The sequence below is a fragment of the Ochotona princeps genome, chromosome 6 (genome assembly GCF_030435755.1).
Source record: "Ochotona princeps isolate mOchPri1 chromosome 6, mOchPri1.hap1, whole genome shotgun sequence".
NCBI classification, from domain to species: domain Eukaryota; kingdom Metazoa; phylum Chordata; class Mammalia; order Lagomorpha; family Ochotonidae; genus Ochotona; species Ochotona princeps.
In genome coordinates, this window is record NC_080837.1 from 217,237 (window position 1) to 288,904 (window position 71,668).

Sequence of the window (71,668 nt, forward strand, 5' to 3'; positions counted from 1 at the left end):
GGATCAGCTCAGCTTTAGCCATTGCACCTGCTGGAGGAGTGAACCAGTGGGTGGAAGATTCTTTTCTCTCTCTGTCTGTCTCTCTCTTTTTCTCTCTTCCTCTCTGTATATCACACTTGCCATGAAAAATTGGCGCTTGGTTTCAGATCAGCTCTGCTCCAGCCATTGTGGTCAAATGTGGAGTGAATCAGTGGACAGAAGACCTTATTCTCTGTCTCCTCCTCTCTCTATATCTGAGAAAAAGATCTTCTGTCCCCTGGTTCCCTCTCCAAGTGACCTCAGTGAAAAAGAAAAGCCAGGAGCCTTTTCTACTACTCCCCTGTTGGTGCAGTGTCCCAAGGCTTTGGCTCCTCTTCTTCTGCTTTCCAGGCCATGAGCAGGAATCTGGCAGGGAAGTGGAGCAGCCAGGAAACAAACTGGCACTCCTATGGGATCCCAGCTCATACAAGGTGAGGATTTGATCACTGACCCACTGTGCTGGGCCCAAATTATTTGCATTGAGTTTATTTATTACAGGCTAGGTTGGAATGGGTAGAAGGCAGAACTCTGCAAAAGCATTTGATTTTCAAAAAATCACTTCTTTTACTTTTAAATCAAGAGTTGCATAGAGAGACTAAGAGAGGGAGAGAGTCTTCCCTCCTATGGTTCACTTCCCATTTAAATCAATGCAATGGCTAGAGCTGGGCGAGCCCCAAGTCAGGAGCACAAAACTTCTTCCAGGTCCCCTGCATGGGGGATATGCTGCTTTCCCAAATACCTTAGCAGGGAGCTGGATCATAAGTGGCGCATCCCATAGGATGCTGGTGCTGCAGATGGTGCCTTACACGGTATGTCATGGTGCTGGCAACTGTATGTTCTTACTGAAATAAAATATTGCAGAGTGGATAATGCATAAAGATATTTGTTCAGAGTTTAGGGGCAGAAAATATTACCATCATGTGCCAGCTCTTCCCAGGGTTCCTTTGGCTGCATCACTCCAGTGCAATGAGAGCATAGTGGTAATGTGTGTGTGTGTGTGTGTGTGTGTGTGTGTGTATGTGAGTGTGTGTACTGTTCAAATGAAGAAACTAAGACACAAACCAACTGACATTTTGGGTCACACACCCAAAAGGTAAATGATAAAATTTCTTGTTTCTTCACTTTATGAAAACTCATTTCTAGGTGTATTGAATGATTTGTATTTCTCATAACAGTTCTTGGTAGTGAGAATTATTTTTAAGGTTTTTGAAATTTTTCCTGGAAAGTCATATTTATAGAAAGGAGGAGAGACAGAGAGAACAATCTTCCATCTGCTAGTTCACTCTCCAAGTAGCTGCAAAGAGAGACAAAGATCCTCTATCTGCTGGCTTACTCCCCAGGTATCCACAAAGGCCAGAACTGAGCTCTGCCCAAGATCTGAAGTGAGCCAGGAGCTTCTTCCAAGTCTCCCACATGGGTGTAGGGACCCAAGGCTTTGGGCCTTCCTCAACTGCTTTCTCACGCCACAAGCATGGAGCTAGGTGGGAAGTGGTGCAGTCGGGACATGAACCATCACCCATATGGGCAATTGGTGCACACAGGACAAGTACTTGAGTCACTAGGCTACCCTGTTGGGCCCAGTAGTGAGAATTTTACTAAATTAGTCTTTCGCCACTTGCATGTTTGTGAAATACTAGTGAGTGCCCAACGTTCTGAAATTCAGATACAGGGTAGCTAGGTAAAAGCTGGCTATAACTGAGGTTTTCATTTTTGTGCATTTGGTAGCACTTAGTATCTGGCATGGAGAGGAGATGCCATGTCTGTATGTGGAATGGGGGAATGACCTCATTTCATTCTAGAGTCTTTCACTCTGTTTGTTTCTGTGGAGAAACATGGCCATGAAACTGTTAACTAGAAACAAGCAAACAAAAATAAAACAGGAACTGCAGAAAGAATACTAGGATTTCAAAAGCCTGTCTTTCTAAGAGGCAGCAGGCCACATGCTAGAGCCCAGTCGGGTAGGTTCTTAAATAGCAGAAGCAATCCCTAAGACTTTGGCCCTTGGAATATATCTACTTTCCTTAGCTCCTGGTCAACAAGATAATTTAGATCAATGCTTCACTATTGTTTATGAAGTAGATAACTGTGAGTTCATTTTGCATTTTAAATGCATGCATATGAGGCAGTGTTTGGAAATTTATGCAAATGGATATTATGAAAAACTGTGCATCAATTTCCAATTTTAAAAGAGTCCTTTGTTTAAAATTTGAGTTTTAAAAAAGATTTATTAATTTTTATTGCAAAGTCAGAAATAGAAGAGGAGAGACAGAGGGGAAGATCTTCCATCCAATGCTTCATTTCCAAGCAACTGCAATGGTGGGAGCTGAGCCAATCTGAAGCCAGGACCCAGAGCTTCTTCTGGGTCTCATGTATGAGTGCAAGATCCCAAGGCTTTAGGCTGTCCCCCACTGCCACCAAGATTAGAACCATCACTCATATGGAATTCCGCCATGTTCAAGGCAAGGACTTTTGCTGCTAGGCCACTGTGCTGGGTCCTGAGTTTTTAAATTTATTTTTGTATTTGGAATAACAGAGGGAGGGATGAAGAACGGGGTCTTCCATGTGCTAGTTCAATCACCAACCCGAAAAGCTGCAATGGCTGAAATAACACTAGTTCAGCATCAAGATTCAGGAATTTCTTCTGGCCTTCCACATGAGCGTAGGGCACAAGCTGTTGACCATTCTCCACTACTTTTTTAGGCACATCAGAGAGCTGTATACGATGTGGAACATGCAGAACTTGAACTGGTGCTCATATGGGAAGTGCCCTGAAGATGGCACTGTGTCACTGGCTAAATCTGCCTGGTCCTGGAGTACCAAGCAGGGCAGTTGGCAGGCTCCATGTGAGAGGACCATAGCCATGTCCCCCAGTCTTGGAGTGGATGGCATGGGTGCACAGGGCTTGTGAAGCACCCACAGAACAGGTCTGGCTATAGAGCAGCAAGCTGGATCCAGCTAAGTCAGCCTGGGCCAGGAGTGTCTTGCAGGCTTGCTGGGAATGTGGGCTCGAGTGGGATGGAGAGTTTATTGGTGTTAGTGATCTGGCCTGGCCCTGCAGTGGGCAGCTGGCGGTCAAGGGCAGAGGGGCCGCTGTCCAAACTGCCTTGGCTGTGTAACAGTGGCCACAGCTATGGGCTGGGCAGGCTAGAGTCCTGGGGTGGCCAGCTCAGCCATCTTGTCCTTGTAGGATTGGGCAGGGTGGGAGTGCTCAATGTGTGTCTGGCACAGGGGAAGCAGCAGATGGGCCAGTGGTCTGCTTGGTGTCCAGGGTGGCTGAGTGACTGTGCCTGGCTCTGGGACAGCTGTGTGAGGTAAATCTGGCTGGCTAGTTGTGCTTGGGGTGCCGGAACTTGAGGCCCTGGTGATGCAGCAGATGGCAATGAGTGGTGGGGTGGCAGTTGTGGTGGTGGTAGGCATGGCTGGCTGAGCACATGTGGACCTGGAGAGGCTGGCAGGTGGATTTGGGCCTAGGGCTGCCATCCAAGTTGATCTGGTTTTGCAACAGCAAGTGAGCCAGCAGGGCAGTTATGCTGGGTGCATAGGGATGCTGGAAGGGCCTGTGTGGCCCTGAAACAGGATGTTGAGAGTGGGCAGACTGGGGGTATGGGGTAGTTGGCTTGACCCTGGAGCAGACTCGTAGGGGGTTGACGCTAGAGGGACTTGCAAGAGTGCTAAAGGCACCGTGGGTACAGGACAAGTGGGCCTTGAGTGTGGTGCCTACAGAATGGAGTGCTTGTATGTTGGCCCAAATGGCCTGCCCTGGCCTGGGAACAGTGGGCATGCTATCAGGGCTGATAGTCAGAGGCACAGAGTGCCAAGGGACTTGGCAGCTGAGCAGTCCCGACCAGTCCTGAGCAGTCTGTTGGGTCAGTAGCTGTCAGAGGAAGCAGGTTGCTGGCTGAGCCAACCTGGTCTTGAGCTGTTGACAGGACAGATGGACATGCATGCTACAGGCATGTGTGGGGTTGAAGGGATGGTGGCAGAGCCTTCCAAACCCTGGGGTTTGACAAGCAGGCTGGGAGCACGGAAATTGACATCTGGGTCCATCTGACCTGGCATGTCAAGGCTGGTATATTTTGTGGCTGCGTTTTGCGGCATGTTATTCTGACCAAGCCAGTCTATCACTGGAGTGGCAGGCAGAGCCACCCGGAGTAGCCTGAGCAAGGTGTGACAAGCAAAGTAGAAGCACAGGTCTTTCCTGCTCAGAAGACCTGTGCCTGCTGTGGCAATCAAGGTGGGAATGCTAGAGGCACTGTGGGTCCAGGGAGAGTGAGGCTAGCCCTGAGGAGCAAGATGGAGGGCAGGGGTGGCAGGGTCCCTGGAAGAACCAGCCTAGACCTGGAGAGGCAAACAGGGCAGCTGGTGGACTGCTTTGTGTGTGTATGTGTGGATGGTCCACAGAGCTGGCTTAGGCCTCAAGCAGCGAGCAGGGCTGGAGGGCGTGCGTGTTAGGGGCTTGTGGATGTTTTTCCACCTGGCCTGGTCCTAAAGCCACCAGCAGGTAAGCTGGGGGCATGGTGGGCAGCGCCTGAGCTGGCATGGTTCCTAAGTGCCAAGCAGGATGGTGAGCAGGCCTGCGTAATGAAAAGAGAGGCTGGTCTATCCTGCCTGGCCCTGGAGCAAGCAGAGGGCGGTTGTGGACATGAAGGCGCTGGAGTAGTGTGTGAGGAATCAGACTGGATCTCCTGGTCCCTGGTCAAAGTATCCTTTTAAATGTGAGAACAGGGTCTTCCCCTATTTCCATGTCCTTCCCGTTCTCTTCCTCTGGGGAGGGAACACAGGGATAGAATCAGCATATTAATCATCCCTTACAGCTGTTGCCATATCAAACACAGTGAGATGTGGCTCACACTAACCTCGTCCTTGGGTCACTGTCAAAGGAACTGTGCTCAGCTTTCAGCATATTGCCAGGATGGTGTTGTGGGGTGCAAGCAAGATCACGCCAGACAAGTCTAGGGTGTATTAAGGAGTCTTTGTTAACCAAGTTTGGTGATAACAGGGCCTACTAGAAATTAACAAATGACAAGGTCATGTGCTAATCCAGTCTGAATGGAAACCCCAAGAGGAAGAAATGGTTATTACCCTGAAGTCTGTCTGTTAATCTGAAGACCTATGACCCAGCTTCCCCAGCAATATAAGTTATCCTAAGAAACATACATTGAACAGCCTGGACAGACTTACAAGGCTGCGGACATTCACATTTCCCTGCCTTGCTCCTCACATTCCATTATTGCTAGGCCTCACCCCTCCTGGAACTCTTGAAAGAACATAAGTTAGCAATGCAAAGCACCTTAGAATTAACATCTTTACTGTCATGCTCAAACTAAACAGAAGATGAGGAATACAGACATACAGGGGCTATCTGTCCTCAGAGTCTGCCTGCAGGAATCCAGAGTGTGGGGTGTCACCCACAGATTCCTTTAATATCCCGTTGCTGGAGGGGATGAGCCTGCTGCCCACTTGCAGCCTCCTGGCCTGTGAGAGACAAACAGACGGACAGGGGTTCTGTCTAAGCAGTTTCGATTTATTGGGGAAATTCAATTTCTTATATAGGGTAAGGGATATCCTCAGTCCGGGAATTTTGAGAATTCCAGGAGGGGAGAAACTAGGAGCCAATTACTAGGAGAATGACTGTGGAAGCCACCTCCCATAGGCCAGGGGTAGGCGAGCCAGATGGCCCTGGTCAATCAGTATTTCCTTGGAGCTACATGACTCCTGCCCTGGTCCACGCCCAGGGCTCTGTCCTTGGCTGCCATCTTGCCCACCAGTGACTTGGACTTTTAGTCGCCATCTTATTGACTTAGTGACCTCTTTGCCCCTGAGCCCCTCACAGAGAGCAAGCAGGTTCTGGGGAGGCCTAGAGTCAGAGTGCCAGAACAATGAAAGCACGTGACCTATGATCAGCCTTCATCGGGGTTTGTGAGGGGAGTGGTTACACAACAATGCAATAACACCCTTGTCAGGTACCAGGTCATAATAGGTGAGCATCCCAGGTGGGCAGAAGGGAAATCCTAGTTGGTGTGGGTGGTGTGTCTTCCAAGCTGGTGACCCAGAACTGGCTGCCTACATCACAACATTGGGAGAAGGAAGCCTCAAATCTCACCCTTTTATTTCTGGTGAGGTGGTAGACATTACTGCCCATTGTGAATAAGTTTCTTTCTCTATGCCGTTGGGGTGACTCATGTCAAACCCTCCCTCAGATGGTACATATCCACCATTTTCTTGGGTCTTTCCTCCCTTAAAGCCTGTCCTTCCACTAGGGCAGCAACTCATCTCCTTCCTCTTATCAATAAATCTTGCTTTGCAAACAAGAGTTGTCTGCATGAAAATTGTGTGAGACAAGAAAGGAGGTTTTTGCTGCAGTGTTTTGCTTTGAATTCCTTGCAACTCTGGCCCACCTTGCCCTGGGGCAGTGGGAAGGCTACTGGGGCAGACAGGCTGGAGGTGAGTGTTGGGGCTGCCCAGCTGGCCTGGGCCTGGAGGAGCTTGCAGCAGGACTATGGATGTGGGACACACCACTGGAAGGACAAGTAAGGTGACAGGGTGGGTATGTTGTGGGGCAGGGGACTCAAGGCATGCAGGCTGAGGCCTGCAGGGTCAGGGTGGCTGGCAGAAGGGACCCATGGCTGAAGGAGCAGTTTCACTGGCTGAGCCCAACTGGCTCTCAGCAGCAGATGGTGGACAGTGTGACAGGGCACTTGGGCTAGAGGTGCCTAGCCCTGGCTCACCAAGCCTGGGCCTGGATGGGCAAGTGTGGCAATGGAGGGAGTGTGTTAAAGGTGCAGCTTTTCCCCAGCACAATTCAGCCCTGAAGTAGACGATTACAGTGCCGTGGGAGCAGGGACACTGGCCAGGACAACTTGGCTATGAAGTAGATGGTGGGAGGACAGTGGGTGTAGAGTGCACTGGTTGTCCAGCCTGGCCCTGGAAACAGCAGCAGGTGGGCGCGTTTGATCCTTGGCTTGTTGTCGTGACCCTTGTCCCTGTAGCATACAGTGTGCATGCCTGGCATGCATGGGGGTACCAGCTAAGCACTCTTGGCCCTGGAGTGGACAGAAGGCAGGGTGGAATCACAGTTCAAGCATACATGACCCTGGAGCGCCTGGCAAGCGGGTTGCAGCTGATGGGGTCCTTCCTTGGCCTGTTTTTGCTATGGCAATCAGGGTAGCATGGCCCTGTATGAGACAGTGGATGGTGGGCAGTATGGGGACTCACAGGTTTTGGTCTGTGTGAGCAGCTGGCACAGTGAGAGGACTGGGACGCATGACATGCATGACATGCTGTCTAATAGGGTCCAGGCCCAGGCCCAGAGTGGGGCGCGGGGTGTGTGACCCTAGCTGAACCTGTCTAAACCTGGAGCAAACAGTGGGCGGGGCTGCACGGCCTGCAAGCTAAGGGTGCTGTGCAGGATGCACTGGCCTAGGTGGCTTGGATGACATGGCCATAGAGTGGATGGTGTGCATGCTGGGACCCATGAAGCAACCTCTGAAGAGACCTTGCCCTAGAACCGCAGGAGGGGGCTGTGGAGGAGGAAGGCCTAGAGGTGCGTGAGGCACCAGCTGAGTCCACCTGAACCTGAAGTGACTTGCATGCAAGCAGGCAACAGGAGGTTGGAGGATAGGTTCTTAGCAAAATGGACAGCAGGCAGGCTGGGGGCATGGGAGGGGTGTGTGTGGGGGGACACCGGCTGAATCAGCAGGCCCTTTCAGCAACGGTGTAAGAGCTGCCTCTGCAGGGCAAGTTCCTGGAGTGGCAGGTGAGTGAGCAGCCTGCTGAGGGCTCTGGGTGGCTGGAAGAGCCTACCTGGTCTGCAGCAAGCAGAGCAGCCTGTGCGGGGTGTGTGTGTGTGTGTGTGTGTGTGTTTGAGGGGTTCGGAGTGGGTTGCAGGCAGAATTTGCCTGACCCTGGAATAGTGGGATTAGTGGGAGGACTAGAGGCGTGGGATCATTGACCTAGTCCCTGAAGCTCTGGAGCGCACAGCAGGCAGACTAGGGGAGTGTGAGCTCCATCTATGCTGGCCTGAACCTGGAGTGCCATCCTGACTGGTGCTAGAGGTGCAGTATGGCAGGAAGAGCTGACTGATTCAGTTTGCCTTCAAGCCACCTGTGGAGCAGAGGGCCAGGTGGACTGCAGGTTAGGGGTCTCCCTCCAAGTAGGCCTGTCCCTGTAGCAGGGGACAAGGCAGGAGTGCTAGATACAGTGTGTGGCAGGGTGGGTCTGGCCCTGGAACTCAGGCAGAGTGCCATGCAGGAGGACTGGGACAGACTGGTCCACCCTGGAGCAGCGGGTATAGTGATGGGACCCTCTGCAGGTGCAGAATCCCAATGCTTTGGGCCATCCACCATTGCTTTCCCAGGCCACAAGCAGGGAGCTGGATTGGAAGCAGGGCTGCCTGGATTAGAACTAATGACCAAAAGGTGTCTCAGCATGTTCTAGATGAGAACTTTAGCCACTAGGCCAACACTCCAGGCCCTAAATCAAAATTTAAGGTGTAGAAATATCTGGTTGAATATCCATTGCCTTTGGAGGGCTCTGTTGTAGCAAGTTACTGAACAAGTTTGCAAAATAACATTTTGTTTTGTTTTGTTGTAAGTAGATGTTACTTAGCTTGTCCTGTCCTGCATCCCTCTGGATTAGGGGTGGGTGTGGGTGAAATACAAAAGAGAAAGGAAAAAGCTTAAACCTTGGAAAAAGTCATCAAAAAAGAAATGCCTTGCAAATAATCAATTTCTGGGCTATAAACATCATCCTTCATAAAACTTGTAATCATTCACAAGATTATGAGAGGATTTTCTGAAATACTTATGAGTAAGATGTATTAAAATAGGGGCCCTTGTAATAGCCTAATGGCTGAAGTCCTTGCCTTGTATGTGCCGGGATTGCATTTGGACACAAGTTCTAATCCCAGCAGCCATGCTTCCCATCCAATTCCCTGCTTGTGGACTGCAAAAGCAGTTGAGGACAGTCCAAAGTCTTGGACCCCTATACCCCAATGGGAGACCTGGAAGAAGCTCTGGGCTCCTGGCTTCAGACTGGCACAGCACTGGCCTTTGTGGCTGCTTGGGGATTGAATCAGCAGATGGAAGATCTTCCTTTCTCTCCTCCTTCCTCTCTGTATGTCTGACTTTCCAACAAAAATTTTTAAAACATCCCTAAAGATGTTTTAAAGCAGAAACCAAAAGCCATAGATTGTGGAAACTAAGTCACAAAAATACATAACATAACATAACATAACATAACATAACATAACATAACATAACATAACATAACATAACATAGGGAATATAATATGAATTACATATGTCACTGCAGGTTTTCTTTTGCTCGATTGAATCAGTGCAATCCCTCTTTTTGCTTTGTCTCTCACACATTGTTGTGAATCTATAATCAGGAAATGAAACACAGAAAGGAAATTGTAGCAGATGGTCATGTTTTAAGTAGCAAAACTATCAATGTACACTAATGGGCCTTTTGTGGAAAACCAAACTTAAAATGATGAGAGAATCCAACAAGATTTCTGGGCAGGAGATATAAGACATACCATTAAGTTACTATGTACTAATAAGAAACAGAAATGGAACACTGAAAACAAAAAATACTGACCAGAAACTGAACAACAGTCAGAGAAATGAGATTGAAAAGATCACTTTATATCCTATTTTCAAATATTCTTCAGTTATACACTTTTTAAAAATTTACTTATTTTCATTGCAAAGTAAGATATAAACAGTGGTGGAGAGACAGAGAGGAATATGTTCTGTCTGTTGATTCACTCCCCAAGTGATCACATCAGCTGGAGCTGCGCCAATACAAAGCCAGGAGCCAGGCGCTTCCTCCAGGACCTAAGGCTTTGGGCTGTCCTCTATTGCTGTCCCATAGCACAAGCAGGGAGCTGGATGGGCAGATAGCAGAGCTGCCAGGATTAGAACTGGAACCCATATGGGATCCTGGTGTGTTCAAGGCAAGGACTTTAGCCACTAGGCCAACTCGCTGGGCCAGATCGGTATTTAAAAAAGTCAAATGAACTAATGGGAAAAAAGCCAATATAAAGAAGAAAAGTCCCAGAATCTATTGAACATTCAGTGAGGTGCATCTGAGACTCCTGCCATCTGTTTCTAGGTTTCCAGACATGACCAGGAAGCAGAGAGGGAAGGAGAGGCCAGGAGGTAGACTGATGTGAGACGCGACAGCGGCCCCTGCTGTTGGAAGGCTCAAGCTGCAAGAGAGGAGGCCCCTTCCAGCCTGAGGTGAAGCCCCGCCCCTCACTCCCCCTCCCTCCAGAATCTTACCTTACTTTTGTGGTTCTGATTGGCTGCGCATACTGTGACGTCAGTCCAATCACGCCCAGGAAGCCCTGTGGCAGCAGGCGGGAGGTTGTTGTGGGCGCCGCCATAGCCACGTTTCTGGTTGTGCTGGTGGAGAGGCGCAGGTGGCTGAGCCAGTGCTGCCCTGTGAGCTCCCTCCCCGCAGGAGCCTCTGCAGGACCCCCAACTCGTCGGAAGCTGGGAAGGGTGAGTGTGTGAGAGCATCTCCTGAGGCCCCGGGGCGGGCGGGGGCCAGGAGGGGGACTTGGGGTCCTCACTCTGCAGCACTGACCTTGAACACTAGGACTCCCAGTTGAAGCCATTGTGCAGTGAGGAGGGGGTGTGCTCAGGGACAGTTCGGCCTTCATGTTAGGCAGGATTTCCTTTTTATTTATGTAAAGGTATATTTTCAGTTGAGTCACAGCGTTTCGAACCCCCAGCTCAGTCCTCAGTTAAGCTCCTCCTAAGGGTCTGGGGCAGTTTTCTTGTTGCTGACACCAGAGCAGCACAGACTCCAGCAGTTAGAACAAACAGCTTTGTTTTCCTCCGAGTTTTGCTGCAAGGTTGAGGGGCACATGTGGTGCTGGCGCTGTGCTTGGCAGAGGCCTGGGGTGGCACAGCGACCTTGTAGACAAGCCAACGGAGTGCACGGGGACTCAGGCAAAGGGGCTTCTCTAGAAAAACCTGACGCAGGAGCTGTTAAGGCAGCACTACTGATTTATCCTGATGGCTTCTGGCATGTTGTCCCCCATTTCCTTAAATTCTCATATTTGGGATTAAATGTCCCCATGAGTTGTAGAGGGAATAAGGTTCAGCAGAGAGCATTAAGGCAGGAAATAAATCTCTGAATGTCCAGAACTCTTGCGTCAATGCCAAGTGCTGCTCTCTGCCCTGAAAAATCACAACAGGAGTCACTATTTCCTCCAAGATACAATTCAGTAAGTTGTCTTTTTTTTTTTTTTCTGAGTCACAAAATAAGCATTAGCCCTTAGGAGCACTGTTAGCTATGAACAATAGGCGTGGGAGAAAAGCAGTGAATGGCCACCTGACACAGCACAGGAAGGCATCACTGTCCTGTGTGGGTGTGTGTGACAGTAGATGACATTGGGACTCCTGCGAGATAAATTAGCAGTTAAAGTCCTCACCTTGAATGCACGAGATTCCCAAATGGTTTTGGGTTCTAATTCCTGCAGCCACACAATCTCAAAAAAAAAAAAAAAAAAAAAACAAGATGACATTGGGACTCCTGTGTCTCCATCAGAATGCCTGGGTTTCAGTTCTGTGCAAATACAGTGTGCAGCTACTGCCCAGGCTCGAAGGCAGCAGACAGTGGCTTGGGTAGCAGTGTGAAAAACCTGACTTCTTTTCTGTCTTGTGGCTGTTGCAGGCATGTGGGAAGTCAGAGTGGAAGTCTGCTCAGTCAATAAGATAAACACTAAATGAAGCTTCAAAAGTCTTAGTACATCTCCTTTTTCCTGACTTAAGTGCATACAATTCATTAGAATGTCCTCAACTTGAGTTCCGCCGTTAAAATAGTTACATGGTCCTCACTACATTCGTTGTGTTTCTCTGAGTTTTGCAACACTTTGTCATAAATAGTTATGACTAACTGGTCCTCTGACTCATTCTTTCTGAAAAATTACAGTACAATGGGGATTGCCATTCAGAGTGACAGCTGATGCCCTAAAACTGGACGGCATCTATTGTGTTCCATCTATTTTATATAGCTAATCCATCAGAATATTAATATTTTCTTTACCCATCCAGAGCTCCATTCCTTGGTGACATATTAATGTCATCTAGAGAAATGATTGATGCACTCTGGGTTCTCTCAGCCTTGGCTACCTAGGGAGTAAAACCTTGGCAAAGGCCCAGGTACATCCTAGGTTAGTGAGCTTGGGAAACACAGCAGTTCCATTTTACATCCACGTTGGTTTAGTCAGAGGATAATATGTACCAAGATTGAATCTTTGTGAAGGTAAAATTTTGGTGGGCTAGAGCACTTATCAAATTGTGAGTGTATTTGTGACTGGTTTCATAAGTTATTTCAGGGAATATTTGCAGTGGTCTAATTCTGGTGGCAGAAAGGATAATTGAAGTTGTGGGTGTATTTGACTGGTTTAATAAAGAGTTACTGTCATTTGTGCTCACTATCTGGGCCAAGGGTCTTTTTTAAACGTTGTTTTTATTGGAAAGCAGATATACAGAGAGGTGGAGAGACAGAGAGGAAAATCTGTTCATTGATTCAGTCACCAAGTGACTGCAAAGGCCTGAGCTGTGCTGATCCAAAGCCAGGGACCTGGAATGCTGTTCTTAGTCTCCTGTGTGGGTGCAAGGGCCCAGTGCTTTGGTCTGTTCTCAAGTGCTTTCTCAGGCCACAGGCTGGGAGTTGAATGGGAAGCAGGGTCACCAGTATTAGTACTGGCACATACATGAGGTCCTCGCCCTGCACGCAGTGGATTTCAGCTGCTAGGATACTGTGCTTGGCCCCCTACATAACTTCTTAAAGGGGACATAAGACCTGAAAGAGCTAACACTGCTGTCCACTAACATTAACCTGCACCTGTGTATAGAGATTGAGCCTTGACCCTGAGTCCTCTACTAACTGCAGATGATGAAGTAATAGAACTGTGTGTGATTAGTTTTTGGTAGTAAGTTGACATTAAGCAAACTTAACACCTCTGGCGTAAAAAAAAAAAAAAAAAAAATCACAGAGGCCACAGCTTCACTTGATCTTAAATGTGTGGTTGCATCTGAGAGCTAAGATGCTGCAGGAGACACTGTGGGCTGTGAGGAGTTCCCAGGTCCACACTGTCACATTTCTGGCTGCTTAGGATTCCCTCCATTAGTGCAGTGAGCCCGCCTGGGCACTGTGTCCTCAGTGAGAGTGATCCCCAAGGCCTGGGAACGTGGGGAAGCTGCTGAGTGTGGGTCTCCCTGTGAAGTGTAAGCAGGCTGCTTCCCAGAGCTCATTCTCTGTCATGTCCTGGTGCTTTGATTTCCAGTTTGCTCACATAGAGGGGAATGTTGTGCCCTGATTGGGATGTCACATCTTTTCTCTCTTGCATGGAATCAGAGTCATGCAAAGAAAACCAAGTCCTTGACAGCTTTTTTCTCTGCCAAGTTTTCAGTGAGATTGTAAACAGTATAAACTGCACGTCTATAGAGAAAAAAGCCTTTGTCAGTTCAGGCCTTGATCTCTTTGATCTTCCATCCCCAGAAGTGACTAAATTCTAGTGCTGTCTGGTAATTAATGCTTGTGATTTCTTACAGTGATTTTTTTAAAAAGATTTATTTATTATTTTTGTTACGAAGTCAGATATACAGAGAGGAGAGACAGAGAAGAAGATCTTCCGTCCAATGATTCACTCCCGAAGTGATGGCAATGGCTGGTGGGCGCCGATCCAAAGCCGGGAACCAGGAACTTCTTCCAGGTCTCCCACGCGGGTGCAGGGTCCCAAGGCTCTGGCCCGTCCTTGACTGCTTTCCCAGGCCACAAGCAGGGAGCTGGATGGGAAGTGGAGCTGCCGGGATTAGAACTGGCGTCCATATGGGATCCCAGGGTGTTCAAGGCGAGGACTTTAGCCGCTAAGCCACACCGCCGGGCCCTGAACTGAATTTTTAAAAGTGATATGGTGTGGTTAATAAATCTTTAAAATATATTTTGTTTATTTTTTTAATGTTTCTGTATGTTTTTTTTTTTTATGCTAAATGAGATTTCAAGTTAGAGACAGGGCCCGGTGGGGTTGCCTAGCAGGTAAAGTCCCAGTCTTGAGTGTGCCAGGATCTCATATGAGCACTCGTTCTAATCCCTGGGGTCTTGCTTCCCATCCAGCTCCCTGCTTGTTGCCCAGGAAAGCAGTCAAGGATGGCCCAAGGCCTTGGGACCCTGGTCCTGTGTGGGAGACCCTGAAGAGCTCCTGGCTTAGGATCGGCACAGCACCTGCCATTGTGGTCACTTGTGGAATCAATCAGCGGACTGGAAATATTTCTAGGTCTCTCTTCCTCTCTCTGTATATATCTGACTTTGCAATAAAAATAAGCAAATCTTTCTTAAAAAAATAAGAGACAGAGCTCTTCTACCCACTGGCTCAGTACAGAGGTGGCTAAAATAACCAGTGCTGCACCAAGCTGAGTCCTGGAGCCTGCAGCTTCCTCCAGGGCTTGCATGTGGGTGATCAGGGCCCAGGCACTTGGATTATCTTCCACTGCTTTTCCCAGGACATTCACAGAGAGCTGGGCTGGAAGTGGAACAGCTGATTCCATATGGGATGCTGGTTTTGCAGTTGGTAGCTTTACATATTACACTGCAATGCTAGGCTCTGCTTTATTTTTTTATATGATGATAGTATTTTTTTTTTGCTTTTTTATTTCTCATATGCTAATTCATTACAAGTGTTTTGCATATGGGAAAATTTACATTACACACAGTGGATAAATTCTTTTTTTTTAAGATTTATTTATTTATTACAAAGTCAGATATACAGAGAGGAGGAGAAACAGAGAGGAAGATCTTCCATCTGATGATTCACTCCTCAAGTGAGCCACAATGGGCCGGTGCGTGCCGATCCGATGCCAGGAACCAGGAGCCTCTTCCAGGTCTCCCATGTGGGTACAGGGTCCCAAAGCAATGAGCTGTCCTCTCCTGCTTTCCCAGGCCACAAGCAGGGAGCAGTATAGGATGGGAAGTAGAGCTGCCGGGATTAGAACCGGCGCCCATATGGGATCCCGGTGCATTCAAGGAGAGGACTTTAGCCGCTAGGCCATGCTGCCGGGCCCCATAGTGGATAAATTCTGATGGTGTATGAAGTATGGGCAGGGTAGAAGGATTACAGTCTAACATTTCCTCCATTTACCCATATTTTGAGTTTCTCTAGAATTTGGATTGACTTTATATTCTTCATGTAGTGTTAACTGAGATCTCTAATCACATTGCTAAGTAGCAGTACCACTGACTGAGTAGTTATACTGTTGTGTTAACTCGTACTCATTACTGTCATTCAGTGTGTACTTTCCTTTGCCTTTCTATGAGATTTTCCTTTGAAGAATGCACTGCTCTATTTAGAATCACTGGGAAGAAGTATGTGGTCCTCAGTATTGCTTGTGAAAAGCTGCACCAAATGTCAATGCCAATTCTTGTTTTGAAGTTATTTTTTTCTCATCATTTTAAAAATAATTCTTGTTAGTATATTTCATTTAAAGTCATGAAGAGAGAGTGATCTGCTGGTTAACTCCTTAAAGTCCTGGAAGATTGTGACATGTTCAAGGCAAAACAGGAGCCCGGAACTAAATCTGTGTCCATTGTAGCAGGTGCAAAAACTCACATACTTGAGAAATTTCTTGCTTGCATCCAGAGAGTGAGTTTGCAGCAAGATGGAATTTGTTGTGGAGCCATAACACAAACACAGGAAGTCCAGTGTAGGGTGAGCGTCTCCTAAGCAGTTTCTCATCCACTCTACTGGATGCCCACATCTCCTCATTTTAACTGAATAGTTAGATGGTGCATATTCTGTTCTTTATTAAGAGACCAAGGCTGTATCTCCTAATTTTTGTTTGAGTATTTTCGCTAGAGTCTGTAAAGTATATTTGCAGATGATCTAAATCCAATTGTAAATAGCCCTGCCTCATTTCCTTAGAAATTCAGGTATACTCCACATTTTTTGAGAAGTTCAGGTATAGTCTCAACTATTTTCACCTGTCCTATATGTAATTTTTGTTATTCTTTTTACTTAGTATCAAGTGCAACAATTTTGTTCAGTTTTGGTAGTATCATTTTGAATAAAGATTTATATGTTAGGGCTTGGCAGCGTGGCCTAGTGGCTAAGGTCCTCGCCTTGATCCCATATGGCCGCTGGTTCTAATCCCGGCAGCTCCACTTCCTCTCTATCTCTCCTCCTCTCAGTATATCTGACTTTGTAATAAAAATAAAATAAATCTTTAAAAAAAAAATAAAATAAAATAAAGATTTATATGTTAATAGGTATCAGAATGGAGAAAGTGAATGCTTGTACCACCATTTGGTGTCACTTTTCTTTGAATGACCTGACATCCTAAAATCACATTGTACTTCTTGATTAATTTCTCTATTATTTGGTGAAAAGAATGTTAGAAACATCAATTATAGTGTGATGTTCTCTTTCTTATGTAGTCCCTGCTCATGTACTTGGAAGATAGAATAAAATATCCCAGTGACTTTGGCACCTGCACCCCTGTCGAGGATCAGAATGGAGTCCTGGTTTTGGCCTGAACCTTGCTGCCTCTTGAGGCCACATGGGGAGTAAACAAGTGGAGAGAAGATCTCAGTCTGTCTTTGGCTCTTGCTGTGTAATTTTCACATTTAAGCAAATAAATGATTTTTAAGTAATTAAAAAGGCAGGGGTAAGGAAAATCTCAGGGCCTATGGAAATTTATCATAAAATGATAATAAAGCTAAAAAGAAAATAAAATGAAGATTACATTTTCTTGGAAATAAAGAACCTAACATGATAGCCTAGTTGCTACAGTCCTAATCTTGCATGTGTCAGGATCCCGTAAGGACACAAGTTCTTGTCCCAGCTGCTCCAATTACTATCCAGCTCTCTCCTTGGGACCTGGGAAAAGGTAGAAGACAGGCCAAAGTCTTGAGACCCTGCATCTGCATGGGAGACCCAGAAGAAGCTCTGGGCTCCTGGCTTCAAATCAGCTCAACTCCAGCTGTTGTGGCCAGATGAGCAGTAAACCAGCAAATGGGAGATCTTTCTCTCTGGTCTCTCTGTCAACCTGAATTTTCAGTGAAAATGAATAAATACGTTACAAAATAAAAATACAATGAAGAATTTAAAAAGTACTAAATCTTTTTTATTCCTTGTAGATAGAGACAGTTTAATTTTTTTAGATACTGTTACTGTGAAGGGATGATTCTGATTTTTAAAACTTCTACAGAATTTTGATCAACACGTACTTGAATACTATCTCAAGGTACAGTGGAGTATTTGTGTACATATACAGCCTAAGATGAGTAAACCAGGTAACCAGGGTTTCTATGCATCTTTGATTTTACAGCATACAGTGTGCTTCCTTCCAGTTTCCTGCATAAGCTTATCCTATTGTGAACTGTAGTCACCACACACTGGGATGGGTTACTGGATCTTGTTCCTACTGTCTCACTTTCTTTGCTCCCTGTTCTATCTCCTTTCTTTCCCCAGGCCTCACTCTTCTCAGTCTGTAATAATCACCACTCAAAGTGCAGCTATGAGTTTTTGACTTACATATATATATAAAACACGTTAGATCTATTTGTACATTTTCCTGAATTTATCATATCCAGTTACCTCTCTTTTGTAGCAAGTAACAATATATTATTTTTAATGGCTGAGTACAGTCTTGGTGTTCATTAGGTTTCATTATTAACAAAATCAGGAAAAAAGAATTTAAAAGCAAGCAAAGTTGAGTCTCATGATTCCTATTTCTGTGCATTTTATTTCCTTCCCTTGTTTATTTTCTTGGGGAAAATATTAAATGGAATAACCATGAAAAGTTGGCATTCTTATTTGATTGCGTATCTTGGAAGAAATATATCAATATACCTCCATTAGTTATCTTTGAATATTTATAGGTTTGCTCAAATTATTATGTTATTAAATGAAGCATTTTATTGCATGTTTTCAGTAAGATGGTTTTAACAATGTTATCCTTCATCCTGCTTGTGTGAAGGGTTTGGTGTGTTGATTGGCATTTGTTGCCCCGTTTTCTACATCCTCGGGCTAGATGTGCTTTGATTATCATGTGTGCATTGATTGGTGCTATTGAATTCACTTTATGTGTAGTATGTAAGGAATTGTACCTTTTTTTTTTATCAAGCATGCTTATTTATGATTTTTTAAAACTAGATTTATGGGTATGAAGTTATTTTAGAAGAAGCATTAAAAACAAATGCACAGAAGACTAACCATGCTACAATGGAGATTGGGTTTTGACTGAGCAAATGCATTGTGTTTCTCAGTTTAAAACACAGTCAGATGTAAGTTAAGTCACCCACTGTTGATTCAGTCCAGTTTTGGAGTTTAAATATTGTTAAGCCCAGGGTAAGTTTGGAACTGTTTTTTTTTCCCTTTCAGTGTTTTACAACAATTCTAGAAAATTTGAAGTTAATTTGGTATAATTTAGTAGTGGAAACACCTGGTGTTGACCTTTAGTTTGAAGAGATTGTATTTCTGACTCATTGTTACTTACTGTTGGTTTGTCAGGTTTTTAGTGTCTTTCTGATTCACTTTGGTAGGCTAATACTAAGTATCCAGAAATGATGAACAACTCATTGGTTTATAATTACGCTTGGCAATCCCTAGTGATCCATTGTATTTCTTTTTTTCTTTTTTTTTTTCCAGTAAATGCCAACTTTATCAGTATGAAAGGTAGAGTTATAGAGAAAGAGGGAGAGTTAGAAAGCGAGATGTCCATCTGCTTCATCCCTCTTCAAGTGAGCACAATGGCTAAAGCAGAACCAGGTTGAAACCAGGAGTCAATGGATTCTTCCAGTTCCCCCACATCAGCACAGGGACTGAAGCCCTTGGGACATCCTCTGAATTCCAACATGCATTAGCAGGGACCTGGATCAGAAATGAAGCAACCAGGACTTGGAGTGGTATCCACATGGAGTGGTCACATCACAAGCAGTGGCAGAACCCGCTTTGTCCAGACAGCCGTGATCAATTATATTCCTTTTTTTTTTTCACTCTCTTTATTTTTGACAATCCTTACATAATTAATTATGGCAGAAAGGTTAAAGGGCTACAGGAAAGTGGGTAAGACTTTTATTTCCACATTTATTTTCTCTATCTGGGATAAAGGGGGAGATTCCACTATACTTGTGTGAGAGCAGTTTTAATAGGTTCCATTTTTACTTTTATGTATCTCAGTCTGCCTTTTTTCTTTCTTTTTCAGATTTATTTTATTTTAAAGGTTTATTTTTCTTTTTTGCAAAGTCAGGTATATATATATACATACATATATATATAGTAGGAGAAACAGAAATATTTTTCTTTGCGATGATTCACTCCCAAGTTACCTCAACAGCCCATGCTGCGCCAATCTGAAGTTAGGAGCCCAGAGCTCTTCTGGGTCTGCCACACACGCCCAGGGTCCCAAGACTTTGGGCCATCCTGACTGCTTTCTCAGTCCTCAAACAAGGAGCTGGATGGGAAGTGGGACTACTGGAATTAGAACCTTCATCCATATGTGATCCCAGTGCCTTCAAGGTGAGGACTTTAGCTGCTAGGCCACTGCGCCGGACCCAAGATTTATTTTCTTTTTATTAGAAACTCAGACATACCCAGAGGAGGAGAGAGAGGAAGCTCTTCCGTCCTTTGCTTCACTCCCCAAGTGACTACAGCAGCCTGAGCAGCACTGATCCAAAACCAGGAGCCAGGAGCTTCTTCTGAGTCTCTCATACATGTCCAGGGTCCCAATGCTTTGGTCCACCCACGACTGCTTTCCCGGCCCACAAGCAGGGAGATGGATGTGAATCAGGTGTGCCAGGATCAGAACCAGTGCCCATATGGTATCTTGATTCTTGCAACACGAGGACTTTAGCTGCTAGTCCACCGTGCAGGGCCCTACTTTTTCTTAATGTAGATAAAGGATTATTAATTTTGACTTTTTAAAGAATCAGTATTTCCATTGTCTTCAGTATTGGCTGATCTAGTTTATTCATTTCTTCACCAATCTTTAATTCTGATTTCCTTTCATGACTCCTAGATGCTTTTTTATTTGTCTGGGCCTTTGAGATCAGTACTTCAGTTGTTTATTTGACTTTTTGTTGTTGCTGTTATTCTTTTCAGTGTTAGGCATCTACACTCATAACCTTTGGTTTCTATATTGCTCTGATGGTGCGTTCTTTCTCATTGGCAGGAAGAAGTATAGTTGAAAGTTTGGTTGTCAGAAAAAAACTATATAGAATGTTTCTTGAAGCTAGGTAATTCATTTCTTGTGTTTCTAATGATTGAAAGTTTAAGAGCAACATGGTAACAGATTTGCTTTCTGCTGAGGTCACTCCCTGGCCAAATCACAGTCCCCATCTTGCTGTACCCTCACGTGATGTTTCCTGTGTCCATGGGCATTCTTTTCTAAAGGAACATAAGGCATTTTGAAACATTCACAGTAACTATAGTTTCTGGTAATTACCTTCTTTAAAAAAACATATTTGAAGAAAACTCAAGATTTGATCGAGGCAGGGAGACTTAGTGATGTTTGAAGTTAGAACTCATTCTTCCCCTCCACATCCTGACCAGGTCAAGTGCAAACTGCACTCCAGGCAATTGCATCTGAGAACACAGACTTCCACCTCCTGCTGACTGCCAGCAGATGACATCTCTGCTTTTTCTGTGCCCAGTTGCCTGTTGCCAGAACCATGCTCAGGCTGAGTGGTGCTGAGAGGTATGGGCCCAGGGTCTGCCAAACTGATGAGGCTCTTTATTGATCCTGAGGACACCTAGATCCCATCTTCACCATATGCAGAGTCCACTGTGGGTGAATCTCTGTAGAAGCAGCACATTTGCAGTGACTTTGGATTGGAAGTATTAAAGGTAATAGGCAGAAATCCAGAGAGGACTGATTTTCTTTTCTTTTTCTTTTTTGAAATATATATTATGTTAAAATATATTTTTATTTGAAAGGCAGCATTACAGAGAAGGAAGCAGAGACAGAGAGGGATCTTCCCTCTGCTGGTTCCCTCCCTAACTGTCCTCACTAGCTGAAGGTGGCTGGTGCTAATTAAGAGCTTGGAGTTTATCCCAGCCCTCCAACATAAGCACAGGTGCTCAAGGACTTGGACCATCCTTACTTCTTTCCTAGCCATTAGCAGGCAGCTGGATTGTAAGCAGAGCAGCCCAAGTTGAAGCAGCACCCATATGGGATGACAGCACTGATGGTGGATGCTTAGCCACAGGATGCTGGTGCCATCTTGTTGTGTGTTTTTGTTTTAGAGGCCAGGACAGAGAGCATGGAGAGAGAGTACTCTCAGAAGCTGGTTCCCGATCCAAATTCTTGTACCATATTAGATTACATTAAAACTGGGAACTAAAGTGTCATGTATGGCAACACAGCAAGTTTATCAAGTGATGTCATCACCCATATTATGTTTCAAGAATTCTTGCTCAGGATTTGGCTACTTCTTTTTCTTTTTTTTTTTTTTTAATCTTTGATTACATTGCATTATGTGACACAGTTTTATAGGCACTGGGATTCCCTCCACCCCTTCCCCACACCCCAAACCCCCCATGGTGGATTCCTCCACTGTGTTGCATTGTCACAATTCAAATTCAGTTGAGATTCTTTCATTGCAAGCATGTACCAAGTATAAAGTCCAGCATCTTATTGTCCAGATAAGTTCAACGGTTTCTTGGGGAGACCATCTCTGGTCTGAAGGTAGAGCTGGCAGAGTATCATTCTGATCAATTAAAAGTCCCGACATTACATCAGTAACAGTTCATAGCATTATGGAATTGGTTGACATGGTATTGAGTAACCAATATGTTAAAAGAGGTAAAGAAAAAAAAAAGAATGCAAGTTCTGAACCCCATCCTGTGATTTCTACATTGACATTTCAATTATTAGTTTATTTACAACCGGGTGCTATACACCTTAAAATGGCTATAGATTACTATTCAGCTGTCTCATGTCTACTTTGACTTCAGCATTCAGCATTTCACAGCGTTGAAGCATGATTTTGCTGAACCTGGCTGTTTTTCGGGTAGTCTAACTCTATAACTCTAACATGACATATGTCAACAGTTTAGGTGAACAGTTTTAGGAGGGGTGTGCAGAGAAAACTTTAATACCACAGTGAGGAGTGACTAATCTTAGTGTCCCACTCAGTGAGTTATAAGTACATCCCCACTGGCCATTTCCTGTCTGTTTCTAAGCGTTCCTTGTTGTTCTCTATCTATCTATTCTAGTTTGTTTGTTTATTAGTTTTGAGGGGTTTCTGGAGCGATGCTGATGGTCATTGAAAGAGAGGGTGGGGACCCAAAGTTGGAAGCAGGCAAGGACCAGAGAAAGCTCCTCTCCCTAGTCCCAAAGTTTACTGTTCTTGTGATTCTGCGGACCACTCAGTGCTCTTGGTTGTCGTTCCGATGACCTTGGATCCTTGCAAGGTCAGTATTTGGGCTTCTTCCATCCCAGGTGGTAGATCCAAATGGGAGTGGGTGACCTCAGAGTTCCTGGCTTCCGAAGGCACTCAATTTCCCCGTGGTCTCCTTGGCAGTTGGGATGTATTTCTTGATGCTTGTACTGATGGTTCTTGGTAAGGAACTGGAAGTCTTCAGTGTTGGGATACAAGCCTCCTCCTGTCCGCCTGCTCCACTCTGGGGTCCCTCCCCCCAATGCATATGACCTCCTGTTATGAGGTTGTTAGAATTGTTCCTGATTCCCCCCATATGAGTATTTGGCTACTTCTAATTAGCAACTTCCAGGAGAAACAGCAAAAATATCCCACAAAACTGGGTTTCTAACTATCCCTATGGGAGCATGGATAGAATTTCTCATTTCTAGGTTTGGCTTGACTCATCTGTGTATCTGGCTTTCCGAAAATAATAATAATAATAATAATAATAATAATAATAATAATAATAAATTTATAAGAAACAAGGAGTTCCTCCTCTCTCATTCTGGCTTGACTCAGCTTGGCTCTTGTAAATGTGGGTAGCATGAACCACCAGATGTAAACTCTTTTTGCATTTCAAGTAAATAAATAATTGTTACTAGTTAGAAGCTATGTGTTAAATCTAAGTATTCAACATAAATGAGATGTGTACTTGAACTTCACATTTCAGTGTTGCCCCGGGCTGGACTTGTGCAGGCAGCTGTAATGGAATCAGGCATGGTGCTTGCATTCAAACCAGGCACTCTGGATTGTGTTGATCACAAGCAGAAAGCTTACCACTATGATCAATTCCAATAGGTTTTAGAAGGTAAAAATAGTTGAAAATTGATGGTGGTGTTGATGGTGGTGATGGTCATAATTGAAGGACAATGAGTTTAATTTATAAATTTTCTGGTAAGTTTTTCAGTGATTTTTGACATTGTAAAAGAATGCAATAAATCATTTCAAAATTTTCAAGTGTATTTTACTATGTCAAACTCCAATCCACATTAAATGTGATGTTCCTCTATAGGGTATTTTGCATTTGAATGTAAGTGTAACCATAAGGGATGGTCACACATCAGTGACATGAATTACAGTGATTGTTGCAGGTCCAAAGTTTTTGGGAAAGGAACCATTAATGTGCTTATCTTTTGAAAAAATGGGTTATGAAATGGATACTTTAAAAAAAAATCTGTGATTAAACACCAAAGGTACATGGGAATATTTTTTGTAGTAATGAGTCAAAAAGCCTAACCTTTGGGGCTTGCATTGTGGTGTAATGTGTTAGATCATTGCTGGTCATACTGCATAGAATATTGCAGTGCCAAGGGATAAAGGAAACCCCAGAGCCCATGACATTGTATCATAAAATTAAATATACCCTGCCACTCTACCAAACTCCTTTAAGTTCTAGCAGTCTGTGTATTGAGTCTCTTGGTTATTCTATGTATAGGATCATATCATCTGCAAATAGTGAAAGCTTGACTACTTCATTTCCCATTTGAATTCCGTTGGTTTCTTTTTCTTATCTAATAGCCTCTATGAGTACTTGTAGTACTATATTGAATAGCAGTTGTGACAATGGGCACCATTATCTCCTTCCAGATCTCTGTGTAAAGGGTACCAATTTTCCCCCATTCAGTATGATGCTGGGTATTTCATATATTGCTCTGTGTTGTGGGTATTTCCTTCTATGCCTACCTTGTTTAGAGTTTTTAGCATGAAGTGGTGTTGGATTTTGTCAAAAGCTTTTTCTGCATCTATTGATACTATTATATGATTTTTGTTCTTCAGTTTTTGAATGTGGTGTATTACATTTATGGATTTACAAATGTTGAACCATCCCTGCATTCCCGGGATGTATCCTACTTAATCCAGATGAATGATCTGTCTGATGTGTTTTTGAATTCCATTAGCTAGGATTTTGTTGAGGATCTTAGCAGCAATGTTCATCAGGGAGATCAGTCTGTAGTTTTCCTTCTCTGTTAATTCTCTATGTGGTATTGGGATTAAGGTGATGTTGGATTTATAGAATGAGTTTGGAAGGGTTGTGGAAGGGTAGTGGCTTTTCACTGAAGGGGATGCTATTCTGCCAGCTCTACTTTCAGGCCAGGGATGGTTTCCCAATGACACTGTTGAATTTATCTGGACAATAAGATGCTGGACTCTCTGCATGGCCCATGCTCACAATGAAGGAATCATGACTGGATATGAACTGTACTACTGTAACAATATGGATGAGTTCAACATGGGAGGGGCACTTAGAGGGGCTGGGGGAATCCCAGAGCCTGTGAAACTGTGTCGTAAAATGAAATAAATAAAGTTAAATGCAAAAAAAAAAATTAAATTAAAAATAAAATATAGGGGGAAAAAGAAGTAGAATGCCCAAATATATATAAAAATGTCAGTTGTAGAAGTGTCTTTGTGAAGTTCTCTCGATTGAATTTGAAATGCAATTCTTTATTGCTCACCAAAATATATCCACAATCAACTTAACATGAGTTGTTGTAGGCACAGTATGTTTCTTTGTAATCATTTTCATAAATAGAATGTATATTTGAATGGTATATTGCAGAGAGAAGAGAGATGTTCCATCAGTGGGTTGATTCACTCCCAAGATGTCAGCCATGCTTAGTCCAGCACCAGAAATCCATCCAGGTTTCCCAGGGGGTCCTTGGAACCTACCTACTGTTTTCCAGGCACAATAGTAGGATACTGCATTGTAAGTGTTACATAGCTAGTAGGCATAAATAAGGCATTTGCATATCAGATCTGATCTATCCCAAACAGCAGCTCAGCTTCCTGGTTCATGACATTCACTCATTCAAATCTAATGGTTTTCTCTCACTGATGCCATAATGTAAGTATTTAATCAGATAAAATAAAAAGTTTTCTCAAACTATGTTGCTGTCATATTTATGAATATCCTATGGGCTAAGGCAAATGAAATGGCAAAGCCAAGTGTTGTTGAGGGTTTTGGAACTGGGAAGTGTTACTGAAGACTTAGGGACTTTCATTGGGAACAATTACTAGAAAACTTTATCAAATAAATATTATATTCCATTTTCATATATAGTTATAGACAGAATTACTTTGAATGTAGAAATACTGAAGTACTTAATACCATGCAGCTATTTTTCTGAAACATACGTTTTAGTGACAATATGGTTTTTCTGTGGTATTTTGTAATTTGAATAATAGTTGTTGAAAAAACTAGTGCTTTGCAGTAACATTATGATTTTTTAAGTTGTTAAAAATATTCATTGAATAGTCGTTACAGTAGCAGAGACAGAAAGATCTTCCATCTGCTACCTCACTCCCACAGTATCCACAGTGTCTGGAGCTGAGCCAAAGTGAAAGCCAGGAGCCAGGAGCTCTTGTGAGTCTCCCCTACGGGTGCAGTCTCACAAGGTATTGGGTTGTGCTTGACGGCTTTCCCAGGCCACAAGTAGGGGGCTTGATGGGAAATATAGCATCCAAGATATGACCAGCATCCATATGGGATTCCTGTATGTGCAAGGTGAGGAATTTGGTCACTAGGCTACAGTGCTGGTCCCAGTAACATTATTTTCAAATAAATAGTAATTGTTTGCACTAACCTAATGATTACTTGACTTCAATCACTGCCAATTATTGAAATTATTGATTCTATTTCAAGGATGCCTCCTTATAACTTGTAAAGCACTATTCTTGCCCAGGGATGGCTTTTATTTCTCCACCCATTGTGTCTGCCTCCAACTTGATGTTGCTTAGCACAGTAGGAACCACTGAAGAGGCTAGGAACAATCAAGACCAATGCATAACTCCCTGTCTCCACCTTCTCTTGCAGGTGTAGCCCTGCAGCCTGCTACATGCTTCCCAGACTCAAGAACACCAGCACACCTTCAGTAAGTTCTTTGTTTACTTTTCAGCTTGCTTTACATTGTATTTTAGGAGTTTTATAACAGTATTTAAACTAAAGTGAAAAAAAATGAGATAAAGAAGATAAAATTTTGATAAAACATTGGAGCTATCAAAGCTGATTGAAACGTTCCATGTTTTGTTTCATATATATATGAATATATATATATAGAATTATTTATTTTTATTGCAATGTCAGATATACAGAGAGGAATAGAGACAGACAGATTTTCCCTCCAATGATTCACTCCTGGCCCTGAGATATATTGACAGCAATTTGATAGTGGTATTATAATGAATAAAATGGGCCTGATGTCATGGTCTTGCAACTAAATTCCTCTCCTCGAATTGCAATGTGATCCCATGTGGATGCCAGTTCTTATACCGGCAGCCATGCTTCTCATCCAGCTCCCTGCTTGTGGCCTGGGAAAACAGTCAAGGATGGTCCAAAAGCCCTGGGACCCAGCACCCGAGTGGGAGACCCAGAAGAGTGTCTGGGCTCCTGGCTTCAGATTGGCACAGCACAGGGCTGTTTCAGTCACTTGGGAAGTGAATTATTGGACAGATGATGTTTCTTTCTGTCTCTCCATCTCTGTATGCCTGACTTTGAAATAAAAAAGAAATCTTTACAAAGAAAATGAATAAAACAGTGTAAGAGTGTGTCAGTATGGTGGGATGAATGCATATAATTACAGTGCACCTGTTTCTAGTCCTGACTACTCCACCATTTCAATCCAGCCTCCTACCAATGCATCTGAGAAGCATCTGGTGGTGATATAAGTACTTGCATATGTCCCACCCACATGTGAGATGCCACAAGGGGATCAGGGGTCAGTCTGACAGAGCCATAGCTAGTACAGGCATTCAGAAAAAAATTGGCCCAAAACATGTTTTTCTGTCATTTTTCCTGTCAGCTGAATAGTGACATTGTAAAATCTGTGTAAGTAGTTTTCCAGTAGTGATATTTACATTATACAAAATGCCACATAGCATGAATTGTATATCAGTCAAGGGATGAGGGTGAAGTTCAGTGGAAACCACTGACTTTTGATTACCAGATTTGTTTGTTTAAATAATCCTTGTGGCATGTTCTGGGATAGCATGTTACGCTGCTGCATGCAATGCCAGAATTCCATATAAGGACCAGTTAAGTCCCTGATATTCACCTTCTGATCTATTTCCCTGCTAATGTGCTTGGGAGATAGCAGAAAATGTCCCAGTTTCTTTTATGCCTGCACCCCTGTGGAGGATCAGAATGGAGTTCAGGCTCCTGGTTTGTCCTGGACCTTGCTGCCTCTTGTGGCCACATGGGGAGTAAACAAGTGGAGGGAAGGTTTTTCTTTCTGTCTGGCTTTGAGTGCTGCTCTGTAATTCTCACTTTTAAGTAAGTAAATTGTTTTTCTAAGGAATTAAAAAAACCCACTATACTTTATACTCTGTAGATTGGGGTCTGTTTAGTTTCTTCTTTTTGAATTATTTTTTAGTTTTGGTGAGTTTTGCATTGTTGTTTAGGGTGGTTGGCCAAGGCTACACAAAGTTAGGTGAGATCACCATTTCCATATTCTCTCTTTTTCCTTCCTGTATCTAGGGTAAGGGAGGGGATAAAGGGAGAAGCCACACCCAGCCTCCCAGCCATACCATGATCCCTGATGCCCTAGGGGCATGCTCTGAGGGTCCTGCTCATGAGGTTTTGATAGTTCAACAGATCTGAATTACTGCCGATCTCATCATTCCAAGCACGATGAAATCTGTCCAGAATCCACTGGTTGATTTAATTCATCTTAGAGTCTCTGTTTGCCCACATATTCACCACCAGCACTTGTCTGGAGTAGTTGATTGGTTTGTTCTGTTCTTCGTGCTCTGTTATAGTAACAATGCCCTCTGCATGCTCCAATGTATTGCCATATCCTCCATGTGCACCTGAATATGCTGTTCACTACTCCATCAAAGCCACTGAGGAGGCCTGGCTCTGACCAATGCCCTCCATGGTCAGTCCATGGAACCTGCAGTTCTCTCCATTGTTGGAGTTCTGAATCCAGTGATTCAGTTGGTTGTGAGGAGGGATCCCCAAAGAAACTTGATCTGATGTGATGAAGACCTAATTCTTGTGTGTGCATGCCAACAGAGGGTCCAGCACATTCCATCACCCCCATCAGCTTATGCACATGTTGGTGATTGATATTGCTGGGTCAGATCTGTCTCCAGCCCTCTCTTCTATACAAACCAATGAGTGTTGCAGTCTATCAGAGAGGTGCTCACTATTTCCCTCATGGTCTCTCTCCCACTCCTGGATCTTGCACTCTCCTGGTGTTTCTGCAGTTTAGCTTGAAACAGTTTGCCCCCACTGGAACCATCATCTGTTAGGTGATGCTGTGGCAAAACCCAACCAACCCAATCCTCACCCACTATGGCTTATGCACGTACCAGAAGGTACAGTCTGCCACCTTGGATTTTCCCTGTTCCATTAAACATGCAGGCCAACGGTGGTTATAGCCCTGCCTGGACTGATCTGAGCAAACACCAGCTTTCACATTCCCCAGTGGGAGTAATGGCTCAATAGGGGAACTCCCTGCAGAACCCCCACACCTACTGAGTTGGTCTGCTTTCCCATGGGTCTCACTTGTGATGGTTATGTGCTGTGACCCAATCTGGCACAGCATAGCTCACCTTGGCATTTGCCATTGAGTTCTGCAGCCTTGCCCGGCCCAGCTTGCCCCCAGTTCACGCTCGCATTGGTGGGGGTTACAGCCTAGCCAATCCAAACAACCCCAGAGTCCTATCCCTAATGTGAATTGTGTAGTGTTGTGCCCCCACTCGGCATGATCCACATACCATTCTGGCTTTCAGATTTGCCACTGGGTGATATGAACTGGCCTAACCTGGTTTGCCCCAGACCTGAGCCAAAGGTATGCCATTGTGTACCATAACCTGGCTGAAGGTTATGTCTAGGCTGTTCCTTGTTGTTCTTGCACTCACCTGCAGAGACTATGTCTCCACAGAGTAATTTCACAAGCTCCTTCTTCAGAACTTATTCCAATGCCAGATCAGTGGGTTCTTGGTCCAGCCCTACTTCATCCATCTCCTGTCTTAGCAGAAACAATGGCTTTCCTGACTTGCCTTCAACCCATTCTGTTTTTTTCTGTTGGGTATTACAGCCCAGCCCAGGGTGCTCCGCACCCAGACACAGCTCATACATAGCTCAGCAGGTACAGAGATGTAGTTTAGTCCATCCTGCATTAAGCCTTGTTCTCAGGAGCACCAGTGGATGCTGTAGTCTACCTCAGTCTGGCACACACCGGACCTAGTCCACACTTGTGCCAAAAGAAACTGCAGCCATGTCCAGACCAGATAACATCCCCTCCTTTAGCCCTCACACTCCCCAGTGGGAACCCCAACCCAGCCAGGGTGTCCCCTTAGCTCTCCAACCAGGCCTGTTCCCAGCCATATATCTTACCTGTGCCACTGGTTGCTCTGACTCAGCTTGGCATAGTCCCTCACCTGTCTTGACCTTTGCTTTCAAATACTGGAGCCTGGCCAGACCAAGTATGCCCCAAATCCTAACTCTTGCTGGTGGGTACTGTAGCCTGGACCTGCTCAGTCTGTTACCATCCATGGCTCATTAAAGTGGGTGGTGTGACAGCCTAGCCCGGAATGACCTGTGCTCCAGCCTGGTTTCTGCACTTGCCGGTGAGCTAAGATTTGCTTGGCTCTGCCTGCTCTGCCCACTTCCAAAACCAACCCACACATTTGCTAACAGGTGGAGCTACCTTACCCACCTTGCCCAACCACCAGACCTGGATCATGTGCTTACCAGCAGGAGCTATGACTCAGCTGGTGGAGTTTCCCAAGTTCTCCCACTCTGCCCACTCCCTGACCCAGATCTCACTCATGTCATTGGGTGCTAGGCCCTTGACTGGCATAGTCTGTCTCTCCATCTTGGCCTTGTATGAGCTTATGAAACTTGCGGCCCAGCCTGCTGTGCTGCTTATTTTAGGATGCATATGCTGGTGCTGCAGCCTGGACCTGCCCGGATTATTCTTGGTCCCTATACCCGTGAGTGATGACAGGTTATATGGTCACATCTAGCTCAACCCTTCACCCTCCCAGCTCTTGAGCTAACCAGTGGGACTTGTATTTCCACAGGTTTAGGCCCACATATCTCTCACAGAATCTACCTCTGGACCTGGTTCTCTCACATGCTGTCATGGCCCTGCCTAATACGACCCATCCCTGTTCCGACATTCAGTCAGGCATTGGGATCTAACCTTGTCAGACAGATCCCCAGCCCTCACATTTGTGTGGACTAGCATGTGGTGGTCAGCAATATTCCTTATTAAGAATCCCTACTCAGGACTCCCATATCAGGCTGGTATATTAGTCTGACCCATTCAGCTCTCCCTGCAAACCACCATGTCTCAGACCCATACAGCTCTCCTCTCCAAACCACTGTGTCTCAGTCCCCTCACTTAGCTGCAAGTACAGTCACCCTGTCATTGGGAGTCCCTCAGGATTCATTCCTTACCTACATGTGCAGTGGCTTTAACCTTGGATGTCCCTAGGTAGTAATTCCACCCCCTAAGACTCCAGAGCTAGCCCTCAGTTTGCTAACAGGAGAAACCTGGTGCCAGTCGGTGCTCTGGCAGCCCTCAAGCTCAGAATTCACTCACCATTTTGCATTGAGGGCTGTTTGGGCTCCAAGCATTGAATGTGAGCTGACTCAAGTCCCCCCAGCAGCCACCACGTTGGTGGCAGCTCCATCAGCACAGTCCGAACGTTCCTCCCACCCATCTTTAAAAAAAGGAAAAAAAAAGAATGTGCAGCTATGGTGACACACTGGTAGAGTTAACACATATTTGGCATTAACCAGGCCCAGGACGCCCACCAGGTGTTAGCTGCTTTTCTCCCACCTGTGTAACACTTACCTAGGTACAATGCAAACTAGGCAGCTGCCTAGAGCTGGGGTGTTTAATTTTTTCTAAATAGATCATTTTTAGTGTGCATGGATGATTCTGATTTTTTAAAAATCCAGTGCATTTTGATCAACATGTACTTGAATACTATTACAGGGTACAGTGCAGTATTTAAGTATAGGTTCTGCATAAGCTAAGTAAACTAGGTAACCATTCTTTCTGCTTATCTTTGTTTTTACAGCACATGGGGTGCTCCATTACAGTTTCCTGCATTAGGTTACCATATTGTGAACTGTAGTCACCACACACTGGTTTGGATCTCTGGATCTTGTTCCTTCTGTCTCACTTTCTTTGCTCCCTGTTCTACCTCCTTCCTTTCCCCAGGCTTCACTCTTCTCAGTCTGTAATAATCACCATTCTAAGTTTGCAGGTATTTTGTCACATTTACATAGCATAACATGTTTTTTCTCCATTTGCTTAATTTCTTTTTATCCAGTTTCATCTATTTTGTAACAAATAAAAATTGGTTCTTTTTAATGGCTTAATACAGTCTCTTGACACTCGTTAGGTTTCACTAATAATAAAAGTCAGTGGAAATCTAGCATTGAAACTAATTTAGTATTCATTTTTTTCTTACATTTTTATTTTGAATTTTTGAATGTAGTGGTACTATTTCATATAGACTGGGATTCCCCCATCCAAAATACCCACCTCCCAACAGATTTTCCCTATGTTGCTATAATAGAAGAGTTCTTCATATGGAGTCACAATCCCATCAGCTTCTTATTTAAGTGTGCCTCGACATTGCTCATACAGACAGTGTAAAACAATTCAGTATCCCATTGTCTACACATTTCCAACGGTTTCACTGGGAGCCCATCTTCTGTTTAGAAGCAGGGATGCATTTTGCATTGTACCCCCATATCTGAATATGGTAGACCTCATTATTCCATCACTGTACATTTCCATAAATGAGAAGCCATGAAATAAGGTCTGTATCTTCATTTTTATTTCTGTGACTTTTCTTTCCTTTCTTTGCCTACATGATTTTGGTAAATATTAAATTACATAACACCAAAATAATTCTAATTTGGTTACATATCTTAAAGGAAATGCTTTTGTTTTTGGCATTCAGTTGTGTGATGGCTATAGGTTTGTTATCTGTGGATACAATTTTCTTGAGGCTTATTTCTATGTACCTCAACTGAGGTATACTGGGGTATATTTATATATTTGTAGATTGCCTCAACTTTCATCTATGTTATTACAAAATAAATGTAGAAATTCATTGAATGCTTTCTATAAGGCGGTTTTAATGATACTTGTCCTTCATCCTGTTTATGTGAAATACTTGGTTTATTGATTTTCATTTATTGGCCCATTTTCTACATTTTCTAGTTACGTACACCTTGGCTAGTACATGTGAGTTTATTGATGTGATGTTGCATTTATTTTACATGTTTTTTTAAAAATATATTTGCTTATTTTATTGCAAAGCAGATATACAGAGAGGAGGAAAGACAGAGAAGAAAATCTTCCTTTCAATGGTTCACTCCCCAAGTGGCTGCAATGGCTGGAGCTGAGCCAATCTGCAGACAGGAGGCAGGAGCTTCTTCCAGGTCTCTCACATGGCTGCAGAGTCCCAAGGCTTTGGGCCTTCCTCAACTGCTTTTCCAGGCCACAGGCAGGGAGCTAAATGGGAAGTGGGGATGCCGAGATTAGAACCTGTGCCTATATGGGATCCCAGAGCAATGAAGGTGAGGACTTTTGCTGCTACGCTATGGCGCCAGACCCTATTTTACATGTATTATGATAAGAATTTTTTACTAAAGATTTTATTTATTGCAAAATCACATATATAGAGAGGAGGAGAGACAGAGAGGAAAGTCTTCCATCTGATGGTTTACTTCCCAACGGGAAAGTGGGGAAGCAGGCTGCCGGGATTAGAACCAGTGACCATATTGAATCCTCGCACATGCAAGGTGAGGAATTTAGCCACAGGCCACCCCACCGGGCCCTATGATAAGAATTTTACATCTATTTTATCAGGTATACTGGTCAATGATATTATAGTGACTTTTAAACTAGATTTCTGGACTATAAGAAATTATTTCAGAAGAAGCATTAAGTAAATATAGAGAGAACTAATTATACAGCAAGGGAGATTGCATTTTTACTGAGCAATCCCATCTTTTTTTTGTTTCTGTTTTTGTCTTTATTTATTTCTATTTTAAACAGTCATGGTTGAAGATCTTCCTACTGCTGATTCAGTCTAGTTTAGGAATCACAGTATTGTTAGGATTAGCATAATTTTTGAATTGTCTCCTCGTTTTAATTTTTTTAGAGTAATTCTAGAAAATCTGGTGTTAATTTGGTAGAATTTAGCAGTGAGTGTACCTAGTATTGACTTTTGGTTTGAAGAGATTTCTTCCTGATTCAGTGTTAACTGCCTGTTTGTTTTGTCAAGTTATTAAATTTTTTGTGATTCAGTTTGTAGACTAATACTGAGTATCAAGAAATTAAGCATTTCTAACAATTTACTTGTTTATAACTGCTGTTGATAGTCCCTACTTGCATTTCTGTTTTATTCTAGTAAAGATTTATTTTATCAAGCCTGTGCCTGTGGTCTAACACCTAAAGTCCTCACTTTGGATGTGCTGGGATCCCATATAGGCACCAGTTTTAGTCCCGTGTGCCTCACTTGCCAGCCAGCTCCCTGCTTGTGCCCTCAGAATGCAGTTGGGGATGGTCCAAAGACTTGGGACCCTGCACTCATGTGGGAGACCTGGAGGAAGTTCCTGGCTCCTGGCTTCGGATTGGCTCAGCACTTGCCATTGCGGTCACTTGGGGAGTGAATCATCAGATGAAAGATATTCTTCTCTGTCTTTTCCCCTCCGTATATTTCAGTTTGCAATAAAAAAATCTTAAAAAATGATTTTATTGACATGCAAGGCAGAACTATAGAGAACAGGGGAGAATTACAAACAGAGATCTTACTTCTGCTATATCATCTCCAAATGACCACAATGGTTAAAGCAGGTCCAGGTTGAAGCTTTTTCCTAGTTCTCCCATATCAGCACAGGGAATCAAGCACTTGGGACATCCTCCACTCTCCATGTGCACTAGCAGAGAGCTGCATCAGAAATAAAGCACCTGGACCAGGTGCAGTAACTGAGTGGGTAAAGAAACTGCACCTGTGTGGGAGACGTGAAAGAAGCTCCTGGCTTTAAATCTGCTCAGCTCCAGCCATTGTGGCCTCTTGGGGAGTGAATCAGCAGATGGAAGATCATCCTCTCTGTCTCACCTCTTTTTTTTTCTAAATCTGGCTTTCCAAAAAAGTAGATAAGTGTTTATTTTTTAAAAAGAGAGAAAAGGTGAGGCAGCCCGGACTTGAGGTGGCATCTGCATGGGAAGTTCATATCACAAGCAGTGGAAAACCCACTTTGTCCAGACAGCCCTGATCCACTCTACTTCTGTGGTAGCAGTTTTAATATGTTCCTCTTCTTGGTGATGTTATGTACTTGAGCCTGCTTTTTGCTTGATCTAGCAAAGGGTTTATTGATTTTGTTTTCTTTCTAAGAACAAAGAATTTCCTTTATCTTCAGTGTTGCTGAATACAGTTTTTATTCATTTCTTCATTAATCTGTACTTTAAATTTCTTTTTCTACTCCTAGACTTGGCTTCATATTTTTCTGACTCAGAGATCATTACTTAGGCTGATTATTTGACATTTTGTTGTTGTTGTTGCTTAGCGTTGGCCATCTAAAGTCATAACCTTTGATTTCTCTGATCATGGTCAGTTCTTTCTCATTGGCAATAGGCAGTAGATTCGCAAATAGGAGTGTGCTTTGGTTGTCATAAAAATATACTGCAAAATATGTGCCTTGAATCACAGTAATTCATTTCTTATGGTTCTTAAATTTTATTTTGATGATGTTTACATGGTTGATGAGGGAGCATGCATGCACATGTGGACTGATTAAGCTAGGAAGGATCAAGATTTAGGGGGAAGTGGATGAGATGATTGTTTCCAAATTTCCTTCTTTCTATGTCTGTGGGATGGCGGAGAGAAGGAGAAAAGCTACTCCCAGAATCCCACCACAATAGAACCCTGGGATATGGAATGGTCATCTGAGCATGCTCTGAAGGTTCTGTTCAAGTGGTTTCCATAAGAAGTTCTTCTAAGGTCCATTGGTTGATATTCCAACTACAGTTTCCATTCAGCCAGATCTTTATGGTCAATACTTGCCTGGGGTAGTTGTCCAATCTGTTCTGCTCTCCTTCATCTGCAGGCTCGAACAGACTGCCATATCCCCTATGTGCATCTGAATATGTTCATTCAGCAAATGAGGAGGCCTAGTTCTGACACATGCACTCTAAGGTCAAAGCACAGATTCCACATTTCTCCCTAATGTTAGAGTTCTGAGTTCATTGGTTAAGTGGTGGGGATCGTGAAGAAACTTGATCTGAGGTGATGATAGACACTTGTGTGTACTTGCCAGTACAGGCTCAGCTCAATCTGTCACCCACATCAGCCTGCACATGTACTTGTGGTTGCAATTGCTGGATAAGTTTGTCTCCAGTCCCATCTCTTATGCAAACCAGTGGATGCTGTGGTGGAGCCCATCCATGCCCATCCCACATTCAGCTCTCATGTACACCAGTTGGGAAATGCACCCCAGTCACAGTGCGCCATATAACCCATACTAGGCCTGTTCCCGCCATGGTTCCTTTGCATGTTTTGCACATCTGCTCTGTGCTGCATCCTAGACCAGTGTGTCCTGTTCCCAATCCCAGTATTCATGAGTGTCAGAGGGTTCCATGGTCATGTGTAGCTCAGCTCTTTACAACTCTCAGCTCTTGAGCCAACCTGCAGAATTTGCAGTTCCACAAGTTGAGCCCTCATATTCCCCCACAGAATCTGCCCCCAGACCTGAGTGCCCTGCATGCTTGTTGGTATCATGGCTCAGGCTCACATTATCTGCCCCTTCTATGAAACTCATTGGCAGGGCCCGGCGGCATGTCCTAGTGGCTAAAGTCCTCGCCTTGAACGCCCCGGGATCCCATATGGGCAACGGTTCTAATCCCGGCAGCTCCACTTCCCATCCAGCTCTCTGCTTGTGGCCTGGGAAAGCAGTCGAGGATGGCCCAAAGCTTTGGGACACTGCACCCACGTGGGAGACCTGGAGGAGGTTCCTGGTTCCTGGCATCAGATCGGTGCACACCGGCCTTTGCAGCTCACTTGGGGAGTGAATCATTGGATGGAAGATCTTCCTCTCTGTCTCTCCTTCTCTATGTATATCTGACTTTGTAATAAAATCAATAAATCTTAAAAAAAAAAAAAGAAAAAAAAAGAAACTCATTGGCTGTAGTGTAATCTTTCCCTGCAAGACAGGCCCCCAGCCCTACCTTAAGTGTGCACTGGTGGGTGGTGGTAGTCCATGTTAATCATTCCAGCTCAGTTCTCCCATGTAGGTAGATGCACTCGTCTGACCCAGAAATTTCCTCAGTGCTAGTTTCCAAACCACTAGGTGTTAGCCCCCTCATTTCCCTGCAAGTAAAGTGGCTTTTGTCAGTAGAAGTGTTTCAGAAGTCATTCCTCACCTGCAACATACTCCTTCAGTGGTCCTGCCTCCCACATATCCCCCTTACCCCTTCTCCTGAGGAATCAGCAGTTCCTATTTTGGGAGTCAAACAGCCCAAGCTAGCTGCTTGAATGCATCTTCAGACATCTTGGCCTGGGCTGAGGGTGTAAACGTGACCTTGGACCCAGTGTCAGTTCTTGGCTGGTGGTGGCGGGAGGGGCACAGTCCAGCCCTGGCTGCTTAAAGGCAGCTTGAGTGATTCTGGCCTGGGCTATGTGCCAAACTGGACCCTGGACCACACTGGCCGTCTTTGGCTGACGGGAGAGGCACAGCATGGTCTTGTTGCTTAAAGGCAGCTTGAGCCATCCTGGCCTTGGTGTGTACACAAACAGAACTCTAGTCCCACTGGCCACATTTTGCTGGTTGGAGGGACAGAACAGGGCCTGGCTGCTTGAAGGCACCTTGAGCCATCCTTTCCTGGATTGTTTTAATGAAGGGCATTGCAGTGGATAGAAAGTGGTATATCATTGTGGTTGCCATTTTCATTTACTTAATGATCAATCATGTTGAAAATCTTTTTGTGTGTTAATTAATTAGCCTTTTAGGGCCTGGCAGTGTGGCCTAGCAGCTAAAGTCCTCACCTTGAAAGCCCGGGATCCCATATGGGCGCCGGTTCTAATCCCGGCAACTCCACTTCCCATCCAGCTCCCTGCTTGTGGCCTGGGAAAGCAGTTGAGGACGGCCCAATGCATTGGGACATTGCACCCATGTGGGAGACCTACAAGCAACTCCACTTCCCATCCAGCTCCCTGCTTGTGGCCTGGGAAAGCAGTTGAGGACGGCCCAATGCATTGGGACATTGCACCCATGTGGGAGACCTACAAGAGGTTCCTGGTTCCTGGCTTTGGATAGGTGCGCATCGGCCCATTGCAGCTCATTTGGGGAGTGAATCATCGGACAGAAGATCTTCCTCTCTGTCTCTCCTCCTCTCTGTATATCTGGCTGTAATAAAATGAATAAATCTTTAAAATTAGCCTTTTGGTTATCTTCTTTGTAGAAATATATTTAGTTCTTTATCCATTTTGGTGTTCGTTTTTATTGCTTTTGAGTCTCGCGCATTTCCCTGCCAACATGCTCGAGGCCATCAAGGGGATGAGGTGTAGTGTTCTTGGGCTGCAAGAACCATCAGGGATAGGCTGAGGGAGCATGTCCATTTATTACAACGTGAGCACAACTCATGCACTAGGAAAGGAGACAGCAGAAGGGCAGTCCTGAATAGCCTTCTCAAGCAACAGGGACACTGTAATTGACTAGAAGGCATGTATATCCATTTAGAACCTCCAATCATGTCACAGGTCAAGTACTGCACACACGCGTTAAGCCATGTCTCAGATCATAGGCAGGTAAGCTGTTAGTCATGCCCATCAGATAGCATTTGAGTTGACAATCATACTTATACTGTAATATACATGCTTATTTAATTTGCAACTGATGCACAAATTAAATGAGGATTGTCCTGTAACTCTACCATGTGTTCACCTTAATAAATTTTTCAATGTACCAACTATGTTGAATGTTGGTATAACAATTCTAAAACCCAGCCCACACTGAATGTGCTGTAATGTGTGAAGAGGAGTGAAATCTTGATGACCGCAAATCATCCTATAATACCATTGTTAAAGTACAGTTTGTTAAATGTGTTTTCTAATTTATTTTGATTGGAAAGTCAGATTTACAGAGAGAAGGAGAGACACATCTTCCATCCACTGGTATAATCCCAAAATGGCTGCAATGGCTGGAGCTGCCTGGTTTAAGCTGATCTGAAGCCAGGAACTTCTTCCAGGTTACCCACACAGGTGTAGGGTCCCAAGGCTTTGGGCCTCCTTCTCCTCCTGCTTTCCGAGGCCACAAGCAGGGAGCTAGATGGGAAATGAACAACCAGGATATGAACCAGTTCCATAGGAAGGAGAAATAGAAAACTTGGAAACAATGATCAGATTAACTTTTCCCTAACCCTTGAACCTTCCCACCTCGATCATCTATGTAAACATTATCCACAATAAACATCGAAAACTCACACATATTTATATATTTGGAAAGGCAGATATATAGAAAGAAGGGGATACAAAGATTCTTCATCTGCTCTCACTCCAAAGAGTTGCAATGGAAGGAGCTGGGCTGATCAGAAGCCTGGAGTTTATTTTGGACTCACCACACAGATTCAGGGTCCCAACACTTTGGGCGCAGCATCAACCATTGAGTCCACTAGGGTAGTGTATCATCGGATGGAAGACCTTCCTCTCTGTCACTCTTTGTATATCTGACTTGGCAATAGGAATATATAAATCTTTTTTAAAATGATTAAACAAAAAAGGTTAAATAAAATAAAAAGATTAAATTTAAATAAGATTGCTGTAAGTTTGAGCAATCTCACTGCTAGCTGAATGTTTGTCCACATTCCCACACCGCAGGTAAGTTGCTGAATAGCAAGTGGATTAGCCAGAACACACACTGGCATCTATATGGCATTCCGGTGCATTCAAGGTGAAGGCTTTCACCCGCAGGCTATTGTGCCAGGCCCTTTTTCCAATTTTTCTATCTCTCGTTTTCAAATAAATAAATCTTTCAAAAATAGGGAAGCAAAAACTCTTAAATCTAAATAAATGGAAATCATGTTTCATTAGGAAATACTCATTTATTTTTTTTTTCTAGAGAGATTGTATTTATAGAATACTAGAGAGCTTTTTGGATTATGCGGGTTTCTACATCACTCTTAATATTTTGTTGACGCTCATGACAGAAGAAGTTCCATGTGTTGTTCAAATTGGCAACTTTTATCTTTCAAGCTCCATGTGACCTTAACAACATGAACATCCTCTGTTTGGTAAATAAATGATCAAAGGACCTCAGTAGACAGTTCTCAAAACAAAGCCATTTGGGTAATGTAAATCAAAATCACAATGAGATAACTCAACCCTGTCAGAATGGCTATTATTATTTGGAAGAAAGGGTAACAAATACTGGTGAGGAAGTAAAATAAGGGAACTTTTATACAATGCTGATGAAATTATAAGTTAAGTCAGCATGTGAAAAGTAGTACAAAATTTCTTAAAGGATTAGAAATAAATTTGCTAGACACAGCATGGCGACTGAGCAACTGAAGTCCTTGCCTTGATTGTGCCAGGATCCTGTATGGGTGTGGGTTCTAATCCCAGCAGCCCTGCTTCCATCCTGCTCCCTGCTTGTGACCTGGGAAACCAGTCAGTGATGGCCTAAAGCCTTGGAAACCTGCACCTGCATGGAAGATCCAGAAGAGTTACTGAATCCTGGCTTTGAATGGACGTAGCACCAACTATTGATTTCACTTGGGCAGTGAATACCAGCTGGAAGACCTTCCTCTTTGTCACTATTTGTATATCTGACTTGGCAGTAGAAATAAATAAATTTTTAAGAAATGATTAAACAAAGAAAAAAAGATTAAATAAAATAAAAAAGATTAAGTTTAAATAAGATTGCTGTAAGTTCGAGCAATCTCACTACTAGTTGTATTTCCTGAAAGTTATGAACACATTGTATGAAAGATATCATCTTTTTAGAGTAGCACTTCATAATACACAAGATTTGGAAAGAATTGAGATGTCTGTTATCAGATGATTCAATAAGGAAAATGTAGTATATGTGTACAATGGCCTGTTATTCAGCTGTGAAGACAATTCTGTGTATTATATCAAAATGAGTGTAACTAGAGTGCAAGATATTAAGTGATACTATCCTAAATACAGATATACAAATATGATATTCTGTTATTTAGAGTAGCTTAAAGAATCACAAATAGCAACAAAAAAGGTGGGGAAGAGACAATGGTATATATCAGTATTGGTGCAAACATGATTTGTCACTTTTGATTTATATCTTTGTCACATAGTAAATGATGATATTCTACTGTAGTTTTATAATGCTCTGTGTTTGTACATTGTATGATTGAAACATGTCTTTTCATTATATTTATAGTGCTTACCTATTAAATTGGTCATTTTACTTTCCTTTTGATGATTCATTGAAAAATTAAGGCCTTGAGTACAATGTGAATTTAAAACATGTTATTTCAAATGTTTAAGAGAGTAACAGGAAAAAGGGAAGATTCCAAAGAAGTATCATACTGTTAAAATTCTGTATATCAGCTACATTAGTTCTGTTTTTATGCTAAAATTAGTAAGTGAAAAACTGGAACAAAAGAAAAACCCACCTGATTAATTTATGCTAAAGGGCTTCTAGAACATTAGAAAAAAAAAGAAGTAGGTTTGTGACAGCATGGCATTTGTCTTATATATATATATATTTTCTGTTCAGCTGGCAGGCTGTGACTGGCTGATACCAACTAATTCTCAGAAGATAGTTCTGTATGAGACTGTCATTTGTTTCCCTCCTAAGCTGCAGTTTACTATTTTGAAATTGAAATTTCAGTTTAATTATGTTATTCCATAAAAAGAAAAGCAAAACCAAAGCAGAAAGAATTTTAATATGTGCACACTCAAAAGTGAAAAAAGGTATATATATATAGTGGAATTATATGTATATGTATTTCATATTTTAAATATTATTTTATTTTATTTATTTCAGTCTACATTGTAGGAAATATTTCGTAGTGCAAGTACAGTTTAAAAATATTTTCAGGGGCCCGGAGGCGTGGCCTAGCGGCTAAAGTCCTCACCTTGAACGCACCGGCATCCCATATGGGCACCGGTTCTAATCCCAGCAGCTCCACTTCCCATCCAGCTCCCTGCTTGTGGCCTGGGAAAGCAGTGGAGGACGGCTCATTGCTTTGGGATCCTGTACCCACGTGGGAGACCTGGAAGAGGTTCCTGGTTCCTGGCATCAGATCGGCATGCACTGGCCCATTGTGGCTCACTTGGGGAGTGAAACATTGGATGGAAGATCTTCCATCTCTCCTCCTCTGTGTATATCCGGCTTTCCAATAATAATAAATCTTAAAAAAAGAATGTTTTCAGTATATCATTATTTCACTTTGAAATAAGAAAATTGAATTTTATTATTGCTTTATAATATTTTTAAGTATCTCAGCATGTTTGAGAAAATCATTAGTAACCTACTCAAAATTTTTCTCATCTTGTGCAATATTAAGCATTTATCTTAATTATTTAATCTAATCTAGCATGTTATTTAACTCATGTGTATCTAAACATTGCACAATGAATAATAGTGGAATTGTAGCTTCAGAATTGCAAACATAATGCAGGACAAAATGTTTTATTTTGTTGTTACCCTATGCTGCCATATAGATTGTAAATTAAGCTGCATTCATAGAAAATGCAAATTGAACACACACAGAAGAATTAAACTCAACATAGTATTACAGGTCCTGAGTTAATACTTTGGCTCAATGTGATTATTTATCTTAATTTAGTTGAAAAGCAGAGTGGCAATAACAAACACAATGATATCTTCCTCTTGAAGAGATATACTTGTAGTGCCTTCAACAGTTCATTAGAATGAGACTTTTTAGAGAAAACAACCTTTAAAAGAATAAGGAATATTCTGTTGTAGTATTGGAATTGTAAAAGCAATACAGCACAAGATATTTTCATTTAATTTTTACTCTGTGATGCTGCATGAATTGTAAATTAAACCGTATACATAGAAGTTGCAAATTAAACATACAGAGAATGCACTGTCAGTGTTTCTATTTAATGATCCAGAGCTGAGGAGACATGTGCTGTTACAGGTGTTGGTGTCATTCGATGATGTGGCTGTGGACTTTACCCAGGAAGAATGGCAGACAATGGACAATACGCAGAGGACCCTGTACAGGGAGGTGATGCTTGAGACCTATAACAATCTGCTGTCCTTGGGTGAGTGAAGTTCTGTCATGCTTAAGCACAACACTTCTGTATAATTTGCTAATGAAAGAAGATTTATAACGTGTAGTAGTTGGTAGGATTAGTGGGGATTTTGGAAAATCTACATCATTCTCCATTCACAGGGTACTCCATGACAAAGCCTGATGTGATCTTCAAGTTGGAGCAAGAATCAGCACCATGGACAGTGGAGAAATCTGTCAAGCAGAGACTTCCAGGTAGGTCAGCCCATAATTCTGAGGGGAATTGATACATAACTCAGTAAGTGTTGACTGGAATTATATTTGAGTTTTAGTTTGAGTTTCTTCCAGAAGGACAGCTGGTGATACACAGGCGTTCTATGCTCTCCATGTATAAGTTTATTCTAGCAATTTGCCAGCCTGTCACCATAAATCTAGAACTATATATGTGTATTTTCATGATTTCAAACACTTGTATCACATCTGCCACCTCCTAAGATGCATTTTCAGGAAGTTGTGTTTGAAGCAGAGTAGCCAGGCAAAGAAAAACTAATGATGATATGGAGTGTAAGATACCCCAAGCCTTATTTTGAATTTTTGTACCATATTTTCTGTCATATCCCACTTTAGGTTAAATATGCAATCTCAACTAATTAAAATTTTTATTTTAAAACATGGGTATTATGTTAAGGCATTAATAGATGAGCTGTAATGCTTATTAATAATGCTCACAAACATCCACATTTTACTAATATGAAAATGTGCTGTATCTAGAATGGCAACAGATTTCATTGGCTTCACTTGAGCACTAGAAAAGAAATATTTAGTTGTGATTCATGCATATTGTTACTCTTTTCCTAATTTCAGATTCCCACAGAAAGAATGAGCTGCTTGCAACTAATCAGAAAGATCAAGAAATAATCTTCAGGCAAGTTGTAATCACAAAATTATATAATAACCTAAGGAAAGCCACAGTGCCACAAAGATGCTTAGTATTATCTCTGACCATAATTGAAACATGATATGAAAGGGATTTCATTATTTCTACTTTTTTTTTTTTTTTCATTTTCAGACAGAATGTAGAAAGCAGAGGGAATCAAATAACGTTTCTTGGGAGAGGGCCAGGAGATAGTGTGCCTTTTGAATGGAGAAAGCAAAATTTTTAGAAGCATCTCAGATTTTTAAGTGTCCTCTGAGCATTTCTTGTTTGGACAGGAACCTGTGGGTAAGACACATCCCCTTGGTTGTCTCTCAACCAGCAAGGAAATAGCTTATACTACACAACTCCATATGTATACCTGTCATTCTATGGGTGTCAGCTCTCAGAGATAGGATGCTACATAAGTGACCAAGTTGAGAGAGGAGATAAAATAAAGAAACTGTCCCTTTGTCAACTGATCTATGAAGTGTAGAGGTGGTCATCCAAAGGCCCACGTAAGTCATTTCTAAAGATCAATCTCGAGGGCATGGCATGGTAACCTAGTACCTGGCCATTACCTCACGTACACCAGGATCATAATATGGACACTGGTTTGTGCCCTGGCAGCCTCACTTAACATCCAGCTCTCTGCTTCTGCCCTGTGAAAGTTGTTGATGACCACCCACTACCTTGTGACCCTATACCTGCATGGGAGAACCAGAAGAAGCTCCTGACTCTTGACTTTGAATCAGCTCAGCTCTGACAGTTGTGCGTTTTTGGAAAGTGAATCAGCACATGGAAGATCTTCCTGTCTCTCATCCTCTATGTATATCTGAATTTCCAGTAAATATAAATACATCTTTAAAATTAAGTCCAAAGTGAATATTTGGTGATGCCAGGACTCTCATTACTCATCCAATGAGGATAAATCTACCTGAGTCATGAAAAAGGAGCCCAGAACCTTAGTCCCATGTCAGGTGGTTGGGATTCAGGATCCACTTAAGGAGTTTCAAGTCATGCAGGAAATTGACCTCTTCTGGGGACTGTCAATCTTCCAACAGGAGTTTTCTACTACAAGCACACATAGCCTTGCTTCCAAAATGAAAATTGATGTGACAGGAAATGTGAAAATATTTAGTTAGTGATTACAGCCTCTTAATTCCTATACTGTTGTACTTCCTATCTCCACTGCCCACCCCTTAAAAGTACAATCCATCTGGAGGTTTAGCTGGAAGTAGGCAGTGGCCGGGGATTAGGTGAGTGGGTGGGCATGTTCATGTTTCTGCAGAGGCATGGGGTACCTAGGGTCATTTCCACAGGTTTAGTACAAACCTTGTATAGTCTTCTCTTTGCTACGTCAAGCCACATAGCTCTTGTATGAGCCAAAAGACTTTTTCAAGTCCTGTGTTGTGCACCAAACCAAATGTAACCAGGAAAGCACAGTGATTGTTTTCTTTAACTTAGTACAGAAGCACAAAATGGAAACCAGTTGTAGACCAAATCTGTACTTGTTAAGTGACCAGTTGATCTTGGGCTCAGAGATTTTGTGCCTTTTCAAAGGAGACGGGAAATGATACCATAGTTTATTTTAACTCCATTTTCCCACAGGAAGCCTCATAAGATGCCATTTGAGCAAAAGCATGCCTTTAATGTCCCTGAGAACAACCTCAAGAGTGGGGATAATTTTAATCAGCTTGACAAGATCCACATTTGTGAGCAGTCCTTTGAACACAATGGGAAAGAGAAAACTTTCAGTGGCAAGAAGATAGTCCTTATGTGTGAGCAAGTTTATACCAAAGACAAATGTAATCAGCAACCTGTCAGTGTGGGAGAAGCAATTCATGCTGGCTATTATACATCTTGCCTTACCACCAAACAGAGAACTGACACAGGAGAACATTTGTATGTGTCCAATGAATGTAAAGAAAACATGTGCCAGAAGTCAGAAGTCATTAGAGATCAGATCCTTAAAAGTGCAGAGAATCCATATGAATGCAATGAGCGTGAAAAAGCCTTTAACCAACAATTATCTCTCACTAGGCATCAGAGCATCGACACAAGTAAAAAACCTTATGAATGTAGTGAGTGTGGAAAAGCATTTTCTCATAACTCAAACCTAATGATGCATCAGAGAATCCACACAAGGAAAAAGCCTTTTGAATGTAGTGAATGTGGAAAAGCTTTCACTCGTAAGCCACACCTTAGTGCACATCAGAGAATCCACACAGGCGAAAAACCTTATAAATGTAGTGCATGTGATAAAGTTTTTACCAACCAGTCAGGTTTTCTTCAACATCAGAGAATCCACACCAGGACAAAACCTTATGAATGTAGGGAATGTGGAAAAGCTTTTCATCAGAAATCAAACCTAAACAGGCATCAAAGGCTCCACACAGAGGAAAAACCTTATACATGTAGTAAGTGTGGAAAAGCTTTTTCTTGTAAGTCAAACTTTACAGCACATCAGAGAATCCACACTAAGGAAAAACCTTATGAATGTAATGAGTGTGGAAAAGGCTTTTCTTATAAAGCACACCTCATTCGACATCACAGAATCCACACAGGGGAAAAAACACATGCATGTAGTGAGTGTGGAAAGGCTTTTACCAGCCAGTCAGGTTTCCTTCGACATCAGATAATCCACACTGGGGAAAAACCTTATCAATGTAGTGAGTGTGGAAAAGCTTTTTCCCATAACTCAAACTTAATCATGCATCAGAAAATTCACACCGGGGCAAAACCTTATGAATGTAGGGAGTGTGGAAAAGCTTTTCTTCGAAAGTCAAGCCTAATCATACATCAGAGAATCCACACTGGAGAAAAACCTTATACATGTAGTGAATGTGGAAAGGCTTTTACTCAGAAATCACACCTAAAAATACATCAGAGGGTCCACACAGGGGAGAAACCTTATGAATGTAGTGTGTGTCTAAAAGCCTTTGCTCATCAGAACATTTTCATTCAACATCACAGAATCCACACAGGGGAAAAACCTAATACGTGTAGTGTGTGTGGAAAAGCTTTTTCTTGCAATTCAAACCTTAAAGCCCATCAGAGAATCCACACAGGGGAGAAACCTTATAAATGTAGTGAGTGTGGAAAAGCTTTTTCTAAACGGTCAAGCCTAATCACACATCAGAGAATCCACACAGGGGATAAACTGTATTAATGTAGTGTGTGTCTAAAAGCCTTTACTCACCAGACAGGTCTCATTTGACATCAGAGAATTCCTACAGGGTAAGAACCTTATGAATGTAGTAAGTGAGGAAAATCCTGCTGCTTGCAGTCAAGTTTCATTAAACATAAGAGAATTCATATGGGAAAAGCGTTATGGATGTATTACATGCTTGCTAAAATTTACAAGCACATTTTGAACACAGCAGATAGCATGCGTGCTTCAATAATTAGCACATCCACAGAAATGAATAAAATATCACTGCACTGGCTAAAAGATCATTTTTCTCAAATCAATTATCAGCAGAGTCACAAACCCCAAAACTACAAAAGTACGTTAACAAAAAGACTAGCTACCATAAACCTGCTATTATTGTCTGTTACAGCTTACAAAGTGAATGAAACAACCATAAGCAAAACAGTGTAAAAGGCAATGGATGTTGAAATATACTTCAAAAGTCTCAGCAAGTGTTAATTAATAAACATGAGGAGTGTCTTTTTTTCACAAAGGAGGTTATTTGTTGCTAATATGATTAAGAAGCAATTTGTACATGATCTACCTTTGTTGTGAGGTGAGAAATATGAATGGATTCTGCTTTCAGATTTAAGTTTTATAACAAATGTTCAGTATGTATATATGTTCAGTATTTGTTTGAAATGCCTTCTTCCTTCTTTACACATTTATCTAATGCACCTTTTTTAGAATCTCAAATTTCCACATTCTGTTACAGAATTATATTGGAATCACAGATATGAACTGATACATGTGGCGATTGTAATGATAAAGACACAAACTTAAAGGATGGATCTTGTGCAGAGGGAAGATTCTCTTGTGATATCTGGCCAAAAGTATATCATGTTTTGCCACTGTCTCTCCTAGAAGAATCACTGTGTGTGGTTAGCCCTTGGTCACTCCTTGCTTATCCTTTGCAGGATGCCATAGGCACACAGCACACTGTGTATCAGAGGTGTGGTACCATTTTGTGGTACCATTTTGTGGTACCATCTCATATAGACTGGGCTACTCCCTCCCAAAACTCCCTCCCCTGACAGATTTTCCCATGTTGCCATAATAGAACAGTCCTTCATATGGAATCACAACTCCATCAGCTTCTTAAGTGTGCTACAACATTGCTAGTACAGACGTCGTCAAACAATCCATCATCCCATTGTCTACACATTTGCAATAGTTTTAATGGGAGGCTTTTGTTTGGAAACAGGGTTGCATGTTCCCTTGTACCCCTACATCTGGATCTGGTACAGCTCAGTACTCCATCACCGTACATTTCCATAAATGAAAAGCCACGAAATAAGGTCTATATTTTCATTTTCATTTCTGTGCCTCTTGTTTCCTTTCCTTGCCTACCTTATTTGGGTGAGCATTAAATTACATAACAAAAAGATCATTCTAATTTGATTACATATCTTAGACGAATTGCTTTTGGTTTATTTCGCATTTAGTTGTGTAATGGCTATAGGTTTGTTTTCTATGGATACTATTTTATTGAGGCTTATTTCTATTGGGGTACATTTCTATTTCTTATTTCTATTGGGGTATATTTATAAATTTGTATGTTTCATCAACTTACATATATGGACGCTATTAAAAATGTATATGTAAGAATTCATTGAGTGCTTTCTATAAGGCGATTTTAGTGATGCTTGTCTTTCATCCTATTTATGTGAAATGATTGGTTGTTGAATTTCATTTATTGACCCATTTTCTACATTCCCTAGTTAGGTGCACCTTGGCTAGTACATGTGAGTTTATTGATGTGATGTTGCATTTATTTTACATGTTTTTAGAAAAGATTTATTGGTATTTATTGGAAAAGCAGCTCTATAGAGATGAGGAAAGACAGAGAGGAAGATCTTTCTTCTGATGGTTCACTCACTAAGCAGCTACAACAGCCAGAACTGCGCCTATCTGAAGCCTGTGGCCCAAAGCCTCTTCCGGGTCTCCCACATGGCTGCAGGGTCCCAAGGCTTTTGGCCTTCCTCAACTGCCTTTCCGGGCCACCAACAGGGAGCTAAATAGGAAGTGGGGATGCCAGGAGTAGAACCTTTGTGATCCTGGAGAAATGAAGGTGAGGACATTAGCTGCTACGCTATGGCGCCAGACCCTATTTTACATGTATTATAATAAGAATTTTTTACTAAAGATTTTATTTATTGCAAAATCGTATATGTAGAGAGGAGGAGAGACAGAGAGAAAGATCTTCCATGTGATGGTTTACTTCCCAAGTGGGAAGTGGGGAAGCAGGCTGCCGGGATTAGAACCAGTGACCATATGAGATTCTGGCACATGCAAGGTGAGGACTTTAGTCACAAGGCCACTGCACCGGGCCCTATGATACTAATTTTACATCCATTTCATCAGGTATACTGGTCTATGATATTGGAGTGACACTTAAACTAGATTTCTGAGCTCTGAACAATTATTTCAGAAGAAGCATTAAGTAAATATAGAGAGAACTAGTTATACAGCAAGGGAGATTGCATTTTTACTGAGCAATTCCATCTTTTTTTGTTTCTGTTTTTGTCTTTATTTATTTATTTCTATTCTAAACAGTCATGGTTGAAGATCTTCCTACTGCTGATTCAGTCTAGTTTAGGAATCTCAGTATTGTTAGGATTAGCGTAATTTCTGAATTGTCTCCTCGTTTTAATTTTTTTAGAGTAATTCTAGAAAATCTGGTGTTAATTTGGTAGAATTTAGTAGTGAGTGTACCTAGTATTGACTTTTGGTTTGAAGAGATTTCTTCCTGATTCAGTGTTAACTGCCTGTTTGTTTTGTCAAGTTATTAAATTTTTTGTGATTCAGTTTGTAGACTAATACTGAGTATCAAGAAATTAAGCATTTCTAACTATTGTTGATAGTCCGTAGTGATCCATTGAATTACCTTTTCTTTTCTCCTAGGATCTATTTATGTTATCAAGCCTGTGCCTGTGGTCTAACACCTAAAGTCCTCACTTTGAATGTGCTGGGATCCCATATAGGCACCAGTTTTAGTCCCATGTGCCCCACTTGCCAGCCAGCTCCCTGCTGGTGACCTAGGAAAGCAGTCGAGGATGATCCAATCCTAGGAACCCTGCACCCGTGTGGGAAACCCAGAAGAAGCTCCTGGCTCCTGGTTTTGAACTGGCTCAGCACTTGCCATTGCTGCCACTTGGGGAATAAATTATTGGATGGAAGATCTTCCTCTCTGTCTTTTCCCCTCCATATATCTGAGTTTGCAATAAAAACAAATAAAAAATCTTTTAAAAATTAGTTTATTGATATGCAAGGCAGAACTATAGAGAACAGGGGAGAGTCTGAAAGAGAGGTCTTCCTTCTGCTTTATCACTTTCCAATGACCGCAATGTTTAAAGCAGGACCAAGCTGAAGCTTCTTCCCAGTTCTCACAAATCAGCACAGGGAATCAAGCACTTGAGACATCCCCCACACTCTATGTGCACTAGAAGGGAGCTGGATCAGAAATAAAGCAGCTGGGCCTGGCACGATAACCTAGTGGGTAAGTCCTTGCCTTTCATATGCTGGGATTCTATATGGGTGCCAGTTCTAATCCTGGCATCCCCACTACCCATTTAGCTCCCTGCTTGTGACATGTGAAAATAGTGGTGGATGGCCCAAAGCCATGGGACACCCTGCACCTGTGTGGGAGATCCAGAACTATGTACCTCTGAGGTACATAGGCTCCAGGCCTCTGGCTTTAAATCTGCTCAACTCCGGCCATTGTGGCCATTTGGAGAGTGAATCAGGAGATGGAAGATCATCTTCCTGTCTCTCCTCTTTTCAATTTTTCTTTATGTCTGACCTTCCAAAAGAGTAAATTTTATTTAAAAAAAAGAGAAAAAATAAAACAGTCAGGACGTAAGATGGCATCTGCATGGGATGTTCATATCACAAGCAGTGGCAGAACCCATTTTGTCCAGACATCCCTGATCCACTGTACTTCTGTGATATCAAATTTAATATGTTGCTCTTTTTTTGATGTTATGTACTTGAGCCTACTTTTTGATTAATCTACTAAAAGGTTTATTGGTTCTTTATCTTCAGTATTGCTGAATACAGTTTTTATTCATTTCTTCATTAATCTTTATTTTGAATTTCCTTTTTCTACTCCTAGAATTAACTTCTTATTTTTCTGAGACTTGGAGATCAGTTCTTAGGATGCATTTTTGACATTCTGTTGCTGTTGATGGTGGTGTTTAGTGTTGGCCATCTAAAGTCATAACCTTTGATTTCTCTGATCATGTTCAGTTCTTTCTCATCAGCAATAGGCAGTATAGTTGAAAATACAAGTGTGCCTTGGTTGCCATAAAAATATACTGCAAAATATGTGTTTTGAATCACAGTAATTCATTTCTTATGGTTCTTAAATTTTATTTTGATGATGTTTACATGGTTGATGAGGGAGCATGCATGCACATGTGGATACTGATTAAGCTAGGAAGGATCAAGATTTAGGGGGAAGTGGATGAGATGATTGTTTCCAAATTTCCTTCTTTCTATGTCTGCGGGATGGTGGAGAGAAGGAGAAAAGCTACTCCCAGAATCCCACCACAATAGAACCCTGGGATATGGAATGGTCATCTGAGCATGCTCTGAAGGTTCTGTTCAAGTGGTTTCCATAAGAAGTTCTTCTGTTTAAAAATTTTTTATTATTAATTTATTAATGACATTGTATTATGTGACACAGTTTTTAAGTACTGAGATGCCCCCCACCCCTCCTCAAACCCTCCCCCCATGGTGGATTCCTCCACCTTGTTGCATAACCACAGTTCAAGTTCAGTTGAGATTCCTTCATTGCAAGCATGTACCATAGAGTTTAGCATCTTATTGCCCAGTCAAGTTCAATGGCTTCTTAGGGAGACCCCTTCTGGTCTAAAGGTAGAGCCAGCAGAGTGTCGTCCCGATCAATTAAAAGCTCCAGCATACCATCAGCAAAAATTTACAACATTATGGAATTAACCGACATAGTATTGAGCAACCAATATGTTAAAAATAGGGCCCGGCGGCGTGGTCTAGCGGCTAAGGTCCTCGCCTTGGAAGCCCCGGGATCCCATATGGGCGCCGGTTCTAATCCCGGCAGCTCCACTTCCCATCCAGCTCCCTGCTTGTGGCCTGGGAAAGCAGTCGAGGACGGCCCAATGCCTTGGGACACTGCACCCGCGTGGGAGACCCGGAAGAGGTTCCAGGTTCCCGGCATCGGATCGGCGCGCATCGGCCCGTTGCGGCTCACTTGGGGGGTGACTCATCGGACGGAAGATCTTCCTCTCTGTCTCTCCTCCTCTGTGTATATCTGGCTGTAATAAAATGAATAAATCTTTAAAATAAATAAATAAATAAATAAATGCGAGTTCTTAACCACATCCTGTGACCACCTCATTGACATTTCAATTTTAGTTTATATACAGCAGGTTCTATACATCTTAAAATAGCTATAGATTATCGTTCAGCTGTCTTGTGTCTATTTTCATTACAACATTCAGCCTTTTATAGCATTGAGACGTAATTTTGCTGAACCTGGCTTTTTTTTTTTTTTTCTGGGTAGTCTAGACCGGCTTACAACTCCAATAAGACGTGTGTCAACAATTTAGGTGCAGAACAGTTTTAGGAGGGATGTGCAGAGAAATCCTCAATACCCTAGTGAGGAGTAACTAATATTTCACGTCTTCCTCACAGCTTCTAGGGTGATGGAAGATCTCTCTGCTCCCCCACCCCCTTACGGAATAACATAGGGTATTAAAAGTATATTAGGTTTTACAATTCTTTGATGTAGATCATAAGCAGTGTGACTCACATTTATTGTTGGTTTGTTGGTTGTTTCACAATATTTGGTTGCATGTGAGATAGGCTGATTGAGATTGAGATATTATATTTTACAGGTACTATTTTTCATGTTGACATCATTTCATCTTAAATTAAGGCAAACATGTGGTATCTAACCATTTGGGATTGGCTCATTTCCCTTAACATTATGGTTTCTACTTGGACCCATTTGGCCACAAAGAACTGCATTTTTTTTTTAATAGCTGTGCAGTATTCCATGGAGTAGATGAACCACTAAGAAATTCTTCTAAGGTCCATTGATTGACATTCCAACTACAGTTTCCATTCAGCCAGATCTTCACTGTCAATACTTGCCTGGGGTAGTTGTCCAATCTGTTCTGCTCTCCTTCATCTGCAGTCTCTAATAAACTGCCATATCTCCTATGTGCACCTGAGCATGCTCATTCATCATATGAGGAGGCCTAGTTCTGACACATGCACTCTAAGGTCAAAGCACAGATTCCACATTTCTCCCAAATGTTAGAGTTCTGAGTTCATTGGTTAAGTGGTGGGGATCGTGAAGAAACTTGATCTGAGGTGATGATAGACACTTGTGTGTACTTGCCAGTACAGGCTCAGCTCAATCTGTCACCCACATCAGCCTGCACATGTACTTGTGGTTGCAATTGCTGGATAAGTTTGTCTCCAGTCCCATCTCTTATGCAAACCAGTGGATGCTGTGGTGGAGCCCATCCATGCCCATCCCACATTCAGCTCTCATGTACACCAGTTGGGAAATGCACCCCAGTCACAGTGACACCCACTAACCCATACTAGGCCTGTTCCCGCCATGGTTCCTTTGTATGTTGTTTTGAGCAGCAGACTACTCTGTGCTTCAGCCTGGACCAGTGTGTCCTGTTCCCAATCCCAGTATTCATGAGTGTCAGAGGGTTCCATGGTCATGTGTAGCCCAGCTATTTACAACTCTCAGCTTTTGAGTCAACCAGCAGAATTTGCATTTCCACAAGTTGAGCCCTCATATTCCCCCACAGGATCTGCCCCCAGACCTGAGTGCTTTGCATGCTTGTTGGTATCATGGCCCAGCCTCACATTATCTGCCCTTTCCATGAAACTCATTGGCAGTAGTGTAATCTTTCCCTGCAAGACAGGCCCCCAGCCCTACCTTAAGTGTGTGCTGGTGGGTGGTGGTAGTCCATGTTAACCATTCCAGCTCGGTTCTCCCATGTGGGTAGATGCACTCGTCTGACCCAGAAATTTCCTCAGTGCTAGTTTCCAAACCACTAGGTGTTAGCCCCCTCATTTCCCTGCAAGTAAAGTGGCTTTTGTCAGTAGAAGTGTTTCAGAAGTCATTCCTCACCTGCAACATACTCCTTCAGTGGTCCTGCCTCCCACATATCCCCCTTACCCCTTCTCCTGAGGAATCAGCAGTTCCTATTTTGGGAGTCAAACAGCCCAAGCTAGCTGCCTGAATGCATCTTCAGACATCTTGGCCTGGGCTGAGGGTGTAAACGTGACCTTGGACCCAGTGTCAGTTCTTGGCTGGTGGTGGCGGGAGGGGCACAGTCCAGCCCTGGCTGCTTAAAGGCAGCTTGAGCGATTCTGGCCTGGGCTATGTGCCAAACTGGACCCTGGACCACACTGGTTAACTTTGGCTGACGGGGGAGGCACAGCATGGTCTTGTTGCTTAAAGGCAGCTTGAGCCATCCTGGCCTTGGTGTGTACACAAACAGAACTCTAGTCCCACTGGCCACATTTTGCTGGTTGGAGGGACAGAACAGGGCCTGGCTGCTTGAAATCACCTTGAGCCATCCTTTCCTGGATTGTTTTAATGAAGGGCATTGCAGTGGATAGAAAATGGTATATCATTGTGGTTGCCATTTTCATTTACTTAATGATCAATCATGTTGAAAATCTTTTTGTGTGTTAATTAATTAGCCTTTTAGGGCCTGGCAGTGTGGCCTAGCAGCTAAAGTCCTCACCTTGAAAGCCCGGGATCCCATATGGGCGCCGGTTCTAATCCCGGCAACTCCACTTCCCATCCAGCTCCCTGCTTGTGGCCTGGGAAAGCAGTTGAGGACGGCCCAATGCATTGGGACATTGCACCCATGTGGGAGACCTACAAGAGGTTCCTGGTTCCTGGCTTTGGATAGGTGCGCATCGGCCCATTGCAGCTCATTTGGGGAGTGAATCATCGGACAGAAGATCTTCCTCTCTGTCTCTCCTCCTCTCTGTATATCTGGCTGTAATAAAATGAATAAATCTTTAAAATTAGCCTTTTGGTTATCTTCTTTGTAGAAATATATTTAGTTCTTTATCCATTTTGGTGTTCGTTTTTATTGCTTTTGAGTCTCGCGCATTTCCCTGCCAACATGCTCGAGGCCATCAAGGGGATGAGGTGTAGTGTTCTTGGGCTGCAAGAACCATCAGGGATAGGCTGAGGGAGCATGTCCATTTATTACAACGTGAGCACAACTCATGCACTAGGAAAGGAGACAGCAGAAGGGCAGTCCTGAATAGCCTTCTCAAGCAACAGGGACACTGTAATTGACTAGAAGGCATGTATATCCATTTAGAACCTCCAATCATGTCACAGGTCAAGTACTGCACACACGCGTTAAGCCATGTCTCAGATCATAGGCAGGTAGGCTGTTAGTCATGCCCATCAGATAGCATTTGAGTTGACAATCATACTTATACTGTAATATACATGCTTATTTAATTTGCAACTGATGCACAAATTAAATGAGGATTGTCCTGTAACTCTACCATGTGTTCACCTTAATAAATTTTTCAATGTACCAACTATGTTGAATGTTGGTATAACAATTCTAAAACCCAGCCCACACTGAATGTGCTGTAATGTGTGAAGAGGAGTGAAATCTTGATGACCGCAAATCATCCTATAATACCATTGTTAAAGTACAGTTTGTTAAATGTGTTTTCTAATTTATTTTGATTGGAAAGTCAGATTTACAGAGAGAAGGAGAGACACATCTTCCATCCACTGGTATAATCCCAAAATGGCTGCAATGGCTGGAGCTGCCTGGTTTAAGCTGATCTGAAGCCAGGAACTTCTTCCAGGTTACCCACACAGGTGTAGGGTCCCAAGGCTTTGGGCCTCCTTCTCCTCTTGCTTTCCGAGGCCACAAGCAGGGAGCTAGATGGGAAATGAACAACCAGGATATGAACCAGTTCCATAGGAAGGAGAAATAGAAAACTTGGAAACAATGATCAGATTAACTTTTCCCTAACCCTTGAACCTTCCCACCTCGATCATCTATGTAAACATTATCCACAATAAACATCGAAAACTCACACATATTTATATATTTGGAAAGGCAGATATATAGAAAGAAGGGGATACAAAGATTCTTCATCTGCTCTCACTCCAAAGAGTTGCAATGGAAGGAGCTGGGCTGATCAGAAGCCTGGAGTTTATTTTGGACTCACCACACAGGTTCAGGGTCCCAACACTTTGGGCGCAGCATCAACCATTGAGTCCACTAGGGTAGTGTATCATCGGATGGAAGACCTTCCTCTCTGTCACTCTTTGTATATCTGACTTGGCAATAGGAATATATAAATCTTTTTTAAAATGATTAAACAAAAAAGGTTAAATAAAATAAAAAGATTAAATTTAAATAAGATTGCTGTAAGTTTGAGCAATCTCACTGCTAGCTGAATGTTTGTCCACATTCCCACACCGCAGGTAAGTTGCTGAATAGCAAGTGGATTAGCCAGAACACACACTGGCATCTATATGGCATTCCGGTGCATTCAAGGTGAAGGCTTTCACCCGCAGGCTATTGTGCCAGGCCCTTTTTCCAATTTTTCTATCTCTCGTTTTCAAATAAATAAATCTTTCAAAAATAGGGAAGCAAAAACTCTTAAATCTAAATAAATGGAAATCATGTTTCATTAGGAAATACTCATTTATTTTTTTTTTCTAGAGAGATTGTATTTATAGAATACTAGAGAGCTTTTTGGATTATGCGGGTTTCTACATCACTCTTAATATTTTGTTGACGCTCATGACAGAAGAAGTTCCATGTGTTGTTCAAATTGGCAACTTTTATCTTTCAAGCTCCATGTGACCTTAACAACATGAACATCCTCTGTTTGGTAAATAAATGATCAAAGGACCTCAGTAGACAGTTCTCAAAACAAAGCCATTTGGGTAATGTAAATCAAAATCACAATGAGATAACTCAACCCTGTCAGAATGGCTATTATTATTTGGAAGAAAGGGTAACAAATACTGGTGAGGAAGTAAAATAAGGGAACTTTTATACAATGCTGATGAAATTATAAGTTAAGTCAGCATGTGAAAAGTAGTACAAAATTTCTTAAAGGATTAGAAATAAATTTGCTAGACACAGCATGGCGACTGAGCAACTGAAGTCCTTGCCTTGATTGTGCCAGGATCCTGTATGGGTGTGGGTTCTAATCCCAGCAGCCCTGCTTCCATCCTGCTCCCTGCTTGTGACCTGGGAAACCAGTCAGTGATGGCCTAAAGCCTTGGAAACCTGCACCTGCATGGAAGATCCAGAAGAGTTACTGAATCCTGGCTTTGAATGGACGTAGCACCAACTATTGATTTCACTTGGGCAGTGAATACCAGCTGGAAGACCTTCCTCTTTGTCACTATTTGTATATCTGACTTGGCAGTAGAAATAAATAAATTTTTAAGAAATGATTAAACAAAGAAAAAAAGATTAAATAAAATAAAAAAGATTAAGTTTAAATAAGATTGCTGTAAGTTCGAGCAATCTCACTACTAGTTGTATTTCCTGAAAGTTATGAACACATTGTATGAAAGATATCATCTTTTTAGAGTAGCACTTCATAATACACAAGATTTGGAAAGAATTGAGATGTCTGTTATCAGATGATTCAATAAGGAAAATGTAGTATATGTGTACAATGGCCTGTTATTCAGCTGTGAAGACAATTCTGTGTATTATATCAAAATGAGTGTAACTAGAGTGCAAGATATTAAGTGATACTATCCTAAATACAGATATACAAATATGATATTCTGTTATTTAGAGTAGCTTAAAGAATCACAAATAGCAACAAAAAAGGTGGGGAAGAGACAATGGTATATATCAGTATTGGTGCAAACATGATTTGTCACTTTTGATTTATATCTTTGTCACATAGTAAATGATGATATTCTACTGTAGTTTTATAATGCTCTGTGTTTGTACATTGTATGATTGAAACATGTCTTTTCATTATATTTATAGTGCTTACCTATTAAATTGGTCATTTTACTTTCCTTTTGATGATTCATTGAAAAATTAAGGCCTTGAGTACAATGTGAATTTAAAACATGTTATTTCAAATGTTTAAGAGAGTAACAGGAAAAAGGGAAGATTCCAAAGAAGTATCATACTGTTAAAATTCTGTATATCAGCTACATTAGTTCTGTTTTTATGCTAAAATTAGTAAGTGAAAAACTGGAACAAAAGAAAAACCCACCTGATTAATTTATGCTAAAGGGCTTCTAGAACATTAGAAAAAAAAAGAAGTAGGTTTGTGACAGCATGGCATTTGTCTTATATATATATATATTTTCTGTTCAGCTGGCAGGCTGTGACTGGCTGATACCAACTAATTCTCAGAAGATAGTTCTGTATGAGACTGTCATTTGTTTCCCTCCTAAGCTGCAGTTTACTATTTTGAAATTGAAATTTCAGTTTAATTATGTTATTCCATAAAAAGAAAAGCAAAACCAAAGCAGAAAGAATTTTAATATGTGCACACTCAAAAGTGAAAAAAGGTATATATATATAGTGGAATTATATGTATATGTATTTCATATTTTAAATATTATTTTATTTTATTTATTTCAGTCTACATTGTAGGAAATATTTCGTAGTGCAAGTACAGTTTAAAAATATTTTCAGGGGCCCGGAGGCGTGGCCTAGCGGCTAAAGTCCTCACCTTGAACGCACCGGCATCCCATATGGGCACCGGTTCTAATCCCAGCAGCTCCACTTCCCATCCAGCTCCCTGCTTGTGGCCTGGGAAAGCAGTGGAGGACGGCTCATTGCTTTGGGATCCTGTACCCACGTGGGAGACCTGGAAGAGGTTCCTGGTTCCTGGCATCAGATCGGCATGCACTGGCCCATTGTGGCTCACTTGGGGAGTGAAACATTGGATGGAAGATCTTCCATCTCTCCTCCTCTGTGTATATCCGGCTTTCCAATAATAATAAATCTTAAAAAAAGAATGTTTTCAGTATATCATTATTTCACTTTGAAATAAGAAAATTGAATTTTATTATTGCTTTATAATATTTTTAAGTATCTCAGCATGTTTGAGAAAATCATTAGTAACCTACTCAAAATTTTTCTCATCTTGTGCAATATTAAGCATTTATCTTAATTATTTAATCTAATCTAGCATGTTATTTAACTCATGTGTATCTAAACATTGCACAATGAATAATAGTGGAATTGTAGCTTCAGAATTGCAAACATAATGCAGGACAAAATGTTTTATTTTGTTGTTACCCTATGCTGCCATATAGATTGTAAATTAAGCTGCATTCATAGAAAATGCAAATTGAACACACACAGAAGAATTAAACTCAACATAGTATTACAGGTCCTGAGTTAATACTTTGGCTCAATGTGATTATTTATCTTAATTTAGTTGAAAAGCAGAGTGGCAATAACAAACACAATGATATCTTCCTCTTGAAGAGATATACTTGTAGTGCCTTCAACAGTTCATTAGAATGAGACTTTTTAGAGAAAACAACCTTTAAAAGAATAAGGAATATTCTGTTGTAGTATTGGAATTGTAAAAGCAATACAGCACAAGATATTTTCATTTAATTTTTACTCTGTGATGCTGCATGAATTGTAAATTAAACCGTATACATAGAAGTTGCAAATTAAACATACAGAGAATGCACTGTCAGTGTTTCTATTTAATGATCCAGAGCTGAGGAGACATGTGCTGTTACAGGTGTTGGTGTCATTCGATGATGTGGCTGTGGACTTTACCCAGGAAGAATGGCAGACAATGGACAATACGCAGAGGACCCTGTACAGGGAGGTGATGCTTGAGACCTATAACAATCTGCTGTCCTTGGGTGAGTGAAGTTCTGTCATGCTTAAGCACAACACTTCTGTATAATTTGCTAATGAAAGAAGATTTATAACGTGTAGTAGTTGGTAGGATTAGTGGGGATTTTGGAAAATCTACATCATTCTCCATTCACAGGGTACTCCATGACAAAGCCTGATGTGATCTTCAAGTTGGAGCAAGAATCAGCACCATGGACAGTGGAGAAATCTGTCAAGCAGAGACTTCCAGGTAGGTCAGCCCATAATTCTGAGGGGAATTGATACATAACTCAGTAAGTGTTGACTGGAATTATATTTGAGTTTTAGTTTGAGTTTCTTCCAGAAGGACAGCTGGTGATACACAGGCGTTCTATGCTCTCCATGTATAAGTTTATTCTAGCAATTTGCCAGCCTGTCACCATAAATCTAGAACTATATATGTGTATTTTCATGATTTCAAACACTTGTATCACATCTGCCACCTCCTAAGATGCATTTTCAGGAAGTTGTGTTTGAAGCAGAGTAGCCAGGCAAAGAAAAACTAATGATGATATGGAGTGTAAAATACCCCAAGCCTTATTTTGAATTTTTGTACCATATTTTCTGTCATATCCCACTTTAGGTTAAATATGCAATCTCAACTAATTAAAATTTTTATTTTAAAACATGGGTATTATGTTAAGGCATTAATAGATGAGCTGTAATGCTTATTAATAATGCTCACAAACATCCACATTTTACTAATATGAAAATGTGCTGTATCTAGAATGGCAACAGATTTCATTGGCTTCACTTGAGCACTAGAAAAGAAATATTTAGTTGTGATTCATGCATATTGTTACTCTTTTCCTAATTTCAGATTCCCACAGAAAGAATGAGCTGCTTGCAACTAATCAGAAAGATCAAGAAATAATCTTCAGGCAAGTTGTAATCACAAAATTATATAATAACCTAAGGAAAGCCACAGTGCCACAAAGATGCTTAGTATTATCTCTGACCATAATTGAAACATGATATGAAAGGGATTTCATTATTTCTACTTTTTTTTTTTTTTTTCATTTTCAGACAGAATGTAGAAAGCAGAGGGAATCAAATAACGTTTCTTGGGAGAGGGCCAGGAGATAGTGTGCCTTTTGAATGGAGAAAGCAAAATTTTTAGAAGCATCTCAGATTTTTAAGTGTCCTCTGAGCATTTCTTGTTTGGACAGGAACCTGTGGGTAAGACACATCCCCTTGGTTGTCTCTCAACCAGCAAGGAAATAGCTTATACTACACAACTCCATATGTATACCTGTCATTCTATGGGTGTCAGCTCTCAGAGATAGGATGCTACATAAGTGACCAAGTTGAGAGAGGAGATAAAATAAAGAAACTGTCCCTTTGTCAACTGATCTATGAAGTGTAGAGGTGGTCATCCAAAGGCCCACGTAAGTCATTTCTAAAGATCAATCTCGAGGGCATGGCATGGTAACCTAGTACCTGGCCATTACCTCACGTACACCAGGATCATAATATGGACACTGGTTTGTGCCCTGGCAGCCTCACTTAACATCCAGCTCTCTGCTTCTGCCCTGTGAAAGTTGTTGATGACCACCCACTACCTTGTGACCCTATACCTGCATGGGAGAACCAGAAGAAGCTCCTGACTCTTGACTTTGAATCAGCTCAGCTCTGACAGTTGTGCGTTTTTGGAAAGTGAATCAGCACATGGAAGATCTTCCTGTCTCTCATCCTCTATGTATATCTGAATTTCCAGTAAATATAAATACATCTTTAAAATTAAGTCCAAAGTGAATATTTGGTGATGCCAGGACTCTCATTACTCATCCAATGAGGATAAATCTACCTGAGTCATGAAAAAGGAGCCCAGAACCTTAGTCCCATGTCAGGTGGTTGGGATTCAGGATCCACTTAAGGAGTTTCAAGTCATGCAGGAAATTGACCTCTTCTGGGGACTGTCAATCTTCCAACAGGAGTTTTCTACTACAAGCACACATAGCCTTGCTTCCAAAATGAAAATTGATGTGACAGGAAATGTGAAAATATTTAGTTAGTGATTACAGCCTCTTAATTCCTATACTGTTGTACTTCCTATCTCCACTGCCCACCCCTTAAAAGTACAATCCATCTGGAGGTTTAGCTGGAAGTAGGCAGTGGCCGGGGATTAGGTGAGTGGGTGGGCATGTTCATGTTTCTGCAGAGGCATGGGGTACCTAGGGTCATTTCCACAGGTTTAGTACAAACCTTGTATAGTCTTCTCTTTGCTACGTCAAGCCACATAGCTCTTGTATGAGCCAAAAGACTTTTTCAAGTCCTGTGTTGTGCACCAAACCAAATGTAACCAGGAAAGCACAGTGATTGTTTTCTTTAACTTAGTACAGAAGCACAAAATGGAAACCAGTTGTAGACCAAATCTGTACTTGTTAAGTGACCAGTTGATCTTGGGCTCAGAGATTTTGTGCCTTTTCAAAGGAGACGGGAAATGATACCATAGTTTATTTTAACTCCATTTTCCCACAGGAAGCCTCATAAGATGCCATTTGAGCAAAAGCATGCCTTTAATGTCCCTGAGAACAACCTCAAGAGTGGGGATAATTTTAATCAGCTTGACAAGATCCACATTTGTGAGCAGTCCTTTGAACACAATGGGAAAGAGAAAACTTTCAGTGGCAAGAAGATAGTCCTTATGTGTGAGCAAGTTTATACCAAAGACAAATGTAATCAGCAACCTGTCAGTGTGGGAGAAGCAATTCATGCTGGCTATTATACATCTTGCCTTACCACCAAACAGAGAACTGACACAGGAGAACATTTGTATGTGTCCAATGAATGTAAAGAAAACATGTGCCAGAAGTCAGAAGTCATTAGAGATCAGATCCTTAAAAGTGCAGAGAATCCATATGAATGCAATGAGCGTGAAAAAGCCTTTAACCAACAATTATCTCTCACTAGGCATCAGAGCATCGACACAAGTAAAAAACCTTATGAATGTAGTGAGTGTGGAAAAGCATTTTCTCATAACTCAAACCTAATGATGCAACAGAGAATCCACACAAGGAAAAAGCCTTTTGAATGTAGTGAATGTGGAAAAGCTTTCACTCGTAAGCCACACCTTAGTGCACATCAGAGAATCCACACAGGCGAAAAACCTTATAAATGTAGTGCATGTGATAAAGTTTTTACCAACCAGTCAGGTTTTCTTCAACATCAGAGAATCCACACCAGGACAAAACCTTATGAATGTAGGGAATGTGGAAAAGCTTTTCATCAGAAATCAAACCTAAACAGGCATCAAAGGCTCCACACAGAGGAAAAACCTTATACATGTAGTAAGTGTGGAAAAGCTTTTTCTTGTAAGTCAAACTTTACAGCACATCAGAGAATCCACACTAAGGAAAAACCTTATGAATGTAATGAGTGTGGAAAAGGCTTTTCTTATAAAGCACACCTCATTCGACATCACAGAATCCACACAGGGGAAAAAACACATGCATGTAGTGAGTGTGGAAAGGCTTTTACCAGCCAGTCAGGTTTCCTTCGACATCAGATAATCCACACTGGGGAAAAACCTTATCAATGTAGTGAGTGTGGAAAAGCTTTTTCCCATAACTCAAACTTAATCATGCATCAGAAAATTCACACCGGGGCAAAACCTTATGAATGTAGGGAGTGTGGAAAAGCTTTTCTTCGAAAGTCAAGCCTAATCATACATCAGAGAATCCACACTGGAGAAAAACCTTATACATGTAGTGAATGTGGAAAGGCTTTTACTCAGAAATCACACCTAAAAATACATCAGAGGGTCCACACAGGGGAGAAACCTTATGAATGTAGTGTGTGTCTAAAAGCCTTTGCTCATCAGAACATTTTCATTCAACATCACAGAATCCACACAGGGGAAAAACCTAATACGTGTAGTGTGTGTGGAAAAGCTTTTTCTTGCAATTCAAACCTTAAAGCCCATCAGAGAATCCACACAGGGGAGAAACCTTATAAATGTAGTGAGTGTGGAAAAGCTTTTTCTAAACGGTCAAGCCTAATCACACATCAGAGAATCCACACAGGGGATAAACTGTATTAATGTAGTGTGTGTCTAAAAGCCTTTACTCACCAGACAGGTCTCATTTGACATCAGAGAATTCCTACAGGATAAGAACCTTATGAATGTAGTAAGTGAGGAAAATCCTGCTGCTTGCAGTCAAGTTTCATTAAACATAAGAGAATTCATATGGGAAAAGCGTTATGGATGTATTACATGCTTGCTAAAATTTACAAGCACATTTTGAACACAGCAGATAGCATGCGTGCTTCAATAATTAGCACATCCACAGAAATGAATAAAATATCACTGCACTGGCTAAAAGATCATTTTTCTCAAATCAATTATCAGCAGAGTCACAAACCCCAAAACTACAAAAGTACGTTAACAAAAAGACTAGCTACCATAAACCTGCTATTATTGTCTGTTACAGCTTACAAAGTGAATGAAACAACCATAAGCAAAACAGTGTAAAAGGCAATGGATGTTGAAATATACTTCAAAAGTCTCAGCAAGTGTTAATTAATAAACATGAGGAGTGTCTTTTTTTCACAAAGGAGGTTATTTGTTGCTAATATGATTAAGAAGCAATTTGTACATGATCTACCTTTGTTGTGAGGTGAGAAATATGAATGGATTCTGCTTTCAGATTTAAGTTTTATAACAAATGTTCAGTATGTATATATGTTCAGTATTTGTTTGAAATGCCTTCTTCCCTCTTTACACATTTATCTAATGCACCTTTTTTAGAATCTCAAATTTCCACATTCTGTTACAGAATTATATTGGAATCACAGATATGAACTGATACATGTGGCGATTGTAATGATAAAGACACAAACTTAAAGGATGGATCTTGTGCAGAGGGAAGATTCTCTTGTGATATCTGGCCAAAAGTATATCATGTTTTGCCACTGTCTCTCCTAGAAGAATCACTGTGTGTGGTTAGCCCTTGGTCACTCCTTGCTTATCCTTTGCAGGATGCCATAGGCACACAGCACACTGTGTATCAGAGGTGTGGTACCATTTTGTGGTACCATTTTGTGGTACCATCTCATATAGACTGGGCTACTCCCTCCCAAAACTCCCTCCCCTGACAGATTTTCCCATGTTGCCATAATAGAACAGTCCTTCATATGGAATCACAACTCCATCAGCTTCTTAAGTGTGCTACAACATTGCTAGTACAGACGTCGTCAAACAATCCATCATCCCATTGTCTACACATTTGCAATAGTTTTAATGGGAGGCTTTTGTTTGGAAGCAGGGTTGCATGTTCCCTTGTACCCCTACATCTGGATCTGGTACAGCTCAGTACTCCATCACTGTACATTTCCATAAATGAAAAGCCACGAAATAAGGTCTATATTTTCATTTTCATTTCTGTGCCTCTTGTTTCCTTTCCTTGCCTACCTTATTTGGGTGAGCATTAAATTACATAACAAAAAGATCATTCTAATTTGATTACATATCTTAGACGAATTGCTTTTGGTTTATTTCGCATTTAGTTGTGTAATGGCTATAGGTTTGTTTTCTATGGATACTATTTTATTGAGGCTTATTTCTATTGGGGTACATTTCTATTTCTTATTTCTATTGGGGTATATTTATAAATTTGTATGTTTCATCAACTTACATATATGGACGCTATTAAAAATGTATATGTAAGAATTCATTGAGTGCTTTCTATAAGGCGATTTTAGTGATGCTTGTCTTTCATCCTATTTATGTGAAATGATTGGTTGTTGAATTTCATTTATTGACCCATTTTCTACATTCCCTAGTTAGGTGCACCTTGGCTAGTACATGTGAGTTTATTGATGTGATGTTGCATTTATTTTACATGTTTTTAGAAAAGATTTATTGGTATTTATTGGAAAAGCAGCTCTATAGAGATGAGGAAAGACAGAGAGGAAGATCTTTCTTCTGATGGTTCACTCACTAAGCAGCTACAACAGCCAGAACTGCGCCTATCTGAAGCCTGTGGCCCAAAGCCTCTTCCGGGTCTCCCACATGGCTGCAGGGTCCCAAGGCTTTTGGCCTTCCTCAACTGCCTTTCCGGGCCACCAACAGGGAGCTAAATAGGAAGTGGGGATGCCAGGAGTAGAACCTTTGTGATCCTGGAGAAATGAAGGTGAGGACATTAGCTGCTACGCTATGGCGCCAGACCCTATTTTACATGTATTATAATAAGAATTTTTTACTAAAGATTTTATTTATTGCAAAATCGTATATGTAGAGAGGAGGAGAGACAGAGAGAAAGATCTTCCATGTGATGGTTTACTTCCCAAGTGGGAAGTGGGGAAGCAGGCTGCCGGGATTAGAACCAGTGACCATATGAGATTCTGGCACATGCAAGGTGAGGACTTTAGTCACAAGGCCACTGCACCGGGCCCTATGATACTAATTTTACATCCATTTCATCAGGTATACTGGTCTATGATATTGGAGTGACACTTAAACTAGATTTCTGAGCTCTGAACAATTATTTCAGAAGAAGCATTAAGTAAATATAGAGAGAACTAGTTATACAGCAAGGGAGATTGCATTTTTACTGAGCAATTCCATCTTTTTTTGTTTCTGTTTTTGTCTTTATTTATTTATTTCTATTCTAAACAGTCATGGTTGAAGATCTTCCTACTGCTGATTCAGTCTAGTTTAGGAATCTCAGTATTGTTAGGATTAGCGTAATTTCTGAATTGTCTCCTCGTTTTAATTTTTTTAGAGTAATTCTAGAAAATCTGGTGTTAATTTGGTAGAATTTAGTAGTGAGTGTACCTAGTATTGACTTTTGGTTTGAAGAGATTTCTTCCTGATTCAGTGTTAACTGCCTGTTTGTTTTGTCAAGTTATTAAATTTTTTGTGATTCAGTTTGTAGACTAATACTGAGTATCAAGAAATTAAGCATTTCTAACTATTGTTGATAGTCCGTAGTGATCCATTGAATTACCTTTTCTTTTCTCCTAGGATCTATTTATGTTATCAAGCCTGTGCCTGTGGTCTAACACCTAAAGTCCTCACTTTGAATGTGCTGGGATCCCATATAGGCACCAGTTTTAGTCCCATGTGCCCCACTTGCCAGCCAGCTCCCTGCTGGTGACCTAGGAAAGCAGTCGAGGATGATCCAATCCTAGGAACCCTGCACCCGTGTGGGAAACCCAGAAGAAGCTCCTGGCTCCTGGTTTTGAACTGGCTCAGCACTTGCCATTGCTGCCACTTGGGGAATAAATTATTGGATGGAAGATCTTCCTCTCTGTCTTTTCCCCTCCATATATCTGAGTTTGCAATAAAAACAAATAAAAAATCTTTTAAAAATTAGTTTATTGATATGCAAGGCAGAACTATAGAGAACAGGGGAGAGTCTGAAAGAGAGGTCTTCCTTCTGCTTTATCACTTTCCAATGACCGCAATGTTTAAAGCAGGACCAAGCTGAAGCTTCTTCCCAGTTCTCACAAATCAGCACAGGGAATCAAGCACTTGAGACATCCCCCACACTCTATGTGCACTAGAAGGGAGCTGGATCAGAAATAAAGCAGCTGGGCCTGGCACGATAACCTAGTGGGTAAGTCCTTGCCTTTCATATGCTGGGATTCTATATGGGTGCCAGTTCTAATCCTGGCATCCCCACTACCCATTTAGCTCCCTGCTTGTGACATGTGAAAATAGTGGTGGATGGCCCAAAGCCATGGGACACCCTGCACCTGTGTGGGAGATCCAGAACTATGTACCTCTGAGGTACATAGGCTCCAGGCCTCTGGCTTTAAATCTGCTCAACTCCGGCCATTGTGGCCATTTGGAGAGTGAATCAGGAGATGGAAGATCATCTTCCTGTCTCTCCTCTTTTCAATTTTTCTTTATGTCTGACCTTCCAAAAGAGTAAATTTTATTTAAAAAAAAGAGAAAAAATAAAACAGTCAGGACGTAAGATGGCATCTGCATGGGATGTTCATATCACAAGCAGTGGCAGAACCCATTTTGTCCAGACATCCCTGATCCACTGTACTTCTGTGATATCAAATTTAATATGTTGCTCTTTTTTTGATGTTATGTACTTGAGCCTACTTTTTGATTAATCTACTAAAAGGTTTATTGGTTCTTTATCTTCAGTATTGCTGAATACAGTTTTTATTCATTTCTTCATTAATCTTTATTTTGAATTTCCTTTTTCTACTCCTAGAATTAACTTCTTATTTTTCTGAGACTTGGAGATCAGTTCTTAGGATGCATTTTTGACATTCTGTTGCTGTTGATGGTGGTGTTTAGTGTTGGCCATCTAAAGTCATAACCTTTGATTTCTCTGATCATGTTCAGTTCTTTCTCATCAGCAATAGGCAGTATAGTTGAAAATACAAGTGTGCCTTGGTTGCCATAAAAATATACTGCAAAATATGTGTTTTGAATCACAGTAATTCATTTCTTATGGTTCTTAAATTTTATTTTGATGATGTTTACATGGTTGATGAGGGAGCATGCATGCACATGTGGATACTGATTAAGCTAGGAAGGATCAAGATTTAGGGGGAAGTGGATGAGATGATTGTTTCCAAATTTCCTTCTTTCTATGTCTGCGGGATGGTGGAGAGAAGGAGAAAAGCTACTCCCAGAATCCCACCACAATAGAACCCTGGGATATGGAATGGTCATCTGAGCATGCTCTGAAGGTTCTGTTCAAGTGGTTTCCATAAGAAGTTCTTCTGTTTAAAAATTTTTTATTATTAATTTATTAATGACATTGTATTATGTGACACAGTTTTTAAGTACTGAGATGCCCCCCACCCCTCCTCAAACCCTCCCCCCATGGTGGATTCCTCCACCTTGTTGCATAACCACAGTTCAAGTTCAGTTGAGATTCCTTCATTGCAAGCATGTACCATAGAGTTTAGCATCTTATTGCCCAGTCAAGTTCAATGGCTTCTTAGGGAGACCCCTTCTGGTCTAAAGGTAGAGCCAGCAGAGTGTCGTCCCGATCAATTAAAAGCTCCAGCATACCATCAGCAAAAATTTACAACATTATGGAATTAACCGACATAGTATTGAGCAACCAATATGTTAAAAATAGGGCCCGGCGGCGTGGTCTAGCGGCTAAGGTCCTCGCCTTGGAAGCCCCGGGATCCCATATGGGCGCCGGTTCTAATCCCGGCAGCTCCACTTCCCATCCAGCTCCCTGCTTGTGGCCTGGGAAAGCAGTCGAGGACGGCCCAATGCCTTGGGACACTGCACCCGCGTGGGAGACCCGGAAGAGGTTCCAGGTTCCCGGCATCGGATCGGCGCGCATCGGCCCGTTGCGGCTCACTTGGGGGGTGACTCATCGGACGGAAGATCTTCCTCTCTGTCTCTCCTCCTCTGTGTATATCTGGCTGTAATAAAATGAATAAATCTTTAAAATAAATAAATAAATAAATAAATGCGAGTTCTTAACCACATCCTGTGACCACCTCATTGACATTTCAATTTTAGTTTATATACAGCAGGTTCTATACATCTTAAAATAGCTATAGATTATCGTTCAGCTGTCTTGTGTCTATTTTCATTACAACATTCAGCCTTTTATAGCATTGAGACGTAATTTTGCTGAACCTGGCTTTTTTTTTTTTTTTCTGGGTAGTCTAGACCGGCTTACAACTCCAATAAGACGTGTGTCAACAATTTAGGTGCAGAACAGTTTTAGGAGGGATGTGCAGAGAAATCCTCAATACCCTAGTGAGGAGTAACTAATATTTCACGTCTTCCTCACAGCTTCTAGGGTGATGGAAGATCTCTCTGCTCCCCCACCCCCTTACGGAATAACATAGGGTATTAAAAGTATATTAGGTTTTACAATTCTTTGATGTAGATCATAAGCAGTGTGACTCACATTTATTGTTGGTTTGTTGGTTGTTTCACAATATTTGGTTGCATGTGAGATAGGCTGATTGAGATTGAGATATTATATTTTACAGGTACTATTTTTCATGTTGACATCATTTCATCTTAAATTAAGGCAAACATGTGGTATCTAACCATTTGGGATTGGCTCATTTCCCTTAACATTATGGTTTCTACTTGGACCCATTTGGCCACAAAGAACTGCATTTTTTTTTTAATAGCTGTGCAGTATTCCATGGAGTAGATGAACCACTAAGAAATTCTTCTAAGGTCCATTGATTGACATTCCAACTACAGTTTCCATTCAGCCAGATCTTCACTGTCAATACTTGCCTGGGGTAGTTGTCCAATCTGTTCTGCTCTCCTTCATCTGCAGTCTCTAATAAACTGCCATATCTCCTATGTGCACCTGAGCATGCTCATTCATCATATGAGGAGGCCTAGTTCTGACACATGCACTCTAAGGTCAAAGCACAGATTCCACATTTCTCCCAAATGTTAGAGTTCTGAGTTCATTGGTTAAGTGGTGGGGATCGTGAAGAAACTTGATCTGAGGTGATGATAGACACTTGTGTGTACTTGCCAGTACAGGCTCAGCTCAATCTGTCACCCACATCAGCCTGCACATGTACTTGTGGTTGCAATTGCTGGATAAGTTTGTCTCCAGTCCCATCTCTTATGCAAACCAGTGGATGCTGTGGTGGAGCCCATCCATGCCCATCCCACATTCAGCTCTCATGTACACCAGTTGGGAAATGCACCCCAGTCACAGTGACACCCACTAACCCATACTAGGCCTGTTCCCGCCATGGTTCCTTTGTATGTTGTTTTGAGCAGCAGACTACTCTGTGCTTCAGCCTGGACCAGTGTGTCCTGTTCCCAATCCCAGTATTCATGAGTGTCAGAGGGTTCCATGGTCATGTGTAGCCCAGCTATTTACAACTCTCAGCTTTTGAGTCAACCAGCAGAATTTGCATTTCCACAAGTTGAGCCCTCATATTCCCCCACAGGATCTGCCCCCAGACCTGAGTGCTTTGCATGCTTGTTGGTATCATGGCCCAGCCTCACATTATCTGCCCTTTCCATGAAACTCATTGGCAGTAGTGTAATCTTTCCCTGCAAGACAGGCCCCCAGCCCTACCTTAAGTGTGTGCTGGTGGGTGGTGGTAGTCCATGTTAACCATTCCAGCTCGGTTCTCCCATGTGGGTAGATGCACTCGTCTGACCCAGAAATTTCCTCAGTGCTAGTTTCCAAACCACTAGGTGTTAGCCCCCTCATTTCCCTGCAAGTAAAGTGGCTTTTGTCAGTAGAAGTGTTTCAGAAGTCATTCCTCACCTGCAACATACTCCTTCAGTGGTCCTGCCTCCCACATATCCCCCTTACCCCTTCTCCTGAGGAATCAGCAGTTCCTATTTTGGGAGTCAAACAGCCCAAGCTAGCTGCCTGAATGCATCTTCAGACATCTTGGCCTGGGCTGAGGGTGTAAACGTGACCTTGGACCCAGTGTCAGTTCTTGGCTGGTGGTGGCGGGAGGGGCACAGTCCAGCCCTGGCTGCTTAAAGGCAGCTTGAGCGATTCTGGCCTGGGCTATGTGCCAAACTGGACCCTGGACCACACTGGTTAACTTTGGCTGACGGGGGAGGCACAGCATGGTCTTGTTGCTTAAAGGCAGCTTGAGCCATCCTGGCCTTGGCGTGCGCACAAATGGAACAGTGCCCCCACTGGCTGCTGCTTGAAGGCAGCTTGAGCCATCCTTGCCTGGATTGTTTTAATGAAAGATATTGCAATGGATACGGAGTGGTATATCATAGTGGTTGCCATTTTCATTCACTTAATGATCAATCATGCTGAAAATATTTTTGTGCTAATTAATTAGCCTTTTGGTTTTCTTCTTTGTAGAAATATATTTAGTTTTTTGGTATCTGTTTTTATTGCTTTTGTGTCTCGTGGATTTTTCCTGACAACATGGCCTAGACAACCAAGAGGATCAGGTATCAGTGCTCTTGGGCTACAAGATAGGCTGAGGGAGCATGTCAATTTATTGTAAAGTGAGCAGAACTCATATGCACTAGGAAGAGAGACAGCAGAAGGACAGTCCCGGACAGCCCTCCCACACAACA

General features: G+C 42.0%; 4 protein-coding genes across 4 annotated transcripts; all 4 read left to right on the forward strand.

The window, feature by feature from the left end:
- The first annotated feature begins 10,380 nt into the window (after positions 1–10,380).
- On the forward strand, positions 10,381–43,693 carry LOC131480430 (zinc finger protein 569-like). The gene is made up of 5 exons (XM_058665262.1): positions 10,381–10,529; positions 26,270–26,327; positions 42,579–42,705; positions 42,837–42,929; positions 43,539–43,693. Exons 2-5 carry the CDS (start codon positions 26,292–26,294, stop codon positions 43,691–43,693), a joined length of 411 nt encoding a protein of 136 aa, XP_058521245.1. The 5' UTR covers positions 10,381–10,529; positions 26,270–26,291.
- Positions 43,694–45,520: 1,827 nt separating this feature from the next.
- On the forward strand, positions 45,521–46,759 carry LOC101518122 (zinc finger protein 420-like). Its single transcript, XM_004599574.2, has one exon. It carries the CDS (start codon positions 45,521–45,523, stop codon positions 46,757–46,759), a length of 1,239 nt encoding a protein of 412 aa, XP_004599631.2.
- A 12,789-nt stretch (positions 46,760–59,548) lies between these two features.
- LOC131480431 (zinc finger protein 334-like) lies at positions 59,549–60,657 on the forward strand. The gene is made up of 3 exons (XM_058665263.1): positions 59,549–59,669; positions 59,801–59,893; positions 60,503–60,657. Exons 1-3 carry the CDS (start codon positions 59,600–59,602, stop codon positions 60,655–60,657), a joined length of 318 nt encoding a protein of 105 aa, XP_058521246.1. The 5' UTR covers positions 59,549–59,599.
- Positions 60,658–62,485: 1,828 nt separating this feature from the next.
- LOC131480432 (zinc finger protein OZF-like) lies at positions 62,486–63,724 on the forward strand. The gene is made up of 2 exons (XM_058665264.1): positions 62,486–63,476; positions 63,540–63,724. Exons 1-2 carry the CDS (start codon positions 62,486–62,488, stop codon positions 63,722–63,724), a joined length of 1,176 nt encoding a protein of 391 aa, XP_058521247.1.
- Positions 63,725–71,668: the final 7,944 nt, after the last annotated feature.

Bases quoted from the DNA above. Each gene is read 5' to 3' on its own strand.
- LOC131480430 (XM_058665262.1), top strand. From the start codon at position 26,292: ATGCTTCCCAGACTCAAGAACACCAGCACACCTTCA. The intron at 26,328-42,578 runs GTAAGTTCTTTG...GTGCTGTTACAG, and splicing joins AGAACACCAGCACACCTTCA to GTGTTGGTGTCATTCGATGA. The intron at 42,706-42,836 runs GTGAGTGAAGTT...CTCCATTCACAG, and splicing joins TAACAATCTGCTGTCCTTGG to GGTACTCCATGACAAAGCCT.
- LOC101518122 (XM_004599574.2), top strand. From the start codon at position 45,521: ATGTGCCAGAAGTCAGAAGTCATTAGAGATCAGATCCTTAAAAGTGCA.
- LOC131480432 (XM_058665264.1), top strand. From the start codon at position 62,486: ATGTGCCAGAAGTCAGAAGTCATTAGAGATCAGATCCTTAAAAGTGCA. The intron at 63,477-63,539 runs GTGTGTGTCTAA...GAATCCACACAG, and splicing joins GGAGAAACCTTATGAATGTA to GGGAAAAACCTAATACGTGT.
- LOC131480431 (XM_058665263.1), top strand. From the start codon at position 59,600: ATGGACAATACGCAGAGGACCCTGTACAGGGAGGTGATGCTTGAGACC. The intron at 59,670-59,800 runs GTGAGTGAAGTT...CTCCATTCACAG, and splicing joins TAACAATCTGCTGTCCTTGG to GGTACTCCATGACAAAGCCT. The intron at 59,894-60,502 runs GTAGGTCAGCCC...TCCTAATTTCAG, and splicing joins TGTCAAGCAGAGACTTCCAG to ATTCCCACAGAAAGAATGAG.